This window comes from Larimichthys crocea, chromosome XIII (genome assembly GCF_000972845.2).
Source record: "Larimichthys crocea isolate SSNF chromosome XIII, L_crocea_2.0, whole genome shotgun sequence".
Classification (NCBI taxonomy): domain Eukaryota; kingdom Metazoa; phylum Chordata; class Actinopteri; family Sciaenidae; genus Larimichthys; species Larimichthys crocea.
The window spans coordinates 2,537,768-2,595,125 of record NC_040023.1 but is presented as its reverse complement, the minus strand read 5'-3'; the positions used below and the strand labels follow the sequence as shown (position 1 = coordinate 2,595,125).

Sequence of the window (57,358 nt, the reverse complement as noted above, 5' to 3'; positions counted from 1 at the left end):
ATTTTCAACTCCGAACAAAGACTCTTTTCTGATTGGACCAGCACTTCCCCTCTCTTTATTTTCACACCAATCAGAGTTTTTGTTTACAGCCATAGACAGTCATAGTGTGTGAAGCACTGAGGTGAGGAATTTGCACTGGCACCTTAGAGGCCACTTGTTTGATCAGGTCCTCTAGTTTAGATAAATTTGTTTGAATAATAGAGAGTAAAAGTTAGAAAAAAATATATATATTAAAAAAAGTAGAATAATCATGATGTCCTTACTGGTTAACAGCACTCTTATTGTTAATGTTTGTTTAATCGTGTTACTGGCTATAATGAAGACAATGGAGAAAAAAAAACGAGGATCAAGTGTCATAAGAGTAAAATAAATGACTGAAATAAAGTTGTGATCTGCATACCAAAAGGTGGTCGACTAGTGTTAATGTTGGGTTTTATTTTCTGACTCTGTTCCTCCGTGGCAAGAATATAAACCTGTTTTAAAGCTACAGTAAGTAATATTTTTGATATTTATGTTCGATCGAATAGCTCTTGAAAGGTTTGCACGTAGTGCTCAACATTTACAGCCCCCCCCAATATAAAATTACAGGTGGCAGTTTCTCACAAAAGAGCTCAGACCACTTTCCCAGCACAAAAGGAGAAGAGACACTCTGGGAGAGTGGGTGGTGAAAAAAAAAATTGTCTAACAGCTAAAGACCCAGATATTTTCCTCAGTAGGACGAACTGGTTGATAAAAAACAGACGTTTAAGGAAAGTGAATGTTGGACACGACGTCAATAAAATGTGTCCGCTGCATGTGTAGCGACTGTTTTCAAGACTTTTTGGTCAAAAATTGCTTCAGCTCAAAATTCTAACATGTTAACACATGGGTGTTTAGCTGGTTTGGTGTTTACCATGTTAAATATGGTTTAGTTTAACCCTGAGCATGCCAACATTTGATAATTAGCACTAAACACAAAGTTTCTACGTGATTAAAGTTGCCAGTATTCCTCCTCATGCTTGTCAAATGATTTAGTATGTCATATGAGCTAGTTTTTTTCTAGTATTATCCATCCTTCAGCTTCACAGATATTCATAAACTGAAATTAGACTTAGCTGAGGGTAATGGGAATGGGAATTTTTGTTGATGGACAACAGATGAAGGAAGGAATCGATCTATACTGAGTGGATAAATGTCCGAAGGGAATCAGTATAATTGGTGGAGACTAAAAAAACACAAAAGTCAACTTGCTGGAGACGCTTAAGGAAAACTCAAGGGATCACCAAAGTTAGCAGGACTCCTTGTCTTTATGAATGTCTGTACACGATCATATGCCAATTCATTTAATAGAGATGTATATTGCTCAGTTGTCATATTAGTATGATATTACATACAACGGAGTAACTCTATCCCCCGAAGGTGTCTACAGAACCAACAGTAACTAAACAGTTTGCAATAACTGTACTACACGTGCAGTATAAAATGTGTTCATGTAATTTGCCTTTGAGATGTGGCGTGTGAGGTGTAGCGATGGGTAAGTGCAGGAGTGTGTGCATGTGAGCTGTGTTCATGTCTGTACACCATATTACTTTGGGGACATGAGTCACAGCTGAGTGTGACTCATCTCATCTTGTCTCCCGAGTCACATACACTAACAGGAGGTTACCTAACGTTTGCTAATCGAGACGGGTCATACATACACAAACACTCACTCTTGGTCACAACCTGTCCTCGTAATCTGCCACATTTGTTTTGCAGCAGTTTTAGCTTCATGTTGTGTTTACTGACCAATGGATGCTTATTCTAATCCCATATCACAGTTGTTTTCAGGTTCCCATGACCTTTGTGGTGCTTTGTATTGTAAATTATAATAATTTACAGGATTAATAATATAATTGTAAGTAATGCAGGGCATGTTTGTCTGCAGTATACTTCATGTCTTCTTTTCTTTTTTTGATTTCTTTCTTTCTTCCTTCCTGTGACAAAAATCATTAACACGTCTTGACTGCGTACAGCGTCAGTGCCATCACAGGAACTATTTTCTGTCCTTGTTGTCAACATGCTCCTCGCACTACTATGAGCACATGTTTGCATGTCTGATTTGAGCATGCTGGGTTTATTAGCAAGTGTATGTAAGTGCATAATGAGATAGAAAAGTGGAAGCCATGGCAGTGTTTCCTGTGAAGATGGAGGCTGATACGCTCCACTGACTGCAAAGCTTGGAGTGTGAGTCACGCCGTTGTGGGAGAGAACCACACAGCCAAGGATTGGGCTGCAGTCTGCTCGGCTGATTGGCAGGCTCATCCATCCCAGTGAGTGTGTTTGTGTGTGTGGGTGCTATATCTCTGGGTGCCTGGGAGTCTGCTGCGCTGATATGATACTGTAACATCTCATCTGCTGTGGAAAACAGACAGGAAGCATGAATGTCTCTCAGCCAACATGTGAGGTTGGGTACTCTTTAGTCCAAAATGGGTCTGTTGCCAGTCACGTGAGAAAGATCAGTACATATTTTTTTTAATTAAATAATTATTTGGCCAGGAAAGCCTGACGGAGATAAAAAAAATAAATACATTTATAAACAGAACCCAGCTGAGAAAAGCATAAAACACAATTAAGCATCAAGTTACAATGTATAGTCACAATGTGTGCACTGAGCTGTGCGCTGCCGTTTGCCCGACGCAGCAAAACAACACTGTGACACGGCGCAGGCAGTTGAAAATAATGAGTTTAAGGGTGCAGTGGTGCCGTTGCTGCGTTGCGTCTAAAAGGTCCATAAGAGTCTAGTCAGCCAAGCATGCAGCTCTTCAAAGCAACTACACAGCACTGCTAAGTGATCATCAAAGTCATTACAATTCAACCCAATGGGACGATGAATATCTGTATTAAATTCCATGTCAATCCATCCAACAGTTGTTGAGATGCTTTAACCTGACTTGTGGTGGACTAACAGACAACGCTCACTAAAATCCTAGAACAATAAACAAATCAGCAGGTAGAATCAAAGTGCAACAATCAAAAAATGGAGAAATGTTATTCTACTGGTCCTGGAAAAAGCATAAATGATGATTTTAATACCGATATGGCAGATTTCAAACCATAAAAATGCAGTTTAGGGCTTATCACAAAAATACAGCAAAAAAAGTATGAAAAGGCACAATACGTTACATTAGATTATATTTTTGATTTCCTGTTGCTGTGCTACACAAATTACAGTCACCAATCATGTTCTCAGAAGTCATTGAGGTTGTGTTTTTCATCTGACAGTCATTCATACTGCCGCTGATGTTACTCGCTCCTGTCCTCCTCCTCCTCCTCCTCCTCCGCTAGTTTCTTATTACCATACTTACAATGGCATCTGTTGCCTTGTGCATTTATGTGTCTCTTGATATCTCCGTGATCTGTATCTGCTCATGTGTGTTCTGTGTACCTCTTGGGGGGGTATTTTTTTTTATGTGCTTCCCCTTAAAATCCTGTTCAGCTTGGATTCATTTGGAGAGCAACAAAGGAGTAACCATCCTAATTCGGTGCAATTGAAATGGTCTTTAACATTAAGTGTGACAGAGCAGAAACACAAAAGCAGAATATTGAAATGTTGGTGAATTTTGTGTAAATTTGTTTATCTAAGAGCCAAAGTATAACAGATGTGACCATTGTGAAGAACATAAGAAGTGAACAGGGAGCCTAGAGGAAATACATGCCATAACTGAGGCAGGGGTACCAAAGGGAGTCTCACTATCACTCTCATTTGTCATTACGTGCCCTCAGGCTGAAATTAGCATTTTCTTTTAAAGGAACTAAACATGCACATAGTTCCATTACAAGTGAAGCAACAGCAGGCAATCACGTTGCCAATGAACTCATCAGAAATCTAGAAATGGTTATGGTTGACCATGCTGATGTCTCACACATCACGACATGAAGAGATGTTATTTCCCTCCGCAACCACAGCTCAATTTAAGCATTTGCAATGGGCAAATTCTTTTTCCCGACCAGCACAATATACATCCAGCCATGAAATAGTGGCCACATGCTGTACGTGTGCAGGAAGCTGACAGTATGAATAGTAATATGTAGAAGGTCATGTCAGTTAGTGAATGTTTCACTCCATTTTACCACAAGAGTCCTTCCAGTTTTGTACTCAAGCATTCAAGTACAACTTGTACCATTTTACTGACAGTACCAGCCTTTTACATGTATTTTCTGTACATTCAAGATGAAGTTCTCTATATCCCACAGCCAATCAACCTTTGCTTAGTGGATGTTAGACGCTCTGAAGATGAAACAAGATGTGGTGGGCAAAGCAACACCCTGTTTCGTCAGCCAAAAGTCCTATTGCACGAGCACGTCCTCACACATCAAAAAGAAAAAGAAGAAGGAAATAAAAAATATATTTATAGATGATTTCTTTCAATCAGACTGTTTATTTAGAAATGTCAAATGAACAGCTTGTTTCAAAGACACTGAACGGGAAATTAATATTAATGCTGACCCTCATTAAGAAACCAATTCAGTGAAAAACAAACATTAACTTTAGTTTAAAATAAATGAATGTTGATTAATTATGAATCTACGTTCTGTTACACTGAGCAGTGTTAAAGCCAAACTGATGTTGCTGCAGTTGTTTACATTTTATTAAATGAGAATGAACAGAACAGTGTTTTGAATGTGTGACGGTTCCCTGGGCAATTTAAGTGTGTGTTCCCATACCCAGCTGATTGGTGGAAACCCCTCGGTCCCTGGGTATAAAGCTCCACCCACTAACTCTCTGTCTCTCTCTCTCTGGCAGGGTCCATCCACCTCTCCAGGCTGCCTCATGGTTTTTTGTTTTCTTTGTTCTCATGGCACACAACATCTCACATCTACACATTTTCACTCATGCATACATGCACCTTCACCACTGATTGACTGATTAACACACCCCATTGTTTCTTTGGTTTGTTTCTGGTAAAAAACGTTTGTGTTGTTCAGTTCTCTACAATGAATCACCTAAATTCTGGCCTTCAACCCGCGTCTCCCTTTTGTGTTTGTCATGGCTCTAGAGCCGGGTCGTGACAAATGTGAAATATTAAAAATGTTTAATTAACTTGTTTTAGGTGATTTTGTTTTAGCCCTAGTAATGGTAATATTAGCTCAACTACTTAAGTGACTGCGATTACATCTGCTACACATTCATGTTCCCATCAGGATGAATTCTGACGACTTTAATGATCTCCTGATGGTGAACATGGCAAACATTATACCTGCTATATGTCAACAAGTCCTTTAAACTTGTTGATGTATACGTATACACATCACATCAACTGTTTTCTGATATTTTTCACTGTGGTTATGGTTTGATTGGGTATAGCTACAAAACAACTTGGTTGAAGTTAGGAAAACATGGTTTGGGTTAAAATTACTACTTGATTGCGAGATCTTTGTCACCATGGTTACAATAATAACCATTTAGCAGATAACAATACTGACAGAAAGTGAACTGATTTGCTCCCGATGGACATAAGTCATACTTACTACAGCCAATGGAGATCTTTGTCACTTGAACATTTGTTGTTTTTGAAACAGCTGATGCTCGTCATGATCTGTGTTTGTCTAATTAAGAATCAGTTAATCCTTGATTACTGTTTGTTTGTTTCATATAAATGTTGCTGCCTGTCGCTCTATGGTATAGAACAATGAGCTAAACAACAAACCCTTAGAACAATCTGTGCATAAATTAACAGTTTATGTTCCTACCAGGTGTTTACTGTCGCAATTTTATAAGAGATGTGACACAGACACATGATGTAACAAGTAAAAACGACAGATATACAGTGAGACGAAGTTATAGGTACTGAAAATTTAAAAAGCTCAAGATCTTAAAACCTTTCCAAAGTTAGATGAAACCGTATAACTCTACTGTCGTAATATTAATATGCGCATACACCCGCTGAGATTGAAGCAACAACTCACTGCTTCTCTGGTGGTCGTCAAAAATCGTTCACTGACAGGCAGGAAATCACTAACTGAGGACATACTGTAGATGAGGGGAAGTGGATGTGAACAAAAAAAAAAAAAGTAAATTAAAACACTTTATCACAAAATAACTCCCGGAATACATTAAACATTAGATATTGATGATATATAACAATGTCAGATGATCTGAGGTGGACTTTAATTTCAATTTTAATAACTTAATAACTAGAAAAAAGTCTTCCCTTTTTTTTTTCACCAATTTCATCTGCTGTGTTGATCTATCTTGATTAAGTATTTATGAGAGGAAGGTGATAATAAGGTAGCTAAATTCACGGCTGCAGGTATGCAAAGACAGCTCTTAATAAAGTGATATTGGTGGTTGGTAGCATTTCGGGTCATTATTGTGTCCTAGGAAAAATATGCTGTGCAATAAGTGGAGATGTAAATGTTTTGTTCTACTAAACTAAACATTTTTATTTAGACTTTTAAGAGTCCTAACAATGTATGTCGATAAGCAGTGTTTGCGTAATACTAATTTACAGGCTGTGAATGTAAATATGTGATATTAAAGCAGGCAGTGTGTAAGACTGTTCCACTTAGTGTGACAACAGAAGGCAACTCTGTCATCCCAGATAAGAATGATGAATGTAAAATAAGGAGTTTTGTGTGTTTGACAGCATTTCCTCTCCTACAGTATATTTAAAGATTATCTCTTTTTCCACAATGTCAATTTAAAGTCAACTGACAGCAGAGTTCAAACATGACACTCACCTAATCAAAAGTTTGCATTGTGCAAAAGTTATTTTTCCCCACTCTCCTTTGTCTGAAATCCATCAGGAGATTTGGCAGAGTCAAACACCTCGGCGTATTTGCAGTCACCATTGGTTTGTTGAGCATTAAAAATGTTAATTGGAATTTTTAAAAAGGAAAGAAAATATCGCATTACCATCCCACCTCCTCCAGTCACAGGCTGTCAAAATGCAATATTCCAAATTAGATTGTATTTGGATAATCTTTTGAACTGTAATAGGTTTCCAGCCAGCAGGCATATTACTATTGGCACATCATTATTAAACAAAAGTGACACCGAACCATCACTTTGCAGGCGGCGCCAGATAAACGTTCGACACCGTGCAAATAATATTAGTTCTGCTTCCAGAGTCACTGGCTTATCTCTGGGATGCTATATTGGGTTCATATCCCTGTCGGCTGGCGAGGGCCTTCTGACGGAAGTGTCTAAATTTATGAGTAGCCCATATGTGTGAGGTGCATGTATGAATAGGCTGCTGTGTGTGTGCACTATGTAACATGTGTGTCGCACATTAAAAGCTTTTATATGTAAATGCTGTGTTTGTGTGTGGGTGGTAAGACGGGTGTGTGCCTGCTTGTGGGTGTGGGTGTGTGTGTGTGTAAAACTGGATACATTCATATGTAAATAGGTAGTGTATGTGTGCCTGTATATGCAGACGCGACCCATATCATGGCATAATGAGATCCGCCACTGTTGGTTACCCTCAGACAGTGGTAATTATGGCTGCAGTGAAAAGGACTGATGCTGAAGGCAGGATGGACGTTCACACACTAACATTTTCAACCACACACAGGCCTCAGTCGCACTGACAGCCTGCTGCAGGCAAAATGACGACCTGTCCATTTGGCACCGGTATGGGAATAGGATGGCACTAACTGGATATGATAAATTAGACCTGCATCCGCTTTCTAATCAGCTTTTACAAAAACCTGCATATAATATTCAATACCAGAAAGATAGGAGGCATTCACGGTGATGTCAAGTCAATAAATACCTGATAAAGAACCTTATTATAAGACAGCATGATGCAAAGAGCTACCAATAAAATATGAAAAAAGAAAAGCTTTTTGTTTCTTTATTCAGCCCTATCATGTAACTCACTCAGTTGGCACTCAATGTTTCCAGGAATGGAACATCATATCTCCTAACAGTGAGTAAAGTGGCCAATAGGTCGTGTTAAATGGACCAAAAAGATTGTCCTTTATTCAGATGAGGGGAGCTGCTCTGTAAAACAATGTGTGATGTATTCTTGAAACTCACAGATCAATTCCAGCTTTGTGCTTTCTGTAGAAAATTTTCTATTAAAAAAAAAAGTCAATTTAGTTTAAAGGATAAGTCTTCTTTTTATTTATTGTCAGAAAAATCCCTTTAAAGACCAAAACCAACTATGAATTGATTCAGAATTCAGAATTTTCTATGGAGCCAAAGCCCAATATATCTTATTCCTGTGTGCCATAGAGCTCAAGACACATCAATGAGCTACACTGTCTGTGACATGCTCCTTCATTACCATGAACACGAGCACTGTACTGTATTTTGAGTCAATCCCTCAGACACCATCCTGCTGCTGTAAATACTCACTAACCATAATGTGTATCAGGTGGAAGCTGAAAATGGTCCGCTCTATTTATTACACTTTAAGTAATGTTTGCTTTAGAAAACTACTTTTTAAAGTCAGAAACTAGATTTCCATTCAAATGAGGCTAAAATTTTAACCAAATTTTGAGGAAATCAGCAAAAGAAAATTTCCATCCACTTGTTAAGGGGATGATTCCTCGAGATCAACAACTGGCGGTGCAATGAGCAAGGAAACGTCATTTTTGTTTTATGTGTTTGAACTGAAGGAGCTTATACTCTCTTCATCTGAGATCTGATGTTTCATCTGCTGCTAGTTTTTTTTTTAATCTTTCCACTGGAGAAGCTTCAGTAGATGTTTAAGTCACATGCTTCATGTACGTGATGATTTATTGACACTTAGTCTCATTTCCTTTTTGTCAATAAACCAATGTTCCCACCTCAGCAAAGCGTAAAACCCTGATGACGAAATGTCAAGAATTTTGTTGCAGTTTCCTCTCAGGTTTTTTGTGTACACTGTAAACCTTCTTTCTTTAATAAGCCAAAGGAAGGTTATTTATTTAAAATCTAAGTATTTCAGCAGTAATGTACAGTATGCATGATTTGTGATAAATGGAAGAAGAAAAAAGGTATGTTCCTTCAACAACTTCATTCAGAGCATTTGTATCAAGGCCTGTAGTGGCTCATCTCCATATATAACATCAGTCATGACCGTAATTGTCCTTGTCGAAGTGTTTCTCCTCTATAGAAAACGGTTCTCTGATGTTTCTCACAGACCGTTCTACCTGATAGGCTCTACATCCTGTTTGCACACTAACAATCGCATCAGCAAGTTCTGATTTATTTTCTTGGTACTCGCCTTGAACCTTTCAGCCACAATATCGCTCTCTTTACATCTCTCCATCTCTGAATACAAGCGTTGCCTTCCTGCTTTTCTCAATGGCTAATGGACTCCATACAACACGGTCTGTCTTTTATTCGGAGAGTTTTCTTGATCAAGTGCATTTTTCAATGCCGCATATATGCAACAGCGAGGAAAAACCATAAAGGATGAATTATACTTTGGTGCAACCCATCGACCATCAATATGCAGCACTTAGAGAGCAGGCACTTTCATACATCCATTTTTAACAGCTCTTTACATGGTTACCTTTGGCTGTGAGTTGAAAGGGACCTTTTTTTTTTTTACCGATACGGCAGGATGTTCAAAAGTGAGCAGGTTGAACATGGAAAGTGACTCAGAAGAATTTGTTACAAGCATGTGCGTGTTCTTCAACACCTACATCACTCTGTTTTTGGAGCACCTCATGAGGGAAAAGAGGCGTACAGTCTGTGGTGTGAGGCCAACAGCCCAAACAAGAATACAGTGAGAGTGTTAAACCACCACAGGCAGCCCACAGATGTCGTGCTGCTCTTTGCACCCAACCAGAAAAAAAGCAAGTTGAACCAATCACATAAAAGCCACAATGTTGACTACTTAAAATAAAATAATAAATCTACAGTGTACCATTGATAAAAGCAGAGATAAAGATAAACAGATGAGGAGGTCCTGAGTAGTCAATATCTCAATGGATTGTCATGAAATTTTGTACAGACATTCACAGTCCCCAGAGGATGAATCCTAATGACTTTCCTGATCCCTTTTTCCTTTTATATATCGCCATCATAGATGGATTGCTACGAAACTTTGTACAGACATTTATGTTCCTCATGTGATGCAGTGTTTGTGGTTTTGAGTGAAATGTCTCTACAACTATTGGACCTTTTGTCATGAAATATGAGACAGACATCTGTGTTCCCCACAGGATGAATTGTGAACAGCTTTTAAAATCCTCTAATGCCTTCATTTATGGTGGTCTTTCTTGTCATTTGTCCAACACACATGTTATGTGTCTTAACACATTAAACTAAAAACATGTCAGACATTCAGAAAACTTCTTTTGTTTCAAGGTGTATTGGGCATTGAGCGTCAACTTAGAGGAATGCACTGCATTTGTCTTCCTAACAATCTAGTCTATTCCCAGCATGTATAATGATTTTGAATAAATAAAAAAAAAAATCACTGACATACTGTCAATCCCAGATGAAATTGGGGACATTTCCTTGCAGATAAAACAAAGAAAATGAATGAATAAATACTTTGTGACGTGTTTCTTTCCTAATGACCTAAACTGGGAGACTGGCTGTGTTTTTTTGTTTTTTTGTCAATGAACTCAGTGGGCTGAGGAGCACGAGGAAACCACTACATGAAGCTGAGTGGCAAGAGACATGTTTGCTCAGATGTGTCATCAATCACTCCCAAGTTCCAAAATACATTTCACACTAGCTGTGAATAGTTAAACAGAATCAGGTCACAGAAAAAAAAACACACACACACACACTAAAATACTGTTTAATTGAATAATGCCAGCTGAATAGGAATTAAACAGTAAAGCCAAAAAAAAGAGCTTGAATTACTGGGTCAATTAAAGTGGAGATTATCCAAATTTAAGACAAGGATACCAATAAGTTTTCAAGGTCCCCTGGATCCGTTCTTCTAAACCTTTTTTTTGTCAGATGTAAGTACACAACCCTGTCACATGAACTCAAGCACCCATTTCTCAATTTTTGAACCATTTAGCCGCCTTGCATGGCAGCTGATGCAATTGGTGTATGAATGGGTGAAAGAGATAAAAAGGGCCTTGAGTGGTCAGAAGACTGGAAAGGTGTGATATAAGCACATCCCATTTATCATTTACTTTAAGTTATTTAGACTTCTCTGCTTGCTTACTAACTAGTCGTGATGCACTCGCTTATTATTTATAATGTATAATAACCGAGCTGCTACTCCAACAATTGGCTATCATCTGATGACGATGTAGCTTCTGGGGGGCAATGGCCAATGTTTCTGGGTGTAGATAAAAGATATCTGGAATACTAGGGCCACTTTCTTCACAGTCCATTGAGAATTTGATACGTGAGGGTGACAAGAAATGCAAATTTCTGCTGATCTCTATGAACAGGTATCTACATACAAAGCAGAAAACAGTTTTTTTTCTTAGAGCTAAATCATTGTCACAATAGCCGATAGGTTTCAATATTGTTTTTCTGCCTTGAGTTCCACCTCTTTAGCTTTCCACATGGACTGTTGCAACCAAAGTGTGCTCAAGCGTGGCTGGTCAGTATTACTTAGAATACAAATGGGAAAACTCAGAATGCTTCTGGCACCAAAATTGTGGACTCCTGCCTACATATTCTGCATTCATATGCAGAAATGTGTTTCTAGAGATTACTCCTCCACCAAGTACCCCCTGGGGTACAAGTACCCTTGGTTGGGAATAACTGCAGTAGAGGTTTCAGACTGCAGGTCCCATTTGATAAAATGTCTTATTTGATTGTACGGTCTTATCGCAAAATCCTGTATGAAACACACGAGATAAAACTTTGATCCAAATATTTTAACCACCACTGCAGAGCTCCACAACCGGGCTTATAGAAAAGCAAACAGGCTATTATCCAGGGTAACAACAGGCTCATCCATTTGGCCTGTACAACAAAAACAAACTGAACCGAGGTGGATCTTTGACCCCGCAAAGTACAGGAACCACATGGGATCTCCAGTGGATGTACTATGTTTGCTCAACTACAGTCACTGGGATTAGATCCAGGGCTGTGTTTACTGTAGCGGGGGTTTTGCTTGGCCAGAATGACGGCTGGAGATGGATCCCCAAATACTGTGAACAGATTCCAGCCCCCCTATGTGGTGGGCTGCAGCTGCTGTCTTTTATGGCAGATTCCTTTGAGGCAGGAGTATCTGAGAGAGACTGCAGAGAGGCACTGCTCAATGAGCAATTTATATGTTCTCAACAAAGCTTCTTCTTTAGACCCCGAAGGCAGGTCTTAATTGTTAGACGTGATATCTCCACTCCCCCTCTCCCTCTCCTCTTTCTTTGACTGTTTTCTTCTCCCTCCTCCCACCCACCCACCCACCCTCCCTCCAGCTATTAGGAATTGGATTTGGAGCAGAACGATCCATTTAGTCTCTCTCCTCCATCTCTATCCCTCTCTCACTACTTCCACACCTCCTCTGTAGGTTTCTCTCATCAAAGCCCAGGCTTAATCAGTCTATTTTTACCTGAAGGAATGAAAGGAAGGGATGAGGTAATGCTTTTCCTGTCCATCAGGTGGGCAGTGGTGCATGGGCTCTCTGGTGTGTATAGCTTAGGGAGCTAGCACCACCATGTGGACTCAGAAAAGAGGAATCATTATTAAAGCAACAGCAGAGAGGTACAGCCTGGAGAGACGGTGCTGGATGATTACCAAGTGATCAAAGGGAAACTCAAAGACCTTGAACATAGACAGCATGAACAGCATGTACAGCTGAGTAAGTAAATGGAGCTATGAACATTATTTCAACAATGAGAACTCGAGAACCGTTGACTTTAAGTACAGCAAGTCGGTCTGAGAGAGTGAAAAAGTCGAAACACCTGAACACGGAGGTGAATGTGTGAAAGCAGAGCTCCACCTAGTGGATAAAGACAGTGGGTGACAACAACTCAAATCTGAAAGCATTTTATTTTTAACATAAAACCCACGAAGATTTGATTTCCGCATTTAATTGAGAAATGAAACATTACAGGAACATCGCAGCCATATGGTACAAAATGTTTAAGTTCCACTTAAACCATCTGATATCAGTGTTTAAACCAGCAGAGGAATGCACAGGCTTAAGAAACTGAAGATATAGTTTGTGTAATAGCGGTCTGTTAGAGGTTATGGGCATTAAAATTCACCAAAATAAATATAACATTACTCATCATATTACCAAATAGAATGAAATGTACATATCTGGATCGTATGATAAATACATATATTAATCTAAAATTATTGCAAAGGTTTTTGGTTTGTTTATCTGTGGCAGTGACACAGCTGCTTGAATAATTTCTCTGGGCTATACGTGGCAGATTTTTGCTGCATTCGTTACATAGTTTGGTATAAACCATGAATAATAATAACCCAGCGTGTTGTATATGCTGATCCTTCACCTGAAATTAAATTTGTATGTACAGTATGTAAATGAAGAGCAGCATGATAGGGCAGTGTGCTCGTGTCCATTCGCTGAGAGCAACAACAGCGCCGTCCTTCAACACAAAGTCAACAAAAAGGGTTTAAAAAAAAGAAAGAAAATCGTAAATATTTATACTTCCTACATAAGAAAATTAATTTAGAATTAATTTAAAATAAATAATATATTTCTAATAATAATATATTTCAGAGCAGAACTGAAAAAAATCTTTCTTAATATTATAATGGGGACAGAAATTAAAGAAGAAGAGAGAACTCCATCCATCCTTTGTTACTCTCCGTCTATTCCTCTTTATTCTACCTGCACTTTAAGGCACAGAGGTGGTGGGCATATTGCAGCATGTGGAGACGCTGTTACATCAGATCGACAAGAGTCCATTCTTCAGTCGTCTTTATCGTGGTTCTTGCCGTTGCAGCTTTTGGGTCGGGCAATGCAGAATTTGCGTGGATGGTTTTTAAAATCGAGGTATTTCTGGACGAAGTGCGGGTGCTGCTCTATAAAATGATGAAGGTCATCTGGAAAAGTGGCCAAAAGATAGAAAGTTATCTTAAATGTTATTAGTTTACATTATTAAATTAACATGTCTGATTTTTTTTTTTGGTTAAGAGAGGATTGGAATGAAGCTTTTATTCTTAATTTAAGGTACCAATATGTTGCTGTTTTTTTTTTTTTATTTAGAGGCATCTGTATAATTAATATGATTCAATACCATTATAGAGAAAATTAACAGCTTCCATTCGTCTGTATACTTTCATTTCACATTTTGTGCAGATGGGAAATCTGCTGGATTGTTTCATGTTAAAAGGAAAATTTGCTTCATGGAAAAGTGAAGAGTGTACAGAAAAAGCTTTGACAGTTTCTGGAAAAGGCAGATGGTGGATGTAAAGGACCCTGAAAAATCAATGACAGACGGTGCTTATCCTCTTCACTGAAGCTAAGAAGAAATCAAACGTGATGGTGACAGCACGGAGGAAGCGGGAACGCGCTGATAGATGCTGTCAATCATCTCCACAATGGTCTTACATGTACAAACGGTATCACATCATTTTGTTGTTGAAGTTGAAAATGCTTAACTGACAAAGAAACGTTGGATCTTACCATATGTGATCTTGTTTGTGTCAGGTCCATCCAGGGATAAAAACAGACCTGAAAGTTCCACCTCTTGCACTCCCAACATTATTTCCAAGATGGCAGCGAGATCCTCTTCTATGACTTCCCCTTTCTCCTTGTTCTCGTACATCTGCACAACAACATATATTCTTAGCGCAATGACTTCATGCTCATGTTGAACATCATTCGGTGGAAAATGTGCTCACCTTGAAGGCCAGTTTGAGCGTCTTCATTGACTCTGATGGTCGATGAACGGTAGACAGAGCGATAACATAGTGTCTGATGTCTATCTGTCCGTCTCCATGCTGGGAACAAAATAATTTTAGTGAGCAAAGGTAGCAAAGAAATTATTCTAACCCTATATGAAAAAAGTCATTTGATGCAAATTTGTAATCATCTTGAGCTTGAAATCAACTGGACAAAGAATCATCACAACTGTAGAATTTGTAATCCACAACTTTGTTTTCTAAACTGTCAAAATAAATAAATTACATTTTTTAAAAAAAAAAAAAAAAAATCACACAAATAGATACTTGCTGAAATTTAGCAGGCTGCAGATTCTCCACAAGGGGGAGCTGTTCAGTCCCTATCATACCAGTTTAATCTATAGTATGTCACCTACAAGACGCCACCAGCTCCCCATCACAGTACGAAGTCTCCTATTTGCTGCATTTAATCCGTCTGCTAACTATTCTATTGTGACCCAGCAAAGTTTAAGCTCAGCGTTTGAGGTTGTTAACTAGTGTGTTTAAATGATACTTTGCACAAATATCTAGGAAATTAGGGAGAGGGGGGTTAAAAAGCAGTGAGATCTGAGGTGGTTTAAATTGTATCTTTTATTGATTTGTAACTACACATGACCAAATCTTTTGTACTAGAGCACCCAACATTTGGGACATCTTGCTGTAGCATCAACATCATGTTTAAATCTCTACTTTTATATGTTCTGTATGTTTATATGTTCTATACAATTGCAACAATTACAACGTATGTCATATTTGTTTTATATGTCCTCGTTACCAGTTTGTAATCTCATTGTCTGTACTCATTTTAAAATGATTTGAAAAAATAAAATAAAAACTCTGTTGGACCTTGACTCTGTCTGTGTTTACCTGGTCAAACATACTGTGGACTTGTGTGAGTGTGTCTGTAACTGGCAGATTGAGGAACTGGGCAAAGTCGTCCAAACCCAGCCTGTCTCCCTGCAGCTTTCTGGCTCTTCTGGCCTGCTCCTCCAACACTTTCTCTGAAGTTCCTGCTCTCTGCCTGTTAATGCACAGTGCAGAAAATAAAAATACAAAGAAGTCACGTCATGCAATAATGTATTAGTTTGTCATACTTTTACCCACATGTGTGGGAAAACATGGTTTGTCACCTTCACTCTGTTTACATCTTAAAGAGTGAAGCAGATAAAAGAAAAAGTGTGAATAATGTATTCAGAACATAATATAAGTATAATAATATAATTGAACTATTGTTACCCTACGAATCAAAATGTTGTCTTAATTACGGCTCAATAGATTATAAGAAAATATAAGAAAAACTAATAACTAATGAAAGACCAGATGGTTTTTGCAAGAATAGCACTTTCTAATTTACATATAATAATACCAATAATAAGGTTGAGTATTATTGTGAGATGTCAAATCGGCATCATTATCATTAAAATAGCACATACTTTGTCTTTCTGCATAAAATGTTACAATTAAAAAAGAAATGCATACATGTGGAAACGAGACAGCTGTCTCTGTGTATTCATAAACGTGATGACGAGTGTTACGTGACTGTCGACTAAGATTCCACCTATCCACTAACCACCTGGCACTAACGCGGATTATTTTAATTAGATAGCTCCCATATTGGAGCTAATCAGCAAAGAAGATGAAAAGAAGACTCCTCTTGGGTATCTTTAGCATTTATGTGATCAAATTACAAAACACACGCTAATGAAACATGATTTTATGAACACTCACAGTATTTCCTCTTTATTTCATTCATATCTTCTCTATTTAACCAAACACATCTTCCTGCATGTGTTTCCATCACGCCACCAATAGGTGTCAGTGTTTCTTCAATGCGCCTTCAAAGTCTTGGATAACACAACCATACACCTAGTCCAACCGGTCAATCCAGTCTCCCTTAACTCACCCCAGGCGGGACACCAGCAAGTTGAACTCAAGCAGGCTGCTGTAGTCGTATACGCGCAGTGGTCCCTGTGATAGGCTGATCTCACGGTCGTCAAAGGAAAGGTCTGTGAGTGGCGCCTCCAGCGCCCTATTAGGGCGGAGGGAAAGGTTTATGTGGACACTTCACGTGTATATATATCCGTGTGTTGAATGTTCAAAACAAGTGTGTGCAGACAATCTGACGCTGATCAAAGACAAAAAACACATACTTACTTGGCCATGAGCTTTCTGACATTACTGGCAAACAGGGCAGGGTTTTCCCTCTCCTCGTCTGATGGAGTGTAAACAGGCAAATACTAAAGGAAAGAGATAGTTACAAATTAGTCCTGCTGACCTGTCGTGTAACTGTGCCGCTATTTAATAAATATGGAATTAAATTCGTCACATTAGATGGGCAGTATAGTCACTGAACCACTCACCTCTATCTCTAAAGAATTATGAGGTTGGCACAGAGTGAGCCATAGGATTTTGAACCTGGAAGACAGAAGAGTTTTGTCCATACATGACGAGACAGTACCATGAAGTGAAAAAAATAATATGACGGATGGAGGAAAAGACTGAGCAGATAGCACCGACGATAACAGAGGTGTCCCTGCAGCATTTTTCCACGTTCATTCAAAATGGAAAACAGGTCACTGGTGTTTGAACTGCACACTTAGCAGGCACAGTAAAAGCTGTGTGTGTGTGTGTGTGTGTGGTGCATGCAAGAGTGTAGGTGTGTAAGAGAAAGATAAAAACACTCACGCAGCAGGGCCTTGCCACGTCCATGTAACAGTATCCTGTGAAGAGGAAGGAGAAAGAGGAAATGGCTCAATATAAACACACACAAACATCTTTTGAAGTCAACTTCCTACAACTTCCCCAAACTTCTTGGAAGTGCTTTTTGTTACTTTTCTCTGAGGTGTGTGTGTGTGTGTGTGTGTGTGTGTGTGTGTGTGTGTCTGTTCAGAGGATGGCTGGAGTCACTTCAAACACTCTTTATCGCTGATTAAACACTAAATGCTGTCATGCTGATGTGTGCGGATAACGTTGCAACACCTCTCAGCCAACATCTCTTACACTTTGACTGTGAATGTTGCACTTCTGTGACATGACAATGTAACTTCCAACGTACTGATTTTACACATCAAAGTGTGTTTACAGGGCTTGGCGAGTACTACTGCATGTGTGGAAGATGAAAGCCTTTTGTGGCTGCGGAGGAAGCAGCGTGAAGTCTGATTAAGTGGAAAACGTTAATTGAGGCTGAAGACTACAAGACGGAAAATGGAGGCAAAATATCCTGAGGGAGAGGACCTATGTAGCCCGCTCCTTATTTCTGCTTGAGACTAGCGGACAGAGGCTACATCAGCCACTACTAGCACTGCTAACACACCTCCACCAGCTGAACTCTCAGCAGTCACGTTGCATTGTGGGTGATGTATGCACCAGGATTTGACAGGGAAGAATGTGCAGAATTTTAATTTTAGTTCTGCTGCATCGATTTTACTACTTCTCTTTTCAAAACAGATGATTCAGGTGCTTGTTGGTGTTGCACATTTGTGTTTGAGATTCAGAAAAGTTGAATATATTTCTAACAATGAGTATTTTGTATGATTTGTGTCCTGGCTGGACGTAGATTGCTTATTGTTGCTCCCGTTTCCAGTTTGCAAAGTTTCCCTCTAGCGAAATGAACAGATGGAAACAGATTGAATGGAAACAGTTCTGGCGGTGGTCTGGAGAGGAACATACAAACTCTGGACAAGTTATTCCGTTAGTGTGGTTTGTGTCCTATGCTGCCACGCTGTCAGCACAGTGACGAAACTCGGCTCGAAGGGAAAAAGTGACAAAAGCTTTCTAGGGAAACGGTCAACAAAAACTAGGTAATAAGAAGTGTATAATTCATGAGAGTGAGGAGAGGTGCCGAGTGAGAGACATGATACCTGTGTGTGTCTGTGTGCGTGTGCACGTACGTGAGTGTGAGAGAGAGAGAGATAGATTGAGAGAGACAGAGGGGGATGAAATATCACCCTACTAGAACATGAAGTCACTCAACACAAGCGAAACATATACTAACGTGTGGGAAAGAAACCATTACATCACAGGTGTGTGTAGGTTTGTGTACGCGGCGCGTTTACGGGTCAAGCTGAGCTTGAACTATGTCGAAGGTCACAGTTATGGGAAGGATTAAAAGACAGTGAGTGTTTACCAGTTTGTTTTGGTAGCGTAGCACCACAGGCTGCACTGGGAGTCCTGGTATGAAAGCACCTGAGAAAGACAGGATGTGCGAGTGAGAAGGGAGGTGGTGAGATGAAACCGTGTTTACCTGTTACCTTTGTTTTTTATTCACTTACTACATGCATATTTAATTGGCAAAACAAGTAGTGCATCGTTTTAGGCAATGGGGTTTTCTATAGATTTTAAGTGACTTGAATAGAGCAGAGAGACAGAGCGATGTCCTGGTCGACATTGTGTACTGGTTTAGATAAGCCTTGGCAAACATCGTGCCGGTGACGGACGAGTTGATAGAAGCTACATGCAGTATTTATCACTGGACAAAACCCTAGTCGAGCTCCTTCCTGAGCTTTGAATAGATGAAAATTGTATAAGAATATTACTATGGCAATAAAGCTGAACACCTAGCAGACACAGAGCAGCATGCATTCATTTGGAGCCGTATTTGTGCTCACATGATCAACGTAAGTCTAATACTCACCCTTATTTTAGCTTTGTTTTAGTTTCCACAAACTGAAAAGGTATCTAGCTCTTTATCTGTATAGGTTTACTAGCCAAGTTGGTTTATTAGCTGAAAGCAGCTGCCTGCTGCAGTCGGAGACAAGGTTTATGGGAGCAGTGGACCAAAACAGCAAAGCTGTGGACCATAAAGTAAAAACAATGGGCTGAAAGACGCTAAAATGCTCCTTAGAGCTGAGGAGGAGCCACATGATAATCCCCTTTGGTTTCATCACTATATGTGATTCCTTTCACATTACGCATAACCATTTTCACAACTGTTCATACAGAATTATTGATTAATTATTGATAATTATGAATTACTGTTTGCAGCTGTGACTGAAAATATAATCTGTCCAGTGTTAAATATGCAAACTGTGTAAGAGTTCAATTAAAAAGTAAAATAAACACAAACATATATAGAGAGAGATCAAAATACTGTGTTGGAAAATAGAACTAACATTGACTTTGAACAGCTGTAACCAAGGAGAAACCTCCATCATGAAACATGGATGACATGGCTGATATCTGAGTTTTAACAGAGCAATATCAGCTGCACATATTTCTCTATCTGAACCCGAGATTGCGAAAGAACATGAAGGAGCATAAGAGTGCTCAGTGTCTACACTTTCTGAATAGTAATGTGACTATAGTAAAGGGACAGACAGGGGGAGGATGGTGAACATGAAAGTGAGGGCTGTATTAAAAAGGTCTTTTGAAGACTGGAGGTATCTGCAGAGCACGTCAGGCACAGGTGGCACCATTCACATCAAAACACACACACATACACACACACACACACACACACAGCTGATCTGTTGTGCTGGAAGCCAGTGAAGAGACATAACTAGAGGAGACACATCCAGAGAGGACTGGTAATACACAACAGACAGATCAAGCTGGACAAACACACACACACACACACACTCCAACAAAGCAGGGCCGAGTGTGTCCAACGGGGCTTACTGGGAATGACAGAATTACAGACTGGAAGAAAGGGGATTAGACAGAGCAGGCAGGGAACAATGGCTGACAGCATAACACACACACACACACACACACACACACACACACACACACACACACACACACACACACACACACACACACACACACACACACACACACACACACCCACCCACCCACACAGGGGACGTGATCAGATCAACATGCCAAAAAAAAATTGGGTGCAACAGCTATGTGTCCTGTTGAGGTCTCCCTAAGCTTGACACTGGACCCAAACCTGCTGTGCCAACATGATTTTAATTTGATCAGACATCTACACCTTGAGTTGGCAACAGTCAACTCTATGCATAAATAATAATTTACAAGCCCAGGCACACTAAATGAAATGAATACTGAACAAAGCGATAACACACTAGTCTCATTATTAACATACAGACACACCCGTGGTTGGAAATTACCAAGAACATCAGCCAAATACTGTGCTGAGCTGTGTTTGGCCCACGTGCGTATCAGCTTCTCTGGAGAATAAGTGGTGAAATAAATCAAGTGCACGAGACTGCAAGTGTAAGTATGGGAGTCAACAAGCACACCAGTGGCTCTGTGAGGCTGTGCAGTGGAGCTTAGCTAGATGCATATATTAGGATGCAAACATGTTCTAACGTGCGTTGTTTAGCAAATGCCGTGGTCACCACCTTTTTAGTGAGTACAGCTGAGGCTGATGGGAGCACAACTATCTTCCACCTGGTTTCACCTGGCTGATGCCTGAAGCAGGCGATGGGAGTGAATACATACCTGCTTTGTATAAGATGAGACCAGACCTGTTGGTGCACGTCCCCTCTGGGAATATCATGATCTAGAACAAACAAACACACATTATGGTGGACACGCACAAACAAATTGATGCATCTCATTGTTTTGATCTTGATCTGTGTAAACTGTATTTGTGCTTTTCACCTTTCAGTTCCCACATGGTGTGAGCAGACGTTATTCCCCATCGTTTCTCTGTGTGTATTTTCAGTGTGCATGTTCATGTGTATGTTACCTGAGGCCATTGCCCTCCAGACCGGGCTCTCCGCTTGATTTCCTCAACCGTTTTTCTTCTGGAGTCCTGATCCGACCGAAACACAAACACTGGTCTGATGTAGCTGATCAGAGCTGGGATGACGATGGTGGAAGAGAAAGATGCGGGGATGAGAGAGAAAACAAAAAAGTTAGTTCATCTTCGAAACTTTTCAACTAGAGGAAAAGCTAATAAAGCAGGAGCATTAGTCAAATGTTAAGGGAGGTAAAAGTTTGTTTAGTGTCGGCTCAACATCTGTAATTACTACTCACGGACAGAGCATAATTTTGTGAAGTCTTTAGCTGTCTAGCAATCTATAATCAATGTGCTACCTTATTCCTGGATGTGCTATGTGTCAATAAGCTGAATCTAATTTAATAAATCATTTGGAAAACCAGATTTGAAACTCAAATACAGATTTTATTGAGTTGGGTGGGGGTTTCAGAGCATGACTCGTGAAGGACACACCCTCATATATGGTCCACTGACAATCGAACACGCTCTGCAGAAAAACACAGAGAGAGCTATGAGAGAGAGAGTATAGACGCAGAGTAATTATTTAACAAGCACAAACCAGGTGAAACAACAGTGAACACACCTGGTTGGTGCAGATCTTATTCTTATTCGGTTGGTTTTGATCGTTTCAATAAGCTGTGTTATTAACTACAAGACTCAACCACACACTCCAAAGCGTGAGTTGTGTTTTCTTTTTGAAGAATTTATAGAGTATACTGCTGTTCTGGATGATAATATCTACCCAGCAAAACAAATATCCAAATATTTGAATATTCTGGTCTGTCTGTCCATATTTAATTTAATAAAAACCCCAAAATATCTTTCTACCAAACACTTTATTTGAATGTTTGAGTCCTTTTTGCCAGCAGTTTGCATTAAATATAAAAAATGTTTTGTTATTAAGGCACAAACTGTAAGTGCCTTGTAAACTGTATCTCTTTGTGTAAATCTGTGGGTTATACAGGTGGTGGAAATGTGGATTACTCACTGCCCCAGACAGGAATGCTGCTGCTCTCCAGTTTGGTGACTATGGAGCACATGGTCATGGTGACTGGGATGGCATCGAAGTAAGAGGAATGCGGTGCCACGGTGAGGATGGGCGCTTCAGATGGCGCCGCTCGCTCCCCTTTCACTTTGATCCAATGGAAACCTCCACAAAACCACATGGCTCGCATGATAACTCGTAGACACAGGTCTATAAACCTGATGAAGGACACACACACAGAGCTGATGCTGAACGATCGATTTGTGTTTGATACACAACATGTTGCTTTAAATCTGATCTTTCTCACTTCGAATAAGTTGACATAAATCCTATGGACACTGTATATTCATAAAATTTAATTAACACTAATAAACAATCAGCAGATAGAAGACTGTGGTTGATAAAGGGCTTGTTTGTTTAGATCCATTCATCACATAATCTACACACATTTTTGTGTAATCCCACATGTTTTTGTATAGCACGCACACACACACACACATACTCTTTAACACTCCGCACTATCCACCGCACACACCTTCTCCACCATGACTGTGGCTCAATGACAAACTCGGAGCGTCCAAGGGAGGCTGTGAAGGCGAAGGGCCACGCCAGCAGCATGAAAAAGGACACCAGCAGCAGCCGCACGGGAAACACGGTGACAGACATCAGTCCTATCTGAGGAGATAAGAGAGATATAAACACACTGTCGTTACCTTTACACTTCCACAAACCGTCCAGCCGTTTAGCATTCCTATCAACTAATAATTATCCTAAGGCTTTAACATAGTGTACATTCCTATAGGGCAGAATAATACGCCTGCATGTCCTACAGGGGCAAAAGAATGAGAAGCACATTCCATCTGTGCCTACAGGAAGGAACAAACAAGAATAGATTAGATTTGAACCCATGAAGAAAGGGTTAACGTTCCAGGAAAACATGTATAAACCTGCATGGGTGTGTCACATATATACATGTACTGTACTATGTATATATGTATACACTCTTTATGTACATATAGGAACAAACACCTTCTCTGACATCAGATTTTTTTCTGGTAACTACCCATTTTGGTGTTCTTTTTCGAAGTAGCAGTAGGTGCATGCAATACTGGGAGTATAGTTTCCTCAAAAGGGTGGAGAGAGCAGCAGAAACACGTTGCCAGGAATGTGTAACCTCCAGGCAGTTCCAGCACGTGTCTAAATATGACAATTTACAACAGTTTATGTGAATTTATTTTGTCTGTTTCACAACTGTTAAGGCTATTAATTTGCGGTCTTTAAATGCCAGAAGAAAATCCATTTGGTTTCTTTGAAATCTAACTTCAAACTTGCCGTTTGTCGTGTTTTTAAGCACGGCGCAGCTCATCCTGTATATTTCTGTACACTTTGTGCAGTGAGCTGACAGTTTGATATTATCAGACCACGGCTTTTGCTTTTGCATACCACCAGTGGGCTTTTATTAAACAGTAAAGTTGGAAATAAGATAAGGCAACTCTGCAAACACAGTGTACGAGGCCGAGTTCAGCTTCAGGTCACGCAGTACAGTTTAAGTCTCGCCACTGAAGCCAGAGTACCAGTGTAGAGATGAGAAGTCAGCTGACTGACCTGTCATGCCTTTTCTTTTACTGTGTAATGAGAGAATGTGTGTGTGTGTGTGTACTAATAAGGTCACAAAGTCATGGCCTACAGTGTAAATTCAAACTGTGTGACATTTTAAGCCCCTTTCCTCCCCCTTGTCCGACCTTGGGTCGATCTCTTCATCCCGCACTTCTATCGCGCTCCCTCGTTCCCCCCTCTCATTATCCCCCCAGCCTGCCTTACAGTAATCTCCAATCCCGGAGGAATTCCTCTCCTCAACTATCTATCTAACCATCCATCCATCCATCAGTCTCTCACTCCCTGTGTCCATTTGCACAGCTGCACCTTCATTTATCATTCTGTTCTACCTTTAACTGTTTTCTTCCTACTTTGCATTGATGTGTTTTTTGTGACCACTCTGGGGAATCATATCTAACACCCCCCGCTTCCGGTCTTTCCTGTGCGTACCTCTCTCTGGAGGAGCCCAGGTGCACACTGCAGGGCTGTATTAATAAATAAACAGTAAAGTGGGTGATTTATGATGCTCTAACGCCTCTCCGTGCCTCACCACCCCCATGGCTGACGCACGGTGCACTCATCATCAGAGCTTAACGAATCCATCTGGGAGGATCCGCTGACATTTTCTCAGGAGGTGGCATGAGAATGAGCTGGGGCAGGGTAGAGGGGAGCAATTTCTAGTGTTTTATGGGAATAGCGGTCCGTCCACCTTTGATGATTTGTAATGTGCCATAAAAAACACGCTCCTGCAGTGCGGGGCTCACTTCTACCACACCTCTTTACACTGATATAAATGTAGCTTAAACGTTTTGTCCTCTGAGAGCGATCAGTTATTACTGTGCTCTTTACATTTCTGTTACTTTTGTTACTACTACTACTACTACGCTGACTTTTCTTTTCATAACACCAATTTTTTAAAATCTCAGTCTCTGTCTGTGCATCAGGACAAAGAAGGCAGAGATAGTGATACAGTTAGCAGCTCCTAGAAAAACACACCTCATGAATCAAAGCAACAGCCAATCACAGACGGAATAGCTTTTTAGGAATTCTTCTTTTCATTTGTCTCATTATTTATTGATTTTTTTTTACGTCTACATATGTTACCTAGTACGTCTTTTACGTCTGTGTTTTAAGTCTCAGCAGAGTTCAAGTGTGATGAAACATCGCCATGATTTCACTTTAATCTGATTTATAAAAGTAAAAAACTTATGAACAGTAAGTGTGATAATATACACTTTAAATGTAGTCAAAAAAAGTGCAAAGACACATAGAAAATACTGTCTACTCTCTGTAGACCAAATAGCCACAAATGTCTTTTGGCCTGAGGGTAGGGTTCAGTGATTTGTTAAGCCATTCTGTCGTAGTTTAAATATTCAGGAGACTTGAGGGTCCCATTGTCTCCAAATACGCAAGCACGCACACACACACACACACACACACACACACACACACACACACACACACACACACACACACACACACCTTCTGTATGTACATATGGCACCATTAACGTTGTGATGGACCATTATTGCATGGAGTCACTCAGTCCATCCGACAGCTGGCCGCTTCCTCTGTCTAAACACGCACACCTCGTGTATGTATGGAAACATTATTTTACATAAACAAATATTTCTTTACAAACCATAAATTATCTTTTCATTTTAAAGTAAGCAACTGTTCACCTACTTACCAATTCAATATAGACATATAAAAGTGATGAGAGTTGATTATTTTATTTTATTTTGATAGATATTATGATGGTAGCAATAGTGGGAAGTATTTTTGCATAATTGATCACTGATTAAAAAAAATAATAATCTGAAAACCAGAAATTATGTGATATTTGTTGGGATATGTTTGTGTTTTTACATGTGGACAACAGCATATGTAAGCCAGGGAGTCTGTGCAGCTCTACAGCACTTCATTAAAACGCCGCTTTGTCACATATTTTACTAAACTAGAAGTTGTAGCTTTTGTTTATTTGGATATTGCATATTGTAATTTTACTAAATATTTCAATGAACTGTGCAGGCCTGAGGATCAAAGCTTTAACAGGTCATCCTCTGGGGACCAAGACTATCTGCACAGACCACAGCAATCAATCCAATAGTTGATGTAGATGTTGATGTTTCAATAAATAAATGTCTACACAGAATTTGGTACCAGTGCTTTAAGCAGAACTGCTGACAGTCAACAAGAAGTCAGGTGACCATCAAAGAATTTATCCTATGGTCAGGAGATCAGGGGACTCAACCTCTGTGGAACAAGATTGTCTGTACAAAATTATATTTTAATCCATACAATATTTGTCAAGATACAGTATGATAAGGGATGATGCCATTTGACACATACAGCTGTAATACAGGTGTTCAGGTTTAAAATGCCGATGTACCTTAGTAAATGCTGTACTATAATTTTAAATCCTGTAAACAGTCTTGTTTTTTAAATAACATGTAGTATTATTATTATTACTACTCAACAACAAACAGTTATGGATATGTACTGACACACAATTAATCTACATACTTTTCCATAGCCATACCACATAACACCCTAACTCCCCTGTGCAATGTGGCCCAGCACACTTTTAACTGCTCCATACACCCTGTAGTGAAGGCTAATTGCGTGCAGTTAATTGTTTTCAATGAGCCAAGGGAAGTGTGCTCTGATTTCCACATGGGAGCCCAGAAAGCAGTCAACCTGTCCTCCAGTTTGCCTTGTTGTTGGTGTAAAGATGCAGTAAGTGATGACAATCAGTCCACCGAGTACAAGATAAAAGTAGAAGAACCTGTTACACACACATGCTCACATGTGGTCTGATAGATTTGTTTTTGGCAGGAAGAAAAATGTATTTTTTTTATATATCTTTATAAAAGAGAAATAATACTGAAACTCAAATTATTTGAGATGTTCAGTGATGTTTGAGAAGAGTCCCAAATCCAGTGTCGATACAAAGTCACAGGTATTTGATGTGCAAGCTGAGTTGGCAGCAGTGTCTGTATGATGTTCACCGTTCAGCAATGTGTGACTCAGCTGGAATGTGCGCTACTGTGTGTCTGTCTGTCTGTCTGTCTGTCTGTTTCACTTGCTGACCTAGTCGCTCTGCAGACCTGCTGATCATGTTTGCTGGAAGTTAACAAAACAAATATATCCAGGACGACCACATGCCAGGATGTTCAGCATCAAGCAGGACAAGGTTGTCTGAATATGACAAACCCCCAGATTGAAAAGCAGACACACACCTAGAAGTTTAAGTTCAGGACTTGTTTAGTCCACACGTTTGTGAAGTGGAAAAAAACACACCACACTGTCACATTACAAGCAGGCAGCAGTAGGTGTGAACCAGAGACAGAGACACACATGGTCTAGCTTACATTCGCCGGACTGCTGCTGTCATCTGGCACAGACAAACAGCTGTTTACAATCTGCTGCACACTTAGACATGTACTAAAAATCATTTTTTCCCACCAAGAACAACACTGGGTGGGAAAAATGCTGTAGTTACAGCACTCTGCAAGCCAAACTGAAGTAGTTTGAAGGTCTTTACAAAGCCAAACTTAAAAGCTTGGTTTGCTGCATTGAAAGCATGCAAAATCTAAAAGGCAAAAGGCCGGGGGTTTACCACTGTTCTCGGTGGAATGTAATTGTTGGGAACCAACGGTGCCGACATAAAGGCCAATTTCCTGAGCCTTGTGCTTTGTACGTTTTTCTCTGAATGAAAGCAGGCCTGCACCTCTGGGCCTGGGAGCTATAGAGAAACAGATAAACCTAATGGGCCAGACCAGAGGAAGTGTACTTCCTCCTCTTGTCTGATATACTACTTTAAGATTTGTGTAAAAAAAAACAAAATGAAATTATTAATTTTAAAAGACCAGTTGGACCACATTAGCAGTGTGTCATCCTGTCAGCAGAGGAACCCACTAATCACTAAGCATGAGAAGCCATTGATCCATTGGCTGATTGATGAGGAGGTATTTCTGCCAGAGTGCCGTCCTCTAGCAGTAACAAACCATCAATTTCAATGGTTGATTTAGGATGTAGCCACAGCTGTGGCAGAATATCTCACCTCCCACTTCCACATTCATGTTTGGCCTAGAGCAAAAACCAGGCTTTAACTTCTTTATAGCACTTCTTTAGAGGTTGAACTTCCCACCAAGCCCTATGTGGACACATCCTAACCTTGATTTTAAAGCGACATTATGTAAAAAGTGGTATTTACTGTCATAAATATTGACAGTTATACACTTGTGTTTGTTATAATTATATTACTTATGATCAGAAACTAGCCAAGAGCAACAACTCTAGAACAACACAAGAACACGCCAACGGCTACAAGTCAGTCCCAGATTTACTCTTGTCCAGCGGCCTCTTGCTTGCTCACTCCCTCCTTTTCCCTTCTTAGCTTCCTTCATCAGCGTCCTCTTCGGTCTTTTTTGCCTCTGCCATTATGTCCGTGGAGGCTGCTAAGGCCAGTTATGTTGTCTCTTTGCCCAGCTCCAGTTCTGGTATAACACCCAACCCATTCTCCCAATCCTAGGTCTGAAAACCTCCTCATCCCGGTGGTCCAAAACACATGTGCCTCACAGTCCACAGAAACTGAGCAAACATGAGCTAACAGCAGCTACGGTTCACAGCAGCAGTCGGAGGACATCAGAGGGAAAGCCGGCAAACACTTTCTCCATAAAATATGACCCAGATTCCCAAAAATAAGTGAAATACTTGGAGTGTGACTTGTTGCTGTAAAGTGTTACATACTTAAGGCAGGTGAGACTGAGACGTAATTCACCTTTTTACACATTGGTATAGCGTGACTTAAAATCTGTTGTTTGATGGCAGAAAAGTTGCACAGTGTCGCTTTAACCTAACACAAACTATTAGTCACTCTTGCTATGCTATCTTGGTAACCGATGCATCTAATGGGGACTATCTGAGCACACCTGAAACCTGACTATGTGTCAGCTTGTTTACCACGGTGCCAACACCTGAGTGTAAACACCGTGCGGCTGTCTGTATGTTTGTGTGTGTGTACGCACACATTCAATTGGATGAGTCAAAGGAAAGAGCTATAAACAAAGTGTGGGAGCAAGTCAAGTCCTGTACAGCATTTCAGTATGACAGGTGAACCGTATGATTACATAAGGAAAAAGAATGCACAGGTGTGTGTGTTTTGTTTTGGGTTCAGCGTAGTCTAAAAAAGGTGGGTAGTTAAAAATCAAATGCAAATACCTGCCATGCAAATTTGGTCAATCCGGATTCAACTCTCCTGGATCCATGGGAGAAAATGTAGGGTAGTGGCTGTCCCCATAATGACACCACCACCACGTCTCAGATAACACATACAAAAGAGCATATGGGGCAGCACGACAGTAAGCTGTAACCGATGAGCAAAATATGATACATGTGAAATCATAAACTGTTTTCTCTTTGTGTCCCCTCCTAAAAAAAAATCTGAGTAATGTAAGACTGCAGGATTATCTCCTAAAGGGGGTTAAACCGGTCAGTTTTCCAGAAGAGGTACTGACAATAAAATCTGGAAGTGAGCCTGAGATTTAGAGGAAAAACCCACTGACTTAATCTAAGCATGCATCACTCAGATGTGATTTCTCTTAGAAATAGTTTGTTGTTGTCATCATTTCAAGGACTACTTAAGGCTGAGCCTTGCTCTCCATTGTCAAACAGGAAAACATCGAGGGGCAACATTTCCTAGATAGTCAGAAGATTGCGTCACTTCTCTTGAGTTTCTTGCCAGTGTTTCCCTTGTAATGCAAAAGATGTTCACACGCATCGCCTCAGTGTAAACAAGGCGGGTAAAGTTTAAACACACACACACACACACACACACACACACACACACACACACGCGCATGTATGCATGCATGCATGTATGCATGTATGCATGCATGCATTTGGCAGCACTTTAAGATTTAACACAATCCAATATTATCTGATGTGTCTTACCTTTAATTTCTCTCTCAGGGTGAATTTCAGCTCGTGTATGAAGGGGTTTCTACCCACCCTGGAGGGACGACTGTTGGATGACTTCATTGTTGACGACCTGACACAGACGCGCAAATAAAATAAAAAAAACACCCAAAGTGTTCAAAATGTTCCGCAGCTGCCCTCGCTTGTTTTGTGGCGTAGGTTTTTGTGTCTTCTCCTTCTTCTTCAGTCCTCTGTCCACCTTCCTGTGTGAGTACAGGAGAGAGTGATGCTGCTGGGCGGGGGAGGAGCCGCTCACTCCAGCCTACAATAACCAAGAACGCTACTTCCGATTTCAAAATAAAGCTCATGTGACTGTGACAGGCAATGAGGCAAAAAAACAACAACAAAAAAAACAACTTATGTTAAAACAATAAAAGTGCTCCATCGTAGTGTTTGCACACCCAGAGATAATTATTTAAAAATGTACATATACAGTGTTTATATACAGTTCACAGATCCCATATTTGCCTATTTTTGCTTTATTTTGCCTTATTTCTACAAAATGTTTCATTTGTGTTACATTTTGAAATATGCATTTCACTTTCAGGTACTAAAAACATTGGTAAATTAGATAAATTGCATCGTGTTTAAGCTTTTATTTTGAAAGTAAAATGACCAAATCTCAAAAACCACACACCCACGCACACACACACATGCCAGTGTCACATGAGTTTGAGTTTCCATATGGAAGTCGGTTCCCAATCCAATAAAAACAACCCCATTAATTCATTAAAAATACAACTGTAAATCTCTAAATAAATTATGCAGTAGGTGTCACTGTGAACTAGAAATGGTGCAGACCAAAAAAGAGAATCTTAAATAAAAAAGGTCAGAATGTAACACCAAATTATGATTTACATGCCGTACTACTTTATCATTTGTAAATCCCTTCAACTTTTCAACTATTAAGTGTAAGGTTTGTACACAGACAACACAACATTTGAGACACAAGTCACACATCCGAGATCAACTTTAACATACATGCAATCATAACACACCACACAGATAAGGAGGTGATGATGGAGATGATAGAGCTCTGGGACTGTGGAATGTGTGTTTGAGATGTTTGGGCTGATTTGCCTCCTGTGAGATTCAGTATGCATTTGAAGTCGAGTTTCCTCCCCTGCATTTGATCCACCCATCAATTTGTGTCTTTTATTTCTAGATGACAGCAGCTTTTTAATTTAACAAACAGACTTTGATTGTGTTTCAAACCCACAGGTGACTGATCTACATTGTACCCTCGGTCTGACTGGTTTATCAAGTCCACAGCAAAAAAAATGTATGTTGTTATTTTGGTATTTTAAATATGTATTGGCACCTGTAAATACACTGCTTATATAAAGACCCACAGTTGATCACAGGTGAACTCCATCTTGCCAGTTTATTTTGAAGGATTTCATTAACTCATAGGAGGGAAGGGAAACATCTTTGGAGCCGCACAGAAAGCCCCTATGTATGTTTGTCCATGGCCGTGTAGTTCAGTGAAATGCCATTGCATTGTGGCAAAACTTGAATTAATACCATCCTGCTGTGTTCTCTGGAAGTTACTCAAACAAATATTAAAATGAAATCATATTGTCTAAGCGCACACACGCATGTTTGTCTCTTTTTTGTTCCTTATTCCTCAATCAGTAAACATTAACCTTTAGAAAAACTATTCACGTGGGATGGCGGTCACAGCCTCTGTGTTTGTCGCCAAACATCTTTCAAACCAGTCAGGTTTCAATGGCTGCACACCTTGCACATTACAGTCTGTCAATACTGCTTTCTCTGCCTTTCAGTCATAATACAATGATACAAAGTTGGTATAGATTTTAGAATAGACTGCTAGTTTCTGACATGACCTTACAAGCATGTAACCCTGAACCAGACACACAAGATTCTGTGCAGCTTTTGTGGGGCATTATTGTGAAGATATTGATAAAGGCTGCTCGGTAGGAACTATAAGGTGATTAAGGATAACTCACTTAGGTACATAGCAGAGGTTAGAAAAAAAGGAGTCAGGGTATTGTGTAGTGTATTGTGTATTGGATGGCAGGTTGGATCCTGTATTGACGTAGTATAGTTTGGCTCCCTCTTGTGGAAGACTGATAGAAAAAGAATCTGTGTGATAAAATATTAGATCCAAGTTAACATTTGAATGTCATTGATTGGATTTGGATATAATCAAACACAGTGTAACATTTAGCTCAGTCTAAAAACTAAGATAATTAGTTTAATTTTTTTTAAAAAGGACTAAAAATCTAACCACATAATGGTCCATAGAGAAACTGATAAATGTATTTTTGCCATTTTAGGTCAAACTCCTGAAATGTGTACACACACCTGGAATTTACAGTATATGTTCAAAGCTTTACTGATTTATATTTTATCTTATTTCCTATTTTTCTATATTTAGGCTTTATTTATGTAAGAAAAGTATTATGAGAATTTTGGAAGTTACTTAATTCAGAATTATCTTATTTTAAGTTTCTCTATGATATAAAATATAGTGGATGTTGAGGAAAATTATGGTTAAAGCACCCATGTGTAAGATTTAAGTACAATCTAGCGGTGTAGTTGCATATTGCAACCGTTACCTCTCAACTTCCAAGCGTGGGGAAGAAACTACAATGACAGCGAAAGATGTGCAAGGCCCTGTTTAGAGTCAGTGTTTGGTTTGTCTGGGTTACTGTAGAAACATAAACACATACAACTGTTCATCAAGTGTACACATACATAAACAATATATTATTCTGCCACTCCTTAGAGAGGAGAGAGAGAGAGTGATCCACACTAACACTAAATTATATATTCTGGAAAGATGGAGGAGGTGTGAAAAGAGCAATGCACATTCTTCAGCCAAACAATTTATTATAGCACAGTTCTTCCAAATATCCACAATCACAAAGCAATCTTGTTCAACATTTTAGCCCTGCCTCTGCTTGTGTCTCGGATTTGTCTTGCAGAACACAAACAAATGCCCCCTCCGCCTGACAAAGAAACAGTCTTTGCATCGCTTCTTCAGGGCAGACTTGGTTTTCATCCCCGCAGAGGGCTGGACGCAGGGAAGAAGCTGACACTGTCCCAACAGAGATGGTCCACACTGAGCGGAGGAGCCGGACGAGGGGGGCTGAATCGAGCTGAATCTGGCTGATGAGAGGAGCAGTGTGCGAGGAGCTGTCGCCAGGGTGCAGAGACATCTGTAAGCACGAGCTGCTGGTGAGGAGAAGGTCAGATTTAACCGGCTCATCTGGGCCACTTGGCGAGTCAGGGAAGTAGCCAGGTGCTTCAAGAGGAGAGGTGCCATGGTGGCAATGGCTGCAGAGGGGGAATCAGAATCAGAAATCAGAATCAGAGATACTTTATGAATCCCCGCAGGGAAATAGTTTTTGTTACAGCACCTCCCAAACGGCAAGTCAGACAGTAAGCAATAGCAAGAAAACCTTAACACCTATACCTATACGATATCCTATTTTAACACTATATACACATGTATAAATAACAGTTAAATAAAACCAGTGACAGTAAAATAAAAGCTAAGTAACAGTGAACTATGCAATATGTAAATCTAAAACCCTATAAAGAATTTAGTCTTTGAGAGACTGTACAGAGAATAGAGAGAGAGAGAGAGAGAGAGAGAGAGAGAGAGAGAGAGAGAGAGAGAGAGAGACACACACACACAATATGGCATATTTTTATGACATAAGACTATATTTTTAGTCTGGTTACTCATCATGTTGTGACTTAAACATTGCACCTTTATTCAGGCCTACATCTATTTATCTGATTAGATATACTTTATGCATCCCACCACAGGGAAATGTACTTGTTACAGCAGCAGAGGAAATACGTAGTAGCATACACTACAGAATTAGAAAAAAAAGTAGAAAAGGCAAAAAAAAAAACAAACACACACAATAAAACAGACAGAAAAATCTATAACCTACACAATAAACACAAGTACTGAGGATAAAAGTGGCATGATATATAAAAAGAGTATTGTAATGTAAAGTGACCATAGTGTAAGAAATATTGCAAAGAAAGTGACCATGATACAAATAATAATATTATTGCAAGAGTAGTGACCATAATATAAATAATGTTACAAAAGTAAGTGACCCTGATACACATAATAATATTTTTGCAAGAGTAGTGACCATAATATAAATAATATTACAAAAGTAAGTGACCATCTATCTATCTATCTATCTATCTATCTATCTATCTATCTATCTATCGTCCCTTTCCAAGTTCCTAAAATATTGTACAACTTAATAACAGATTTTGTTGGAGCCTTTTGTAAAAGTATATATACAGTACACATGTAAATACATGTCACTGTGGTGCAGCTGTGCAGCATGCCAAGGAGACGAGCATGTCACAGTTGACCTGCGAGCTTCAACACCAGATATATATAACAAACGGCCGACATATTATCCACCGACAAGACACAGTCGTATCACAGAATGTAGACAAACCTTTAAGGATGTTTAAAACAGGAGATGTGTGTCCCTGAAGCTTTGAATCAACACGACACAACACGACCGCTGTGCTGCTCTTCATGAGAGACAGGATACAATTGCTTCCGGTTTAGTTCAGCTTTAGTTATTGATGCCCTCAGTTTAGACTGTCAGCTAGTTTCCCTCTTTGGACAAATATTGCCGAACAGCCATACACGTACTTGTTATATGTTATAATATATATCGCGAAATAAATAAAAGTCCAAACTGTAAATCATGTTAAGGAGCAATGTATTGTTTAGAAGTAATTTGAGCCTGAGAGGCAAAACTCGGGGCTTTCAACAATTCATATGAGAGTGTGTCCCTTGCAAGGCACCTTGGGAAATGGTGATGGGAAGTTCGGTTCTTTTTAGTGAGTCGGATCATTTGACTCGGCACACAAAGAAGAGCCGATTCTTTCGGCTCCCAAATGGCTCTTCGTTTTATTACTTATACCTTTTGTAATGCACACAAATTTAGCGCTGTTTTGACTTGATGATTTAAATTATTCAACACATCCTTTCTATGTATTCAACAGTTTAAAAAAATGCATTTTTTTAATATCAATAAACTGCGTTAGCCAATTGTTTTCATTGTATTTACAGACCGTTTTAAACTTCCTAAAATATTGTACAAATAGTAACATTTTGATGGAGCCTTGCATGTGCCTTTTGTAAAAGCTTATACACATGTAAATACATACATGCCACTGTGGTACAGCTGTGCAGCATGCCAAGGAGACGAGCATGTCACAGTTGTCACAGTTGCATTTACAGACCGTTGTAAACTCTCTGAAACCATCCCAATGAATGAGCTAACTTAATTGTAGAGCCGCTCTGCTACACAAAGCAGATAGAAAAACCTATAAATAAAAAGCAAAGCAAAAAAAAAGGACAGCTAGTCACACTGCGTGCATGGAGCACCGGTAGCGCACTGTATTACTTTATAAAACGCACACAATAAATAAATAAAAATAAAAATAAGCGCCTCACGGACGTGAGCCGGCTCCCATCGTTCACTTAAAAGAGTCGGCTCTTTGAACCGGCTCGTCCATGACTGACACATCACCATCGGGAGAGAGCAGGCTGTTGTAAACATGGCGGCCGCAGTTGGTAGACTCCTGTCCTTCAGTAAAAATGCTAAGGTGCTCGTCTCACCTTTGAGGCTGTCTGCTGTACCTGCTCACCGTTACAGCGTAGAGGTGTCCGGCACCGGGGAGGCCATCACTCACACCGGGCAGGTATGTTGAGGAGTGATTGAGTCTGTTTTAATATGACTGGGTCAACGTTAGCCTAGCCTTGTGTAACCTGTAGATCCATTATCGGACATTCCTAATGTTTCATGTCAACATATATTTTTGTTTGCAGGGTCAGCTGATGAATTTGCTAGAAGAGCCAGTAAAATACAGTCACCATGCCTTTTTATAACGGTAGTGTTTTATTCCCCTCTCAGGTCTTTGATGCAGATGATCCCAGGAGAGCCAGATTCATTGGCAGACAGAAAGAGGTAAGAGGTAATAAAAACTAAATAAAGCTCAGGTAAATGCAGCAGATCAACTCTGAGCAAATCCAGGTTTGTTGTAGTATAACATTACAAATATTAAACAATTAGATTGCCTCACTGTTTGTTAATCCTCACAATAACATGCTCTTGTATTGTATCGTACAAAATGTTTCCCGGCACAATTAATAGATTTTAAAACACACAGAGGATAAACTTTATTATCAAGACATTCCCTGTGCTCAGCCTCACTGTGTTTAATGTGGGACAGCATGATGGCACTGTGTACTCTGGCTTCCTCCCACACAAAGACATGCACTTAATAGTGACTCTAAATTTGTCATGCATGTCAATATGGATGTGGATAGCCCTGTGATGAGCTGGCGACTTGTCCAGTGTGTACCCTGCCTTTTGCTCTCCAGCCCTGATGCAACCCCGATGAGATTAAGCAGTTACAGAAAATGGATGGATGTTGTCTACAGTTTGTTAAAACATTGCTACTTACTTCTTTCCCACATGAAACCCCATTTTAACTTGGCGGATAATGACATAATTCACATTGCTTGTGTCAAGGTGAATAAGAACTTTGCCATCAATTTGGTGGCAGAGGAGCCAGTGACCGACGTTGAGGCCAGAGTCGTGTCCTGTGATGGAGGTGGAGGAGCCCTGGGCCACCCCAAAGTCTACATCAACCTGGTAAGAACCAGATTTAGTGTGAAATCGTTTGAAGGCGACTGTTTATCACAGTCCAACCAGCCGTTTGTCATTTTGGTCGGTATATACTGTTAAGCAGCAGCCAATACTGCGGCTTAATGTGGCACTGCTCCTTTAGGTTTACCTGGATTTATGTAATTCGTACACTTGTGATTGGAGGACCAAATGCATGAATAATTATGTAATACCTGGGTCACCTTGAGGGTAGTTATGTTCTTGCTTTAATAGTCAAGTTGTATCATTTAATTTTCATTCTGTAATGTATTTCTGTAATATCTTCTATAGCTGCATATTCCTATAATCACCTTTAACAGCAGATTATACAAACATCCCAAAGTACGGATACTAACTGTGTCATCTTCTGTCTCTTTCTTCAGGATAAAGACACAAAAGTGGGCACATGTGGCTACTGTGGATTACAGTTCAAGCAGAAGCATCATCACTGAAACATTTCCTCTGTCTTTGCTTCTCTGTATAAATCGCCATATTGGTTAATAAATTATATGTTGTCTGTCCGCCTTTGTTGTCACTCTATTCTTCTTAACAAAATCAATGTTGTGACACATCAGTTGTCTATAACTACATAGCACTGTATGTGCGTAATGTGTTCACAATTAAGGGACTGCGTGATTGTTTTTGTGACATTTCATGTCCCCGTTTTTTATGGGACTGCTGGTGTAATTCTAGGATAGTGGTTTGGTTTTCCGGTTGCAATTCCCTGTTGTGACAGACAGATGTCAGCAGTGCCCTGCAGATACGCTTAGTCTGGCACTGCAAAGACAGTGAAAGGCTGTTACGCTTCAATCGCACAAACCAAACCTATGTGTGTTTAGAAACGACACTTAGTTTCTACGTAATATAGATTTAACTGTAAAAAGACAGCTGATCAAAGTTGTACTGCACCTTCATTGTTTTCTGCGTGAGGGATTTCTTTCTTTCCTGCATCTTTGAATACATGAATGCCTGATTTCTTGCGATTGCAGTGCTTTGAACTTTCATCAATATGCAGGCAAAATATGGCTCGTCTTTACTGTTTACTGTAAGGACCACTGAGGAAAAACCCTGTGCGTTCCTCGTGAATCGGTCCCACACAATCTGCGCTATAGTCTCGCTCTGCCAAGCCTGGAAGACATCAGGAGGGAGTCAGCCTGATAAGACACAGTAGCGCGGAACAATACATGTTTGAAGAAGATCATATATATATTTCATCAGGCTTATTCTCCATAGACCTCTGCATGCCAAATTGGCCTGCACTTGGCTCAGGCTCCAGACAGCACTAGCCGGTTCTGTCCCCAGTGATGCAGCCAGTGGAACTGCATTTTCCACACCATAGAGCTCAGGTTGGGAAGAGTAGTCAGGCTGATATAATTGGCCCTGGTGGCTCCTGGAAGTGAGGCTTATGCTGTAGTTAACCTCATCTATAGTCAGACCACTTTGGATGATTGAAGGGGAGAGAGGTGTATTGTTAAAATGAGGCAGGCGAGCCGGGTCAGTGTCAGAGAGCTGACTGGTTGGTCTTGCGGTTGGTAAGTCTGAGTGGTTCAGAGGTGGTGGTTGGTTGAGTTGGAGGCATTGCCGCGGGCAAAATCTTCAGATGAAACTGAGCATGTGAATTGTGCTGAATTAAACAGTGGGGTGTTTTTGTGCTGGATTTAACCGAACTGTTTAATTATTCAGCGCTCTTAAATGCATCGGCCGACATAGTAAAGTATTCTTTAACATCAAATATGTCAAGTAACTCCAGATTATAAAGATGGACTCCACCAATTTGCAGACGGACTCATTCATGAGTTCAACCTGAAACTGTCAAATCATCAGAGGGTCTATGGCTACACCCAGTTATCTTTCTTTCTGCATAATATTAGATAATAATTGCAAATGCAACTCTAAAGCATAATGTGACCTGTGCCGTTGGGTCAGACCATTCAGGCAAAAATAATCTCAAATGAGACTGTAATCATATCGAAAACCTCCTCACTACTGAGCTGCGCAATAGATAATGGAGTTAAATGCCACTGAATTCCTTAACACAGCGCCCCTCCACAACAATCACTCAGTCTACACAAAACATCCTCTTCGTCGCTGTAATTGCCCTATTAAAATATTTCTCCTTGAAGATGTGTCATATTACAGACCCTCAGGCTCATTATGGAGCTCCCTGCAGCCAATTATCTGAACCTCCATGTCTAGAAGCCACTGTGACCAAAAGGAGCTCATAGGCAGATCTGGGAGCAGCTCATCCTCCTCAAATCCGTACTTACTGTATGAGAGGCAAAACAGAAAGCTGACCTTTGGTCATTGTCTCGGGGCGACTCCACTCAGCTCCACTTTAGAGTCAGGTGACAGAGCTTCTGACCTTTACCATGGAAATAATGACTTGTTCTTGTGCCAGGAGCTCAGAGGGCTACCACAGGGAGCGAGACACCTCTGGCGACATGTGACAGTTTTTGGAGGGAGAGAGTTTGCACTCAGCACTTTGATAGCCCCGGAAACCAAAGTGTGTGTGACAAGACGCAAGAGACTTAGAACTGTGTCTATATGTATGCCAGGGTATGTGTGTGTCTATGTGTGTGTGTGTGTGTGTGTGTTAGAGTATGTGACAGAGACACAGACAGTGTTGAAAGGAAATAGGTGTCAGACTGAGGGTGCAGAGAGGAGTAATTTGAAGTTGTCAATACTTCCTGTGCAGACATTCCTTCTGAAATTTTAAAGGTAGAAGTGATTTAGAAAAAGGGTCAGAGAGTTCAGACTGAACAATATGAACAATTAAAAACAGGCTTACTTTGCTGCGTGGGAAAAAAAAATGTCCTTTGACTATCAGGCCTGTGTCAATTCTCCCAAAAGGCCAAATAACTCCAGACAAGTAAACAGTGGCTCTAACATTCCCCGACCTGTACAGCAACACACTGAGGCTTAATCACATTATATGGCCCAGGGAGCAGGCCTTCGTGTCAGACTGGCTGTTGAGTGGCTCACTTGTGTGTCGAGAGCAGACCGAGGTGAGGTGAGACGAGTAGAGGGAAGGAGGGGAGGGCGAAGAGACGGGGCCGGGGCAAGGGGGTGGGGAGGAATATGGAGGAGAGGGAATGAGAATGAGATTTGGGGTTAGAGAGGGAGACGAGCAAGAAGAGAAGATGCGTGATGGCTGCTGGAGTAAGGGGGGGGAAAGTGTGAGAGGTGAATAAGGGGGGTAAGACAGACAATGGAGGGTAACTCTTAACTGAAAAAAATGTCACATCTGTCATATTTCCAATTTCTGACAGCATCACAATTCTACCTGTTTAATATAATTTTAAAAATTCTCTAAGAGGACGTATATGGAGCTCATTATAGTGTAATTTAATACGTTAACAGTCAAAAGCAGGTTGTGCTTGAATTTTAAAAACATCCACTTTAATTTTTTAGCATTTGTCAGTCACTAATAAAGAGCGATAGATGTGTAATTTAGCCGACCAACAGAGAATTATCAACCATCCCTCCAGTTCCCCCGAGATAAACATATCTTATGGCAACCTTCACCACTGTTTTGGTTCAGCCTCACCATTCTCATAGTGTTGTTTCATGCTGCATTAGGCAGAATCTCTAATAACTAACCAGCACCACTAAACAGCAGACAGAGAAATGTTAGTAACTAACTGATGAATACAGTGGAGCAAAAACTGAACTAACAGCAGAGGGAATATTAAACCTGGATTTACAAGGTTAACAGAATCGTGGCTTCAAATGAATGATTGCTCCATGTCTGCTGGATGTGCTAACAAGTTCACTGTATCATCTTTTTACATCTGAAAACAAGTGACCATCGACATTTTCTTTTTCCTTTTTTTGTATCAAAGATTTAATGCTCAACACCGAATTACGTTCTATAAACTTTTGCAGTTTTCCTCACACTCTGCGCCCAAGAGACATCTCATGTTTCAAACAGCTGATGGTGAGAATAAGTCTCACCTTATATCTCTTAACCCCACTCAGCACTCGGTCAACCTCTTATCTGCCTGCCAGTCTATATCCACCGCCGCTTCTTTTCAAGTCAAATCCACGTCAATTTTTTTCGAAAGGAAACAAAATTGTATAATTTCTTGATATTAAATTTAGATGTTTAAAAAAAAGGAAAAGTTGGAGCAAAAATATAAAAAATATATTTGCCGACCAACCACAGTGAAATCCTGTCGGACAGCGAGTGGAAGAAAGAAAAAGTTTACAAAAATAAGGAGTCAGATGTCATTATTTATCATCTTAAATCTTACTTATTTATGAGGCAGAAACAGAAAGAAATTCTCGGTTGAATTCATCCTGAATTATTTAATCTGAAATGGTTAATTCCATACAAAGCCCAGGCCGATCCCTCCTCTGTTCTGATAAATACTTTATCACTCTTCCTAAATTGAAAAACAGGAGGAGGAAAAAGATGGGGGTGAAAAACAATAACTTCTCACTGTTTCTTGTTGTGCTTTGTTTAAAAAAGTGTTGGATTAAAATGTTTTCCGTGCCAACTTTAATAATTGAAGTTGATGGACATGTATTTTTCATGAAACATTTAGGCCTAATAACAGCAGTTATTCTCTGTTTATTTCAATGATGTTTCTTATTATTGGTTGTATGAAAAAGTCACCGAAGTGGATAAAGATGTGACACTTGCTTAAAATTACTTAAGAGGTTTTATGAAGCATTTTGTGCGTTGTGGATTTTCTTGCAGTCCCAGGCTGACAAAGTCAAAAGCCGCCTAATGAAAAGGGACGCATCGCTGATTGCAGCTATATCTGGAGCCGAAGTGGAAGTGGCATCGATTTAACAATTTAGCAGCACCCTCCTCTGTGTGTTTCCATTAGTCACGGCTGAATACCACCCACTTCCCCCCTTACACTCCCTCAAAACACATGCACACAAACACACACACACACACACATAAACACGCACACACGCATATCCAAAGCTACGGAGGTATATTCCACGATTCGTGAAAAGAATTCACAACATCTCAACTGATACCAGTGGTTTCAGCGCAGTGGACGGCTAATGCAAGGGCACACTCAGAGAACTTTGCCATGCTGCAGAATACACCTTTTATTTTTGTGACTCAGTGCATGTGCAGGCTATAGTGCAAGTGTACAATATTGTATATTTTTCATGTGTGTGAACTGTACAACCTTGCTGCAGGATCGTGTGTGGTGACACTGTTTGCTCTAAGACATTTAACCATCAACGGGGCCCATAATAGTTTGCAAGTTGGAAGAGGGTTAGGGCCTGTCCAAAGGCTAAATTAGGATCAAATATTGGTAGTTGACCATTTGCTAATCCCCTACCCCAAACACAATTGTACAATCATCAAATCAATCATCAAAACAATAATCAAAGCTTAGTAACTGTAACTGGGCTGTCAAACTTTCTCTCTATATGTTGAAGCAATGGGACTATAGTTTAAAATGTTTAGAGGGCAGTAGCATTTTTTTCTGCTTTTACAAAGCCAAAAATTCAATAGCAAAAGTTTAATTAATAACTTCTGTGTGTGTGTCAGCTATAAAGTAAGCTGCAGTCATTCGCATGAACAGGTAACTTGCTTACTGACAGCAACCAAACAGTACTTTGAAAGCCAAGCCAACAAAATCATTAGCTAGCATTAACTACCTTCTTTGTGGGGTTACAAAGTTTACTCTCCAGCAAACCGAGCCAACATTACGTGAGATAGCGTTGTATTTGACAGATGCATTTGTTGGTCATAAAACCTTGCATGCCTCCTACAAGGATATGCTGACTTTTTACCTGGTACATGAAGCTTTAGCCCGAATCAGTTAATGCAATATCATGTAGCCAACATACGCATATTTAAAACCCCTTTTACATGGTCCAGCTTTTTTTTAAATTAAACTCATTGAGACAACATTAGCTTAATTAGCAAGCTAGCGAGAGATTATAAAATCTGCCACCAACAGTTGTCTTCAGACAACAAATTGAACGGTTGTGGGCCACAAGTAAGAAGCCTGCTTTTGTCTACCTGTCTGGATTGAAGATTGCAAATCTGCCACCGCTGTCTTTAATAACTGCATTTGTGCTGTACGAGAATGGAAAGCTTGAGAAGCGTAGCCACAGTCAATGAGAAGGGCTGGTGCTTAGCGAACGGTCAATTGGTCAAGTCACAACAATAAAATATAGACGTTTTGTTTAAGTCCAGCAGTCCTTGAAATATTCCGTTGATGACGTGTTGGTTGGACTACAAAGATGACGTAGACCTAACAAGTTCAAAGGATTGTCCAGGTGTTCTGCTGTCTATCACGGCATCATTTATGCCTTTCCACGCCTCGGCTGATTTGGGCTGTTGGAAAGGAGGACCATGGAAAACTCCGTCCACCCATTCTCTGAGCGTGGCGACTGGTGATTCCTGTTGCCTGTCTGCCTTGGTTAGCGCCATATTTGATGGATACCCTGAAGAGGAGGACCCGGTCGATGACAGCATACATGGAGGGTATTCTGGCTGCAAGCTGGCATCCAAAGACACAGCAGTGTGAGCGATGGACCAAATTTTCGGCTTGGCATCTGTACTTCGCAGGTCTGGATTAGGATAGAAGGCGTTGTTTTGCTGTTGGACCGGTGTGAGTTTGGGGCAGTCCGGGGACAATCTCTCTTTTCCGTGCAGTGGCTCTGGGTTGTGTAAGAGATGCCCATGTGAGAGGTCTGTGTTTGGGTTTGGGTCATTGTTTTCAGAAAGGAACTGTGGTTTTGGTTCGCAATCAGAACCATCGGACTCTAGCAGATCGAAGTCCTCAAGATCACTCTGAAGGTCTGCACATTGTTGATCTACAATAATAAATGATACAGATAACAATAAGTCTTTGTATGCTGATCAAACTTCAAGCAAACCTTGAAACATGCAAAATGTGCTGACAGATTGATTTAGGTTCTGCTTACCAGGAAGGTCTTTGTCATTTTTAAGTGGCTTCTCAGCTTCGTCGCTGTCATCATCACAGCCTCGGTCATCAGAGCTTTTACAAGCCCGTGGCGACCACGTCACCTTGTTCTCCTTCTTCAGCCTCCTGCGTGCATTTGCAAACCAAGTAGAAACCTAAGGGAGGGAAAGAATCGAGGTTAGAAAACAACATGAAATCATATGAACAGTAGTCCGTAAGTATTCAGGGGTAAAGGAAGGAAGGAAAGAAGGAAAAACAAAGTACATTTCAAGAAATAGCCATCTGAATGCATAAATCTATAATATTTTGTAATAACTGACCTGTGTAAGTGTCATTCTAGTGATGATAGCAAGCATTATCTTCTCTCCCTTTGTGGGGTAGGGGTTCTTCTGGTGTTCCTGTAACCAAGCTTTCAGAGTGCTGGTGGTCTCTCGGGTGGCATTTTTACGACGGGACGCGCCGTCAGAGCAGGAATACCTGAGGCAAATGGTGACAATCGGAAATCATATTCACCACACCAAAAATAAATGAAAGACATTTGCTATAAAGAAAGACCTCCCTCATTTTTAAGTAACTATTGATTTTAAATCATATATTAATGGTGTCTTAAGAGAGAGACCATACCATAAAATACAAAAAGAAAAATCCACACACGTAGTCTTGTACCAGTTCCAGACTCTAAGTAAGGATATAATAGAGTGAAGTACTTATGTTATGATCCCAAGACATAAAAGAATATGAGGTCTCGACAAACTTGCTATAAATATCTTTCTTCTGGCAGAGAAGGACATCTGATGTACAGCTTTGAAATGAGAAAATGTGGTTTGATTTAAGGGAAATGAAAGCATATGGTCAATATGCAGACTTTGACTTACCCATATCTGTCATAGGGATATTGTCCAAATGTATATTCATAGGGATAGTAGGCAGGAGTCTGAGATGTTCCCACATGCACAGATGCGACTCCATCTTTGGGATCTAGAGCCCCCTGAAAATAATTCCATGTATATAAATATACAATCTCATAAATAATATTCCAAAATGTTGTCACAGGAATGCACTTTTAAAAAATGACTTTAGCATGCATGCACATATGCTTGTAGAAAAAGTGCAATAACAAGGTTACTAGTTCTTTTTCAGCCTTCTCGTCTATACCAAAATAAGTGCAAAAATTAAGTAAGTCAAATATGAAACTCACTCTTGAATAGAGAGCAGTGGCGTCGCTGGTGCAGGTGTTATAGTAACCTTGGCTCTTTGGGTAAGGGCCGCTGTAAACTCCAATGCCGGTGCCAGAGGTGAGCTGGTGGTTCGGGGAGCGCAGCACCGAGTGTGACGGAGGAGTTCCAGTGTCCAGACAACCGGCCAGAGAGCTGGAGGTCATCAGAAACTTTGGCACGAAGATTGAAAAAAAAAAATCATATTTGTCCCATTACATTAGCAGTGAAAAATATTTTCAAAAATATATTAAAAGGTGTTTTTCAAATACCCGAAATAAGTTTTTTTTTAAAAAGTATTAAGTTCTTTATACTGCAAATAAATTCTAGTTTTTTTTTCTTTATATAAGTGAAAAACGTTTTGTGAAAACTGCTTTCAGTTATTTCTAGAAAAAAAGTTGAACATGCCCTGAAAACAAATAGTGAGCTACTCCCTAATGTCACATTTTCTGAAGACAGCAAGTTACACGTTCTTATATATTTTGTGTAGTAGACCCAAATTCTTGTACAATAACTGTTAGCACAAATAATTCCAACACATGCAAAAGATATTGACTGTACCTGTGGTGTGGTGGAGTAGGAGTATCCCAGCGGAGAGTAAGCCATGGCTCAAATGAGATCAAAGACACAGAAGCAGGAGCGCAGACCCGAGGCGACATCCAACAGCATCCGTGCCAAGGGATAGACTTTTGCCTCTGACACGAGTTCAGAGCTACTTCTCCAGTCAACTTTTTCCGTTTTTAAAATGTTGCTACCATCTACAACCTTATCCAAATGGGGTCAAGCAGACATTTACGCACCACTTTCATTTTACGCACCACGAAAACAGCCTTTAAAAGTAACTTCTTTGCTTCCCTTGCAGTTCCGCCTCATTCACCTAGCTGCCGCAGCTTCTACAGTGTCCCTGCTATCTTACAATCCAAAGCGAGTGTGTGTGTATGTGTGTGTAAGTGTGTGTGTGTGATCAAACCATGCATTTCCCTCTGATGCGCTCTTTGGTTTTAAGGCGCGTCTGTCTGACGTCAGCCCGGACTCTCTCTGTGTGTGTGTAGCCTGGTGTTCATATCAAGATGAAGAAACTCACCTAATTAATTCCCTCCCAGTTTTCTATCAGCTCTTATCCAGAAGAACAGCTCCACGCAAGCGCAAGTGCAACCCCCCCTCCCCAACAGTCCCCAGGCGTAATGAGAATGTGATCAATTCTCCTTTCCAAACAAACACACATTCAGCTGTATACATACACACACACACAACCCTACAGACACACATACTCACACTGCGCTATGGCCAGAGGGGGGATCAGGAACGTGATGCCTTGACACCACATTGACACAAGATGATTGATGACTACAACCTGATATTAGCATAATCGTTTTGCCCTGTAGTTTAGATAACTTGTCACCACGGAGAAATCTCCCTGTCATCCACATATTCATGAGTGGGGAAATTTCAGGTCTCCTCCAAGCAAATTAATCAAAGAATAAACACTCTGTGCATTCCCTTGAGTAAGCACCTTTACCAACTGAATGGCTTGTCATGTTTTTAATAACAAAGTCTTAAGCCGTCCTGCTGAAGTGGAAACATTTCTCTAATTTCTTCTCAATCCACTTTCTAGATCTTCATTCAGCTTTTTATGAGTAGGAGAGGATGAAGACTGTGGCAAGTGTATAAGGGATTGGGGAAATGTTAGAGGAGTTTGCGGTGTTAAAAATAATTGGATACATTTGTGCAAAAATGGCAAAAAAGGTAAAGAAATTTAGGGGTAGAGTGAAAAGAATCAGAGAGGAAAGGAATTAGGGACTGTGTGGAAATTATTGGCAGGTTAGTGTCATTTTGTTCTAATCCCAGATTCATTATACTCCATTTGAGGTTTATTTTAAAAAATCAAATTGATCAAATAGTTGCATCACAACCTGTCTGTCACTTTGTGCTGAAGAAATGTCTCCAGCCTGCAGTCCAAACCCTGCCTCCTAGAAATTATGTTCATATAGGACTAAATAGTTTCCCAATTCCACTACAGAGATAATCATAATAGCTGTCTCGAATATGTTCATAGGTCCTTTTCCATGTTGAACTACCATGTTTCTACAATAGCCCTGAATGAACAAACTAAACACTGACTCTTGATAGGAAGTTTTGTGTTTTAAGGCATAGCTTCTTGTACTTGCTATTAATAGCAAACACAATCCGGCTGGCCTCACATTACAAAAATGTATTTACTGTTGCAAGTTTAATGTATATAAAAGTCATTTCTAGAAGATAGAGTTACAGATTGAGTGGAGGTTGCAATGCAATATAACATAACGTCCATCCGCAGCCAGCGCTCCCAACTTTTCATTTGATTAGCAGCTTTGTTATGTTTTCCATACATTTATTATTATGATTTGGAATGAGCATATTCTGTTTTTTCTAGGTGAAGGGGATGGGTACAAAGACAATGTTCTTTCTTTTTTAATATATAAAATTAGGCCTAAGAATCATCACCATTATCATTTTTATGCTGTCCCTCATCAGAGGAAACGCAGAGCCGAATGAAAATGGTTATGGAAAGAAAGAAAAAATAAGTGACAAAAGGAGAGTCAGGTAAAAAACTTTAGAAAATCCAACATGAAGAAAGAATGTGGAAAGGAGGCAAAGCCTAAGAAGCAAACTTGGGGAGCAGAAGAAATCGTTAATAGTCAGGGGATCTGAAATGGAGCGAGGGGATGTGGAGGGGTAAAAGGACAAAATATTCCCAGTGCACCCAGAGTAGGACTAGAACAACAGAGCTGCATCACCAGAAAGCATCTCGGGCCCCACCGGGGAGAAAGCATCTGTGTACCAGCGCTTGATTGACATTCCATTTGTCCCGTGAAAGGTGCTCATATACTGAACACGGACTAACTGTCTTTCCCTCATCTGTGCTCAAAGCTTGGAAATGAAGTTATCTCCCCACGCAAAACACATGTCACTCACAGAGAATGGCAATTTGTTTAGCCACTGACAATGAACATGACTGTTTAATCTTCGTTTCGTATAGTTTATGTGGAAAATAACTTGTGAGGTATAGATGAATGAGCAGACTGGAGGGGCAGGGTTTGACTTCCAAGCTTTGTTACCATCTTCCAGGGCAAAAGGAAAGAATATAAAGCGTGTATAGCACACGGAAGTGGATAGATTGTTATTTCCCTCTTTTTGAATATTCAGTGGGCTACTTATATATTAATATGTGATGTGTTTATAAATTTATGGCATTCCTCCAGTATATATTTCTTAAGGCTTTGAGTTCGTTAGACCGTGATTATATCTTTCTGATCTTGCTCCCTTAGCATCAATCATTCATTCAAGATGCTCCTCAAAAAAAAAAGAAAAAAAAAGAGAAAGGAAACACATTCTTATTCTCTCCTGCCTGCATTCAGCTCTAGCTATTATGCAGGAGGTGGGGCATGGGGGTTAATGATAGAAGCATGTTAATGTGAGAGGAGGAGGAGAGCTAGGCAGTGCAGAAAGTGTTTGGAAAAGAGAGCCAAACAACTCCAATCACAAGTTCTTTCAATCACGGCACACGGCATTTGAATATTTCTACCTTTAAAGCCTGAAATCTATGCAATTTTAATCATTGTTTAACATGCAGATGCTTTTTGAGCCTTCATCTTGGTTTTAGCTATTTCACCTTGAAAGAATATATAAGCAGGTGGTGCTGAAGGGCCAAAATTCAAGCAAGGGTTTCTAATAACCGGAGTGAAAACATGACTTCATTGTTTCTTGAGCCTCTTTTGGGTCTTAGAGTGGGCAGGAAAAAAGATTTCAAAATAATGGAGGAATATATTGACACCTTCATTGGCACTAGAGGCTAACACTTGGGTCACTTAGCATAGCATAAAGCTACCATAACTTTGTCCAAAGATACCAGCACATCTAAAGCTCACTAAAGCTGTTTAATCCCTACAAAAATCTAAATCAAAACAATATTTACAGTTTCATGAGAGGATATGCTAACGTAATGTCCACTGAGGAACAGCAAAATCTTTTAATTAATCAATTACCCATAGTTAGCCCACTGCTGTGTAGACCCACCTTTTAAACCCTATTGTGTGACTATTCTACCATAAAATATAACAGTTTTAAACAATTATGATGCTACACAGATGTGTAATCAGGTCATTCCCACTCTGCGGCCCATAAATCTGTTCTTGTACTATGTTACTTACGCTTTGGGTACGATCACCTATGAGAAGTATGTAATGCTGTAATAACATACTACTATTTAATTTATTTTAGTGAAACTGGATCATACTTGAGGGAGAAATGTGTTCTGCTTTCCCTCTGATGTCCTCAGGACGTTTTTAGGACAGAGTCGTGGGCGATCGCTCACAAGGAGTGGAGTTGATGTTGTGCCAGAACCAGAGCTGGGCAAGTGGGCAATGTAACCAGGCTCTATGGACATAATGACAGAGGAGAAGAGACTGAAGAGGACAACAAGAACTAACTTCCATACAAACAAAATATAATTTTAACCCTTCAGATTAGGAATTCACATGTTCTTACAGCTTTATGTTGGCTGCAAGATCACATGGACTAGTGAGCTTTAGAGTTACTTAACAGCAAAAGATTAAAAAGATGTCCAGATAGTATCTGCATGCTATGGGATCTTTATTAAAACACTTATCTTAATGTGTTCTGAAGTGAAACAAAATGAGTCCATGCAAGACTTTCTCTGACAAATGAACACAGGGGTAACACGAGGTAACCACCTTTTTTTTAAGCTTCAGCTCTGGGAGAAAAAAGAGAGATATTCAGAGAGAAGGAACAGGACAGAGGAGGACATGCAATAAATGGATCATGAGGAAAGAAAATAGCCCTTTCTTTTCACCACAAGACAAGGCCTACAGCAGCTGTTTCATGTTAAGCACAATAACACCGACCAAGTACAAGTGCAAACCAGGCTAGATCTGATCCACAAACAAGGCTGCCAACACCGAGTACCTGTCTGACCACCAAACAGCGGCCATGCTATCTGCTGCTCCTCTGCTCGTGTCTAATAAGGGACTCATGGAAGATCTGGAGCTTCTGAATCCTGAGTGGGATACTATAAATGCCCTGGTCCTCCTCATCAATGATGTAGGATACGGGAACAGAGACAAGCTAACCCTCTTAGTCGCTGTGAAGTGTATGTGTGTGTGTGAAAGGAGTGGACGTAGACAGAGGCAGAGAGGGAGACAGGTTTAGTCTACAGGCAGCTCTTAAGAGTGTGTACAGTTTGCGTTGAGCCCTGAGAGGCCAGCCGTATTCCTCCCTATCATTTCCACTTCATTACTCCGGGAGCGGACATACATTATTCAGCTTTTCAAGCCTCGGTCCACAGGGACCAATAGAGCCTTTAACAAACACTTTAACCTATCTTAACTCTCTTACTGATCCTCTGTCTGTTACCTGTTATCTGTTTATTTGCACTTTATCTATTTTGGTCTTTTCATTTATGTCAAATCTTGACTACTACGACACAATTTAACCTGATTTCTGACCAGTTGTTTTTGCAGTTTCTTTATCATGACTAACTGCTATTTTATTTTCTTTAATTAATCCTTTTTTTTGCCCCCCCTCCTAAATGTGCAAAAAAATGTGAAAAAACCCTGTCTAGAGTCAGTATTTAGTTTTTCCATTCAGCTCATTCTAAGTTAACAAAAATATAATGATTCTTATTTTCAGGTGATTATATACTAAAGAAAACACAATTATGCATATTTTATTACATTTCTGATATATTCTAAGTAAATAGATCCCCTAAATCTTAAAACCTGCACCTTTAAACCTGCGATTAGTGCAATTTCTTCGACACTTGGAGGCAACAGAAACAAATTATAAACACAATATTGACACCACCCTTTAGGGTATAGCATACGTGTTTACAAAGATTTGCTTATTTACACATCCAGCAGTTAAAGAGGAACATTATCATTTTATTTACAGTAAAAAGTCCAACATTCACTCTCTTTTAGCTCTGTTTTTGGTCTTCACCAACTCCTGAGGTAAATATCCACTATGCCAATCAATGCTGAGCAGTGTATTTCAACAGAAATATCCTTATTTTGGAATCACAAGGGAAATCAATCACAGATATAGGTCATATGTATTTCAATTTCCAGTTTTTTAGCTGGAGTAATGTGTCTTATTGTCAATTCTGAGGCTGACTTTTAATTTACTTGAGTGTTTCTATTGAATGCTTCTCTGGTTCTACTACTTTTAGAAGGAAAGATTGTACTTTTGTACTCTACCACATTTATTTGATAACTTTAATTGGTTATTTAGCAGATCCAATTTTAACAAATGGATTATGATATATTAAATAAGAGTTAATTTATGTCTGTGGGCAAGCTACCCAGCAGTATATAAAGTAAATTAACTTTTTCTTTTGCACTTGTAGTCAAATAAAATTGAATATCTTCTACACTGTGGTATTGCTGCTTTTACTTTACCACTGTCTGAAATATATCAGTCAGTTCAAAAACATATTTATGAGCTATATTTATAAATTAGGTCATGAAGGTGATAAAACAATGTTAAGTATGTCTTGAGCTGTGAAAAAGGGTGTTAGGGGACCAAATATAACAAGTAATTATTTGGATTTTCTCATGAAATAACTTCACAAAGCTTAATAGAAGTTACAAAGTGAATATTTCTAGAAACTCCTGAAAAACTGGAGACAACATTTAACCTCAGTGTCCACTTTAGATGTTTGGGTTGGAAAATACCATAAAGGGGAAATCTGAGCTTCATTTCCTCCCAGTGTTTTACTTGACTACTCCTTTACCACTGCTTAGACCTCAGGTGCCATCCTCTGGTGGTTTAGGGAACTACAACCTTATTGTGGTGGTACTGATATGTTTGTGTGTGTGTGTGGTGTTAGCCTGAGGGTAGCCAGTGATCTCAACTTGCAGTTGTTATTGACCAGGGTGAAAAGGTCACTCACAGTTTTGTGACTGACCAAAGACACTACAGCAGGTCTGCTTGTCTGCATGGATAGACTTGGGTGTGGTTGCAGATTTCGTGTTACATCGCAGGCTGGACCTCCCAGGATTTTTGCCCGCCAGCAGTGTTCAGCCCACATCCTACCCCTTGTTTCTATGTTTTTGTTCCATCCTAATCTGTATTGTCACATTCATGCAGTATTTGCATAAGAACAGACAACCTAGATTTAATACTATAATGTTCTTTATAGGTTACAAAATGATTTCCTCCTCGTCTCGTACAGATAATGGTATGTAAACAGACCTTGACTATTGTATCAATCTTCATTCTCCAGTGATCATCTGTCTGCCACTTTCCCTGTGTCTGATCTCCTGATTCCACGTCTAGAAAGCCTCTTACTCTCTGCCATGCCTGATCACATATCATCACACGCTCTTTCACAAAGTATTAATCCACACCAAATGCTCGAAAACTCATGCTATGCGGTTGACAGAGAGTTGCATGTGATAGCAGTCGATTAAGTGCTTCTTTCTGCAGCTCTGACATTCCCCGGAGAGGAGCGGGGCAATAATTTCCTCAGATTGCCCCTGTGGGAACGAGGCTGCTGGTTTTCTGTGTCCACTCCAATCACATCACTAATGGAGAGGCGGGTAAGCATCTGTGACAGTGGGAAACCAGATCTCTGCTCCCGCAGAGTGTGTGTGTGTGAGTGCGTGTGTGCCTCTGTGTGTGTGTCCCTTGCAGATAAACAGTTGGCAGGTTTCCCCTTTCCCTGTGCGTGTGCATGAACACACACACACACATATCTGAGCGAGGACGCAAGCTGGACAGGGTTAATATACTCCATTAAGCTCTATTACCCTAAACGACTTGGGCAGATGAATGAGGACTCACATTACTTTGCAACCGTGTGTGTGTGTGTGGAATGATCGTGTGTGTGCACATGCATGCATCTCATGTGTAATTACACTGTGAAGATATGTGACCCGTGAGTCATCTATCATTATCTACAGAGTGAAAGACAGCAGAGGTTTTTTATTTTTTGTTATTTTCTTTTGCACGCTGGGTTACTGTACGCTCTTAATATTCCTCATTCCAAAAACTGTCTGATGATGAGATCATTTCAAACAGTTTCTAATACAAATTCATTAATTTCGATACTTTTCTACCATCAGCCAATTTTATTTGAGTAATTTTAGTGCAGTGTTCCGCTTTATTCAACACTTAATACACTTGAAAAGTAGTGGGTTTGTATTTTGATTACATTTTAATAAAATATATAATTATAATTTTCCTGTTCTAACAGATTTGTTTACAGTCTACAGCCATGCTAGCATCAGCTGACATGTTAACAGCTGACATGCTGATGTTAAGCAGGTAGCTCACCATCTTATTTTACGGACTTATTTTAACGGTTGATGTGTCAAGCAGCCATTTGGTCAGAAACAGTAGAAGTTAGAATGTTTTTGCTTACTATTACAATTACATACTCACAATTCATACTCAGGTTAACGAGCGTGTGCCAGATTTTACGGTCATTCAATAGTTCTTGAGACATTTCACCTGAAATCACAAATACCAACCTCATGATGGCGATAAAGTTAAAACCACCAAAGTAATTTCAGGAAGCATGACTGTCAGTCCATCTTGTAAATGTTGAAAGATTTAGCCGTATAAGTTAAATCGTGAACGACGTCATGACGATGTATCATCTGAGGACCATGAATCTATTGTTTGGATATTTCAGTCTGGAATCAGGAGGTTTGAACTTATTTGAGTCTTTTTTTTATGATTGTAAAGCAGTGTTCTGCTTCTCTTCTTTAAAGCTACTAACACTGATTTGAAAATTGTTGAGACACTCTGATTTATATTTTTTTATCTTTACTTGTTTTTAAGAAAACAAGGCAATTAGGGCTTAATAACAGAAAAATATTAAAAGAGACAGAGATTTGTTTTGCATCCACCAGGGTCACCATAAAAAAGTCATACCAAGGGCTAATTTTCTTTCCTCACGTGCAAACAACAACTCTACAAACCTACAGCGTGACTTTGATGAGCGTACTCCCCGCAACATTTCCCAGACATTTCACAAACCGAGGTGCAAATTACAAGAATCGCCACGTATGAATTCATTCGGTGCGGCTTCTCCGCCCCGCTCCAATACACCAGTGTGTCTCAATGGATGCTGAACAAAGACGCAGCGAGTCCTCAGCTCCCCTCAGGACTCTCACAGCAGTACACTAAGCTAAGTTGCTATACTATAACAAACCAGTGGATAAACATTGTTTCAAAATGGCTGAAAAGAGCCAGCGATGCGAACACTCAGCCACGAAAACCCTCCCTCTGTCCTAATCTGCTTCTTCCCTCAGATTATTGTCGTGAATGGGCAGACAACAAGAGAAAAGACTTATCACTCCCACCCTTTCATAGTATTTGTTGTTTGTATTTTCCCTGTATATTAAATTTGTCTCCTTTTTTAAAAGGCATTGACAATGTTTGCTATTTATCTGTACGATACTCGCAGCTGCAGCGTAACAATAAACGGAATAGTGGAGCTTGTTGAATTACCCATGAGTTTTGATACTTCGCTTTTGTGTAAAACGCTTAATTCTGCTAATCCCTATGGAGGAACAGTGAATGGCGTAAATTCCCTATGATATCTTGTCTAGGCTAAACATTTGCTCACTTACGTATACATTGGGTACAGAAAATTATTCTTTTGACAACATTACAACAGATTTAACCCAGTGCCCCGCTTATCCTGCAATGACATGTATTAGCTTCATTGCGTTGGGAGGTACATTTCCATTTCAAATTACAGCCCAGCAGCTAGCAATGTGCACACACACACAGACACACACACACACACACACAGACACACACACACAGATGCATCAAACATTTTGTTGGCAGCTTTGTTGGCAAAGCAAATTATAGTTGATTGTTTTGATAGGGGGAGGAGGAAATGTTTAAATTCTACATTTTAGGTGCATAAAACACATTAAAGATTCAAGAAATATTAACTCACATGTTCATTATTCCTTCTCCGCAGCCTTTAACTGTGTGTCAGGCCTTTTCGTCTTCGAGCCCCTCGGGGTCAAGCTCTCTAAAGCCTATTTGGCGATCAAACACTGTCCCTCCCTAACCCTCTTTTTCCTCCTTTCTCCACACACACCTCTCTTGCCCTCTTTCTCTTCCTTTGGCCCTTTCTCTGCCTCATCGTACCCCCCCTTCTTACCCATGTCTCTTTCTGTCCGGCTGGCCCTCTCAGCGGGGCTATAGAGTCCTAACTTGTCTACATTTACCCCCTGCGTTGGCTGACCAATAGGGCCGTTGCGCAGAGAGTCCCTCCTTTAGCGGCCTGTCATTCTCCCCAAGTCAGCTCATGCTCTCTGTTTTCTCAACCTCTGACCCCAGGCCATGGCAACAGGGGCAGGAATGTCAGGAGTGATTGGCAGGATAAAGAGCGCAGCCCCTCTCTCCTGCACAAGCGGATTTGAGACACTTTCAGCGGTGAACAATGGCGGATTTGGGCTTGATTGGATCACTGATGAGCTGATGACTGTCAAAAGAGCACGTCGTCTTTACATAAGCCTGATTATCTCTGTGTGGCGGAGGAGCGGAGAAGAGTAAGGGGGGGGGTGACCACTGAAGGGGTGGTGGACTGGCTGGGAGCTCACCCCCATGCAGAGTACCTCGAAAGGGGATAGATCTGCACACGAGGGCCAGGCTACGAGGCCTCGGCCCCTCTCATCCAGTGGGGGCCTTTAACAAATCTATTCAGGCGATCAGGGGCCCTCATACATGTGGCCATAATCACAGGAGGATGGCTGAGGGTGGGAGTGTGAGGGGGATGACACATGGAGGCAATCATTGTTCAATCTCCGACCATCCCATCAAGACAGACAGAGAAGCAGAGAAGAAGGAACGAGGGAAGGATATATAGAGAGAGCGAGGTGCTGACAGAAAAGAGCAGTGGGACAGGCAAATCAAAGACAAATCCCTTCCATAATCTACCTCTTTAATAGGGATTAGAACTCACCAAAGGGCCTATATGAGAATACCAAAGCACCAATGAAGACTCTATTCACACTGAGAGTTTGAGGGGCTGATGGGACTCTAAAAACTCCACACAGAGAGCGTTATTCAGGAGTATTAGCGATGGTTGTTTTTCCTCTCTTACGGCTTTTTACAGTGTGTACCAGTTCTAGTTTTGAAAAGTTTTGGGGCAGCTTGGGTGACAAACAACCAACATGAAGCATAAACTTGAAACTCTGAAGAAGTTTCCGGCAGCGCCCGCCAGGAAAAGCACTAATCATATTTTGGATCTGCTCAGCTTTTTCCACTCCTTTCATAACAAAACATGTTTTGGGCACGCTGTGTAACTGATTAAACAGCCATTTGATGTCATTTTCAGCCCCATCATGCTAAGCTCGTTGATATCCAACTTTGAAAGAATAACATATTGTTTGGGTACTTGGAAGAACAGTAGCGTGATCTGGCTGGGATGAAGTGTAGAAAAAGTGAAGTGTGTATATGAGAAAGAGTGGCTGATATTCTCCTCAGCGGTGCTGATGGCAGTCTGTCAGAGTTGGCAGAGGAAATGAAAATGGCCTCAAGTGTCTGGCTTCCTTCCATGCTGTTCTCACATCAATGACAGCTCTCACTGCATCATTTCTCTGCCTCTCTCTCTCTCTCTTTGCTCTCTTTAGACTCCAGTTTGCTCTTTCTATCTCTTGTTTTCTCACTGTCTGTGTAACGATGGATGGCTGCATGGATTTCTGAATTAAGTAAATACAGACCCTTTTTGAGTGAGGAGAATATCTGCAGCACCTGAAAACACCACCAAAGTCACGACTCTATTATTTCCCGACACCTCATTCACAGGTGTCAGGGTTAAAATAATAGTTCAGCATTTTATGACATACGCTTCTTTGTGTTCTCCCTGAGAGCTGGGTGAGGAGTTTAACAGCACTCTCTTTGTTTGTACGGTAAATATGAAGCAACAGCAAGTGGCGGTCTCTTTGTTTGTACGGTAAATATGAAGCAACAGCAAGTGGCGGGTTATCTTAGCTTTAAAAAAATTATATAGAATTATAAACTATATTTTCAGAAAAAATATATATCGCATTAATTCAATACTGCAACCTGTGATTTGTGTATTTAAGCCAAAGATCACTTTACAGCTTTACAGGACTTAAGTAATGTTTTTTAAATTGATTATTCAATAAAAGTCACTGCCAAATATTGATCCTATTTATAGCTCTTTTTCTAGGTTTAGAGTTAAAAGACAAAAGATTTTAAAAAATGAAAAAAATTTGCACATACCTAGATTGGTTGGTTTTTTTTTTGTTGTTTTTTTGGTCCTCCGTAAAGTTTTCTGTCATTGTAAATTCAGATTTGTACTAATAGACTTTTTCCACAGCAGCCATTTTGACATGAGATAGTAAACACAGGTGTTACCAGTTATACTAATTACGGTCCCGTTCCATTCAGGTCAGGGTGCTGCTGCGCTGCATGTCCGCTCACTGGAAAAAGTCTCTGCTGGAATAAATGGAACTGAACCTTAATTAGTATGGTTGGAAACACCTGTGTTGACCCTACT

General features: G+C 40.2%; 4 protein-coding genes across 4 annotated transcripts; 1 reads left to right on the top strand and 3 right to left on the bottom strand.

Annotated features, from left to right (window-relative positions):
• Positions 1-13,677: 13,677 nt before the first annotated feature.
• On the bottom strand, positions 13,678-30,257 carry lpcat1 (lysophosphatidylcholine acyltransferase 1). Its single transcript, XM_027286006.1, has 14 exons — positions 29,968-30,257; positions 22,949-23,088; positions 22,417-22,631; positions 21,396-21,508; positions 21,146-21,206; positions 18,864-18,922; positions 17,423-17,457; positions 17,098-17,152; positions 16,892-16,974; positions 16,641-16,766; positions 15,605-15,758; positions 14,699-14,797; positions 14,481-14,622; positions 13,678-13,897 (listed from the first exon to the last, which is right to left on the bottom strand). Exons 1-14 carry the CDS (start codon positions 30,052-30,054, stop codon positions 13,764-13,766), a joined length of 1,503 nt encoding a protein of 500 aa, XP_027141807.1. The 5' UTR covers positions 30,055-30,257; the 3' UTR covers positions 13,678-13,763.
• Positions 30,258-32,830: 2,573 nt separating this feature from the next.
• On the bottom strand, positions 32,831-34,730 carry mrpl36 (mitochondrial ribosomal protein L36). Its single transcript, XM_027287046.1, has 2 exons — positions 34,455-34,730; positions 32,831-33,294 (listed from the first exon to the last, which is right to left on the bottom strand). The coding sequence occupies exons 1-2, from the start codon at positions 34,537-34,539 to the stop codon at positions 32,903-32,905; spliced, it is 477 nt and encodes a 158-aa protein (XP_027142847.1). The 5' UTR covers positions 34,540-34,730; the 3' UTR covers positions 32,831-32,902.
• A 789-nt stretch (positions 34,731-35,519) lies between these two features.
• Positions 35,520-37,204, top strand: ndufs6 (NADH:ubiquinone oxidoreductase subunit S6). The gene is made up of 4 exons (XM_027287053.1): positions 35,520-35,715; positions 35,928-35,981; positions 36,549-36,671; positions 37,067-37,204. Exons 1-4 carry the CDS (start codon positions 35,572-35,574, stop codon positions 37,133-37,135), a joined length of 390 nt encoding a protein of 129 aa, XP_027142854.1. The 5' UTR covers positions 35,520-35,571; the 3' UTR covers positions 37,136-37,204.
• A 4,567-nt stretch (positions 37,205-41,771) lies between these two features.
• On the bottom strand, positions 41,772-45,961 carry irx4b (iroquois homeobox 4b). Its single transcript, XM_027287164.1, has 6 exons — positions 45,367-45,961; positions 44,790-44,978; positions 44,467-44,579; positions 43,912-44,068; positions 43,593-43,746; positions 41,772-43,481 (listed from the first exon to the last, which is right to left on the bottom strand). Exons 1-6 carry the CDS (start codon positions 45,409-45,411, stop codon positions 42,898-42,900), a joined length of 1,242 nt encoding a protein of 413 aa, XP_027142965.1. The 5' UTR covers positions 45,412-45,961; the 3' UTR covers positions 41,772-42,897.
• Positions 45,962-57,358: the final 11,397 nt, after the last annotated feature.

Bases quoted from the DNA above. Each gene is read 5' to 3' on its own strand.
- lpcat1 (XM_027286006.1), bottom strand. From the start codon at position 30,054: ATGAAGTCATCCAACAGTCGTCCCTCCAGGGTGGGTAGAAACCCCTTC. The intron at 21,207-21,395 runs GTAACATACACA...TGTTTGTTCTAG, and splicing joins CTGGAGGGCAATGGCCTCAG to ATCATGATATTCCCAGAGGG. The intron at 15,759-16,640 runs GTGAGTTAAGGG...GTGCATTAACAG, and splicing joins TTGCTGGTGTCCCGCCTGGG to GCAGAGAGCAGGAACTTCAG.
- mrpl36 (XM_027287046.1), bottom strand. From the start codon at position 34,539: ATGAAGAGCAGCACAGCGGTCGTGTTGTGTCGTGTTGATTCAAAGCTT. The intron at 33,295-34,454 runs GTTTGTCTACAT...CCCCCTCTGCAG, and splicing joins TGTTTTAAACATCCTTAAAG to CCATTGCCACCATGGCACCT.
- ndufs6 (XM_027287053.1), top strand. From the start codon at position 35,572: ATGGCGGCCGCAGTTGGTAGACTCCTGTCCTTCAGTAAAAATGCTAAG. The intron at 35,716-35,927 runs GTATGTTGAGGA...TTCCCCTCTCAG, and splicing joins CCATCACTCACACCGGGCAG to GTCTTTGATGCAGATGATCC. The intron at 36,672-37,066 runs GTAAGAACCAGA...CTCTTTCTTCAG, and splicing joins CCAAAGTCTACATCAACCTG to GATAAAGACACAAAAGTGGG.
- irx4b (XM_027287164.1), bottom strand. From the start codon at position 45,411: ATGGCTTACTCTCCGCTGGGATACTCCTACTCCACCACACCACAG. The intron at 43,747-43,911 runs GTCAGTTATTAC...TCCCTCCCTTAG, and splicing joins CTAGAATGACACTTACACAG to GTTTCTACTTGGTTTGCAAA. The intron at 43,482-43,592 runs GTAAGCAGAACC...TTATTATTGTAG, and splicing joins AAATGACAAAGACCTTCCTG to ATCAACAATGTGCAGACCTT.